This window comes from Cebus imitator, unplaced genomic scaffold (genome assembly GCF_001604975.1).
Source record: "Cebus imitator isolate Cc_AM_T3 unplaced genomic scaffold, Cebus_imitator-1.0 Scaffold197, whole genome shotgun sequence".
NCBI lineage: Eukaryota > Metazoa > Chordata > Mammalia > Primates > Cebidae > Cebus > Cebus imitator.
This window is the reverse complement of record NW_016107512.1, coordinates 341,311-408,716: the sequence shown is the minus strand read 5'-3', so window position 1 is coordinate 408,716 and position 67,406 is coordinate 341,311. Positions and strand designations below refer to the sequence as shown.

The following is a 67,406-nucleotide window of genomic DNA, read 5'->3' as shown; positions in this document are numbered from 1 at the left end:
GGTATTTTTAGTAGAGATGGGGTTTCACCATGTTGGTCAGGCTGGTCTTGAATTCCTGACCTCAGGTGATCTACCCACTTCGGCCTCCCAAAGTGCTGGAATTGCAGGTATAAGCCACTGAGACCGGCCTGGAAATTCTTTTTTAAAAGGCAGAGTAGGGACAGGTGTGGTAGCTTGCGCTCGTAATGCCAGCTACTCAGGAGGCTGAGGCAGGAAGATTGCTTGAGGCCAGGAGTTCAAAACCAGCCTGGGCAACATAACCAAACCCTTAACTCTAATTTTTTTTTTTTAATTAGCCAGCCATGGTGGTGCACACATATGGTCCTAGCTACTCAGGAGGCTGAAATGGGAGGATTGCTTGAGCCCAGAAGTTTGAGGCTACAGTAAGCAATGATCATGCTATTGCACTTCAGCCTGGGCAATACAGCAAGACCCTGTTTCTAAAAAATAAAAAGGCAAAGTAAGGACTTTGGCTGGTGTGGACACAGAAGGGATGGGCATGTCCAGCCCCTTCATTTTAGGGTGGTTTAGAGGACAAACAGACACGTACAGTGGGAGAGGAAGCAGAGAAAGAGGTCAAAGCTAGGCAGGGGAGGACAAGCAGCTGTAGCTCCCTTGGATTCCTTGTGGGGCCCTCAGCAGGAGCCAGGGTGCTGGGGGAGCAGAGGTGGTGAGGGTGGAGGATGCAGACAGCGCCCCGGCCCCTGACCCTGCTGCCCTCAGCTCCAGTTCCTGTATCTGTCTGTCTGTCCCCACCAGCTGCTCACTCTGCCTTAGTACCTACCTCCTCAGCCTGAGGAAGTTCTGCATGTCCAGCGGCATCTGCTGGGTGGCCAGCTCCACCATCCGTACAACAGGGCTTGGGAGGTCAGAGTTGGAGTGGCAGCCCAGGAGGGGGTCACAGGGCCTCGGAATGTGCTGCTTGGGATTCCACATTTCCATCGCCCATGGTTCCTCTAAAGCAAAGATTCTTTCTTTACTATTTGACGCCATTAACTTAGATGAGAGTCTGATACACACTACGCACCTTCTCCCCAGACACATGCACATAGCCTCCTAAAACTAACCTCAGGTTCAACACCCTTGCTCCCAACCCATGCCCGGTGCTCTATTTCAAAACCCATGCCCCTCCCCTGTCCTCCAAGCTGCCTGGCTCAGCTGGAGCTGCTAGAGAGCCCCTTCCCAGGCACCTGGGTGCACCTCCCGCTCCTCACCTCCCACCCCTCACCTCCTGGGACTCCCACCTCTCAGGGTCCAGACCCCATCCCCCTCTCAGACTCCTCCAGCCTCATCTTTTTTCTTTGCTCTCTCCTTTCCAAGGGGGGCAGTGGAATTTATACAATATTTAAGCAGCCAGAGCTGAGTCCGGGAAGATATTATTAATGTAAAAGGGACGGGCTGCAAATGCTTTTGGACCTGGTTACAATTAGAGGGTGATTTTTCTAAAGGTCAATGAATTCAGATAATATCCACAGGGGGGAGAGAAATTTAATACCTTTTTAGTGAATTAATTAATTATAATATTATATCGGCTTGGGGTTCTTTTCCAGAGTGATTAAGGGAGTGATCTGTCTTCTGTGAGGCCGGGGAGCGGCGCCTGCTACCAGCAAGGACCCTGGTGCAGGGCTCAGGATGGGATCCCTTCCCTCTCCTCTCACCCCTGCAGTGGCCAAGGAGCTCGTGGCTTGTTAGGCATGAAAGAAGACAGTCCTCAGTCCTGGTCAGGGCTGAGGGTGGTGTGGGTATTGGCCTTTCCCCTCAGCCTGTCTCCCCCACCCCTGGGCCTGGCCCTCCTGCTGCCATGTCACCAAGCCTTATCTCATGATGGCCTGAAGAGCTGAGATGTGGGGTATGGCCTCCTTCTTTACACTTGAAGAAACTGAGGCCCGTGGGCTTCAGGGACATGCCCTAGTCCCACTGTGGGTTAGGATAAGCTAAAGAGGCAGAGCTGGCTGGAAATACAAAGAAGAGGAGAAGACCCTCCCTAATACCTCCCAAACCAGGCCTTCTGGAAAACCTCCACCAGCCAGAGGTCTGTGCAGCTGCCTGGGAAGCTTCCCCACCTCCAAAAGAGGCTCTTTCAGGATGTGGAGTGTGCCCAGCCTCTGCTTATAAAATGAAAACGCTCCAGGAATATTGATACCTCCAGTTGCTGTGAGACCTAAGATTTCTGTCCCTGGCAGGATCTGAAAGTGGCCAGGGAGTGGTGCTTTTCACCCATTTATTCATTTATTCAAACAGTCAAATGTTCATTCAACAAACATTTGTGGCTTACCTGCTCTTGTGCCATCAGAGAGACTTAAATATCCCCTCTTGTGCCCCTGCCCACTTCATCTTCAGCCCTAGCTGCTCATCTGAGCAATGAAGGGTGGGGTGGGGAGACCTCCCTGGTCCCTCTCATCCAGACAATGGTCCTAACTCAACCTGAGGGCAAGAAGACTGGCTGGGATGTAGCGGGTTTGTGGAGCAAAGCGGGTGCTCATTCACTCAGCAAACCCTGAGCACCCACTTTGAGCTGGCCCTGTGCTGGGTGCTGGGGATAGGTAGGTGGATTTGGGCCAGCTGATCCCAGTGATGGTGTGGACACAGGGAGGCAGACATGTGAACCTGCAGTCATGATTCCGTGTAGGGTCAGAAAAAGGAGCAGAGGTGACATTAAGCTGGGTCATGCGGGACCAGACTGACAAGGGGCGAGGGAAGGCGCATGGAAGGAGAGGGAGGGGCATTCTAGGCATTGGACCCAGAGTGTGCAAAGGCCTCACAGATGGGGTACCTGAAGATGAGAGGGCGTGGTGAGACAGTGGATGACCCAGTGGGCGACCACCTTCGTTCCCCCACGGGCCCAGGCATGCTGACAGGAGTACAGGCCACATGTCGGCTCCAGGAAGGCAGGGAGCAGCAAAGCCAAACAGACTTGCTTTTTTCCCCTTGTTTTTGAGACAGGGTCTTGCTCTGTTGCCCCGGCTGGAGAGCAGCAGAGTGTTCATACTTCACTGCTCAAATTCCTGGGCTCAAGGGATCCTCCTGCCTTGGCCTCCCGAGTAGCTGGGACTACAGACACACACCACCACACCTGGCTAATTTTTGTATTTGTTGTAGACACTAGGTTTTACTATGTTTCCCAGGCTGCTCTTGTACTCCTGGGCTCAAGCCATCCTCCTGCCTCAACTTCCCAAAATGCTGGGATTACAGGTGTGAGGCACCACGCTGCACCCAGATTGCATATAAACATTGGCTCTGCCATGACTTGCTGTGTGATGGAAACCTCTCTGTGCCTCAGTTTCCCTATTTGTAATGGGAGATGACAATGTCTACCTCCTAAGGATGTGGTAGGAATTAAAGGAATGACAGATGGGAAGAGGTCGGCCCTGCATTTAGCTCATAATGTGGCTCCAGATATCTTAGCCTGCACATGGCCCTTGAGAGGGTGGGTGGGTCAGAGCCATGCCCTCTGCTGTGTCCAAAATTCCTTTTTCCTCTCAAGGGGGTGTCAGCAAAGGCCCTACCCTGGGGACATTTCTTGGTGGGAAAAATCAACATTTTCCTCCCCTCATTGCTCAGCCCCATCTTTCTCCCCTCCCTGCCTCTGTCCCTTTTCTGCCTTCATGCAACCCCCCTCGGCCCTGCCTCCCCCGCAACAGCTCCTCTCCCACCCTCTCTCTCTCCATGTGCGGCGGGCTGGGGAGGGCCTTCCCATTGTACTATCTTTGGGCCCTAAATTAAAATTGATGACATCTTGAAATGAGCAGTGAGGGTAATTTTGCTTCTGAGCCGGGATGCTAATGAGGCCCCTTAATGGTGCAAACGCGGAGCTGACGGGTCGTGTGTCACGCGCCGCGGCGAGGGGGGTAATGGCCGTGGTAAGTGCCGGTAATTACACCCTGTCTTGCTGTATTTTGGCAGCCCTGGTGGGAGAGCGGGGGCTCAATCACCGCTGGCAGGGCCACCCCCCACCCAGCACGGGACTGACAGCCAGAGATACCCCCCTTCTACTCATCCAGGTCCCTCAACTCGTCTCACCTAGAATGAGGGGCCTGGGCACAGCCCCCTTGCCCCATGCACACATGGCATGCAAAACACATGGTCACACATGCCACAGTCACACCTTTGTGCACCCCCGCCCCAGTCCACACATACCTCCACAGCCTGGGCACCCCCCCAGTGTGCACATAGCACATGCAAAGACACATGCACGCACATGCACACTGTCCCGTTATGCTCCCCCATACACTTCTACACTCTGCAGATACAAACGGCTCCACTTACACAGCCTGCACGGCACACGCACATGCATGTGCACACAAATACATTCTCAAAGAGCACACATGCATGGGGCGCCTACTGTGCTCTATGCACTCTATGTCTGTGAACTCTGCTCCTCCTGACTCTCTTCTGAGATGGATATTATTCTCATTTTATGACACAGAAACTGAGCCTTGGGAGATTCAGCAACTTGTTCAAGATCACACAGCTAGGCAGTGACAGAGACAGCCATACGAGGGCCATGTGCAGGCTAAGATATCTGGAAGCTTGCTGTTTTCACTTTGCAGCCTTTCCAATGCCTTATGTATGCATGCATATACACCGCTCACTACAAACACACGCAGGCATGCACATGCACACACAGTCATCACCCGCAGATCACGCAGATCCTCTGTGCACCAAAGATGCATACAAAGGCACTGCACAAATACCTACACATTGTTGACACATATATGCAAGGTGCGCTTGGTGTGTACACACAGATGTGCATGTGTGTCCCATGGTGTTTGCAACCCTCACATGTGGTGCTCAGGACGTCATGGAGAAGGAAGCCTTGGGCAGCTCGGGGAACTAGGCATGCAGCCTCTCCAGTCTTCGGCATCTCGATCTCTAAAGAAGGAACTAACTCCTACTCCACTTCCCTCCGCAGCATTTAACTGTTGTTAAGGCAGAATGACAGCCACACAAAGGACTGTGATGTGCCCTCCTACAAAGCCCCGAAGAACCATACAGTGGATACACGTACATGCATTGTATGAGTGAGCACGCACTGTCCAAATGGCGTCGAAGCTGTCTGTACATACAACATGCAGTCTTTAGACACATCTCTGCACATACACGGTACACATGGTATGAACACACACCACAGCACCTGTGCAGTACCCTAAGTGTACCTGCCAGTGAAACTGGAAACCCTGCACAGTCCCTGGGTACTTGTCATGTGTATATACTGCATCCTACATCCCCCACTCCCCCCAAGGAATATGTGTATCAATCCTATGATTACAGTAAGGTTAAAGGTCTAGACTTTGGAGTTTGACTGCCTGGGCTCTCAGCCTGGGTCTATCACTTTATTTGCTGTATGACCTCAGGCAAGTTACTCAACCTCTCTGTGCCTCATTGTCATCCTCTGTCAAAAGGGGACAGTAATAGTGTACCTGGCCTGGCTCGGTGGCATGCCTGTAATCCCAGCACTTTGGGAGGCCAAGGTGAGCGGATCACCTGAGGTTGGGAGTTTGAGACCAGCCTGACCAATATGGAGAAACCTGGTCTCTACTAAAAATACAAAATTAGCCGGGCATGGTGGCACATGCCTGTAATCCCAGCTACTCGGGAGGCCGAGGGAGGAGAATCCCTTGAACCCAGGAGGCGGAGGTTGCGGTGAGCCGAGATCGTGCCACTGCACTACAGCCTGGGCAACAAGAGCAAAACTCCGTCTCAAAAATAAATAAACAAATGAAACAGTAGTGTGCCTGCCTCAAAGGGATGCAGTGGACAGGTGTAAAGCAGTTAGTGCCCGGCTCGCAGAAAGCTCCAGTGAGTGCTGGGACAAGGTGTACCTCTCCAGCAAAGGAACACACCACAGGGCGTGACAAGCACCAAGGAGCAGGCAGTGGAAGGCAGAGGTGGAAATGCTCACATACGGCTGGGGCAGTCAAGGAGGGCCTCCTGTAGGAAGAGACATTCGGGCTGAGCCTTGAAAAACTGTGGTTTCGTTTACTGAGTACTGCACTGTGCCAGGCCCTGTGCTACGAGCTTCATATGAATTATCTCAGCGAGTCTTCTGTGAACCCTGGGAGGTGAGCACAGTTATGTCCATGTTAGAGATGAGGAGAAAAAGGTGCAGAGATACTCGGTAACTTGTCCAAGGACAACAAGGGCCTAGGTAAGAAAAGCAGAGGAGGCACCGAAATTCCAGGCGGGATGAGCAGCTTGTGTCAGAAATAGAGCAACAGATGGGAAACACACCCAGAGGGCTTTCCTTGCTACCCTGTCACAGTTTCCAGTTAATGAGAAGGGGGTGAGCATCTGGAGGGGGTGCTGACCTAATTGCTGTGTCTCTTGCAGTGACAACAGGGACCTGTGGGGGGGGGTGGGAGTGGCTGGCACTGCCCACAGCATGCTCGGGGCAGGGGCTGGAGATGGGCATCTGATTCAGCTCCCTTGCCCCCTCCCCCACCAAGAGCCAGGGCCTGACCAAGTTCAGGAGGAGGTGGATCTTCCTGCTCAGGCCCTGGAGACCAGGCCTGGATCCCTGGAAAGGGGCCCGGGCAGGTGAGAGGCATGGAGTTGGTGAGGGGGCAGTGAGCAAATCTCTGCCCACCCCACCCTGAAGCCAGCACCGCTGAACCCCAGGGCTGGTTCTGGAGATGCCTACATGAGGAATGAGCTGTGGACCGGGACACTGGGGCTCCCCTCAAACCCGCCTTAATATCCCTGTTGCCTCATGTCCATTAAACTCTACAGGGCCTGACAAGCTCATCCGTTCACCGCTCCTTGAAGACATCATAGATCGTTTTCCCCTTCAGTGTTTTTTCACGGGCTATTCCTATTTGCAGCGCAGTTTTTGACATTCAGCAAACATAAATGCCCCCCACAAATAACCTCCTGTCCCCCCACCTCATGAATAACCTCTAGCCCTACTCACCCACGAAGTCCTTCTTTCTTGTTGGCATAGAGAAAGAGTTGAGCAGGCAGTGGAAGGCAGAGGTGGAAATGCTCACATACAGCTGGGGCAGTCAAGGAGGACCTCCTGTAGGAAGAGACATTAGGGCTGAGCCTTGAAAAACTGTGGTTTCGTTTACTGAGTACCTGTGTTTACTCAGTGCCTTTCGTTTACTGAGTACCGGGGCAGGAGGGTAAGGGGCATGGGCTTGAGACGGGGTTGGCATCCTACCTCCTCCCCTTCCTGGTGTTGGGGCTTGGGGAAGTCCTCCGCCCTCAACTCTGTGCCTTTGTTTTCTCCTCTTTGGTCGTGTGGGCACAACAACACAACCTCCCAGGCTGTGGTGCCCCTGGGGTTGGTGTGAATCGAATCCAGCACAGCACTTGGCCCATGCTGGGGCAGGGGTGGTACCCAATGAGGGATCACGGCATTTATTGTCCAGATCAGGAGACTCTGAAAGTGGAAGGAAAAATGTACTATATATATATTTTTTTTTTTTGAGAAAGAGTCTTGCTCTGTCGCCCAGGCTGGAGTGCAGTGGTGCGATCTTGGCTCACTGCAACCTCCGCCTCTTGGGTTCAAGCAATTCTCCTGCCTCAGCCTCCTGAGTAGCTGAGATTACAGGCGTGTGCCACCACACCCAGCTAATTTTTTAATTCTTAGTAGAGACGGGGTTTCACCATCTTGGCCAGGCTCATTTTGAACTCCTAACCTTGTGATCCATCCCCCTGGGCCTCCCAAAGTGCTGGGATTACAGGCATAAGCCACCGCGCCCGGCTGAAGGGGACACTATTAATGATGACACCAGGGCAACCCGTGATAACTGGGACTGTCTTGGGAGCAGCAAGATGCGTAGTCACTGGTCTATGAAGAGTCTGTACCCTTTCTGCCCACCCTCCTGGTGGGATGGGCTGGGGCGTCTGTGTGCACACATGGGACAGCGGGGGCTGGGCCACCTCGGGAAAGCTGAACCTGCTGGGTGGAGAGGTGTATAGAGAGGTGGGGCAGGGTCTCAGGAGCGGGAGGCGACATCCTAGACACAAGGAAGGCGGAGCTGTTGGGAGTGGCCCCTGAGGCTAGACAGAGGAGAGGAAATATGAGGGTGGGAGAGAGGTGGGGGGACTCAAATCTGCAGACAGGCTCGGAGGTATGAACAACCTCCATTCCAGGTCACGTGGACAGCCACACTCGTGGAGCACCTGCGTGGCAAAGAAGGCACTGCTCTGAGCACTTTTCATGCATTCGCTCAACCAATTCCTACAACAAGCCTATGGAGAGGGTACTCTCCTTGTCTCCATTGTACAGAGGAGGAAACTGAGGCACAGACAGGTTAAGTAACCCACCCAATGTCACACTGCTAGGAAGGACAGAGCTGAGATTTGAGCCCAGGCTGCCTGCTCCTGTTCCCTGGGGGCCCTCCCTGCTCCTGGCTGGGCAGTTTAGCTGTGTTGCTGGGGGCAGATGGCTCCATGGAAGAAGTGAGTCCCCTTCCCAGCCCAGGTCCCAGTTTCCAACACTGCGGGACTGAGGAAATTCTGCAGGAGGCTGCCAGGCCAGGAGAGAGCAGCTTGGCTTTGGAGATGGCCTGTTTGGACCTGGCTCCACCCCTCACTCCATGTGTGAACCTTCCGGTTGTATTTCTCAATTTCGTGGAGTGGGTCTCCTCCATCTGGAAGAAGCCTGTTCCCGTGGGCGCCAGGAGGTTCAACGTTCTCACTGTGGGAGGCGACTGGGGTGAGAGGGGCCTTTTGAGAAGGCTGGTTCCCTCTCACTCTCTGAGCTGGGCCTGTCCTGGGCTCCCCTCACCCCAGGGAGGAGAAACTCAGTGCTCCAGAGTGCATGCTTTACTCCTGATCCGGGCGAGGGGTTTTGAAGGAGGAGGGCTGCAGAGGCTGGAATCCAAGGTGCTCAGTAATCCTTTGTGTTGTGACTGTGGAAGGGCAGATAGATTCAGGCCTGGTGGTGAGCACTATTCCAACTGAGGCTCTGGAGCAGGCTGGGCTCAGGTGCTGGGCTGGGGGGGCGGGGCTGCCACCAACTCTGCGCCCCTCAGGTACCTTAGCCGGTAGGTCCTAGGAAAGGGGTGGGGGACGGAGGGGACTGCCTCCTAATGAACAATTAGTGTCTGCTGCGTGGCTAATCATGTGGTTCCGTGTAATTAAGAAGTTAATTAGTGCTGTGTCAATTACGGTTTAATTAGTCTCCTCTTCAGAGAAGCCTGAAAGACCCTCCTGCTGGAAGCTTCTGGAATGAAAGGTGGGGAAGTGGGAGGCAGATGCAAGAGGGGACAGTGCATGTGGAGGGGCCCCACTTCCTCTTGCACCCCTCCCAGTTCTGGCATTAGTGACTTGCTGCCCCCAGCCCCACCCAACTGCCCCTGGTCATGAGGACTTTGGGGCCCTGCAAAGCTCTCTTCTACCTCTTGTGGACAGGCCCTCTTAAGCCACTGCAGCCTGTTCTCTGCGCCTGCTTTTGGGTAACTTTCAGTTGCTCCCCTTGTGGAAGGAATGTATGGAAACTGGAACCCAGAGAGATTAAGTAATTCCCTTGAGGACACCCAGCCAGTTAAATGGCAGATCTGGGCCGGATTTGACCCCAGGACCGTCAGACTCTAAGACCCACCATGAAAATCTAAGCCGAGAAAACAATGTGCCTCCTGCAAAAGGCCAAGCACGATCCCCGGGGTCCTTGCCCTCGCTGTTCCCAGTGTTTGGAAGGCACCCCCTGCCCCCAGTAGCTGTGGCTCCTTCCCTTGTTCATTCAGGTCTCTGCCCAAATGTCGCCTCACATCAGAGAGTCCTTCTGTGGTCACCCTGTGTAGAACAGCACCCCCCACACTTCCTGTCGCGTGTTCCCTGGCAGTACTGGTCACAACCTGACATACTGTTTTTATCTTCTTACTGGCTTGTGGTCCCTGAGAATGAAATTTCCATGTGGGTAGGTAGTGACTTTGCTACCCTATCCCCAGTGCCTGGCACTTAGTAGGTGCTCAATAAGTAACTGCTGTCTTACCTGTAATAAGGCTTAAACAAGACGAGGAACTTAGAGTCCTGGGCACAGAGAAGGTGATGGATAAGTGTTTCTTTCTTTCTTCCCTCCTCTGCTCTCCACCAAGCAAGGCTTCCCTTGGGAGTTGTTGGCTCCCAGCCCTGGAGATGAAAGGACCTAAGGTTGGAGGGGGCAAAACAGAGCTTAGTGTTTCGGGTTGATCTTCCAGACCCAGCCTGCCACGGGCCTCTTGTTTCTCCTCCTCCTCCTCCTCCTCCTCCTCCTCCTGCTCTTGCTCCTCCTCCTCCTCCTTTGATACGGAATCTCCCCCTGTAGCTAGGCCGAAGTGCAATGGCACGATCTTGGCTTACTGGAATCTCTGCCTCCTGGGTTCAAGCAATTCTCCTGCCTCAGTTTCCCGAGTAGCTGGAATTACAGGCAAAAGCCACCATGCCCAGCTAATTTTTTGTATCTTTAGTAGAGTTGAGTTTTCACCATGTTGGTCAGGCTGGTCTTGAACTCCTGTGATCTACCTGCCTCAGCCTCCCAAAGTGCTGGGATTACAGGCATGAGCCACTGCGCTGGGACTGCTCCATTCTTGTTTCTCCTCTGCCTTGATCTGCGCACCTGCCCCTTCCCTGATTACTCAGCCATGACCTGGTCAGGTGGCTGGGTACAGAGCATGCTGGTCACCCTCCTGCAGTCTGAGATTGTGTTGGAGTTTGGGACCCCACCTGCTGGGGTGTCACCGAAGCAGGCATTTGAGACAACATTGTCTCAGTGGCTTTTTCTCTTACCCTTTGGCTCCCAGCCTTTGTCTCCATAAGGCCCTCCTGCTCAGGGGCCTTGTTTTGCTCTCATCACACGGGGGACTCCTCCTCTCACAGGGCAGCGTCATTTACTGTTGGGGTCCAGGGCTCTCCTGGGGTCTGGCAGAAACCACTTTCCTCACAGTGCACAGAATTCTCCTGCCCTGTTTTGTAATTTTTAACAAATCTCAGATATAATTTGCCGGGCATGGTGGCTTACGCCTGCAATCCTAGGACTTTGAGAGGCCAAGGTGGGTGGATTGCCTGAGATCAAGAGTTCGAGACCAGCCTGACCAACATGATGAAACCCCATCTCTACTAAAAATACAAAAATTAGCTGGGCGCGATGGTGAGTGCCTGTAATCCCAGCTATTCGGGAAGCTGAGGCAGGAGAGTTGCTTGAACCCAGGTGGGGGTTTCAGTGAGCCCAGATGGCAGCATTGCATTCCAGCCTGGGCAGCAAGAGCGAAACTCCATATCGAAAAAAAAAAAAAGATATAATTACCACCTCATAAAGTTCGCCCATTTTGGGTGTGTGTGCTGCAGTGGTTTTTAGTATATTTACAGAGTTTTAGAACATTTGCATCATGCCCAAATGGAACCCTGTGCCCATTCGCAATCACTCCCTATTCCACCCCACCCTTACCCCTGCCCTAGGCAACCGTGAACCTGCTTTCTGTCTCTAAAGAGTTGCCCATAATCAACATAACTCATATAAATGGAATCATACAATATGTGATCTTTTGTAACTGGCTTCCTTTATTTAGCATAATGTTTTCTATATTCTTTTTTTTTTTTTAGACAGAGTTTCTCTCTTGTTGCCTAGACCAGAGTGCAATGACGTGATCTTGGTTTACCACAACCTTCACCTCCTGGGTTCAAGAGATTCTCCTGCCTCAGCCTCCCCGGTAGCTGGGACTACTGGCACCTGTCACCACACCCAGCTAATTTTTGTATTTTTAGTAGAGATGGGGTTTCACCATGTTGGCCAGGCTGGTCTCAAACCCCTGACCTCGTGATCCACCCGCCTCAGCCTCTCAAAGTGCTGGAATTACAGGCGTGCGACACCCCACCCGGCCTTCCCTACTCTTTTACCACCCCCTTCCTCCATGATAGACATCATTGAAGGTAAGACTTTCAAGCACATCTTGGATAATTTCTTTAGGACATGACTAAGAGAAAGATGAGGCGTTTGGTTTGATCTTCTGCTAACCTCCTCTGCCCTTGCTGTCTAATCAGAGTTGCCTGGGATCATTGCTGCCCCGTTCCCTAGTGTTTCCGGCGCTGAAGCCCACAATCCTTGGTGGTCCCTCTGGGTGTGTTGCATCCCCAGCCTGGCCATTGGCTGCTTCTCTGAGTTCCCCCAATCATTCAGCTGGACGAGGCACCTCCCCCGTCCAGGGTTGCCCATCTGTGACCTTCTGTTGGATTTTCCTCTGACCTCCAGATTTCCCCGACCAAACACCAGCTGCTCCATGAAACTTTTCCTGATTCCCTCCGCTCAGAGATGTGTTTCCAACTTCAGAGCAACAAAGGAAGAAGGAGGCTCATGGAGATTATGTCTCCTTCCTGGCCTCCTGCCGGGTGTGGGCAGGATGGCATTGCTGGGCCATGGCAGCATGTGGTCAGCGAGAGTGGTGCAGTGAGCCCCATAAGCTCTGAATGGAAGGAGGCACTCAGCACCGTCACTCTGGCCCAGAGCCATGCTTGCACTTCAACAGTCATTTCTAAGCATTTTCTGAATGTCAGGTCCTGACCTAGGTCAGGAGACAGAGAGATGAGTAAGACTAACCCTTGCTGTAATTTAGCAAACAGCCTCTTAGGAAGCAACGTGGGGAGTGCCTGGGGATCCTGGGAATGCAAAGGAGAGGCCCTCAGCACCACCTCCAAGGTGGGCACTACTGGTGGTGACTGGCACGAGCCTTCGTCTCTCTCCTCCTATCCCCCCAACCCCAAAGGGGTAGCAGGAAGATCCACCAGGGGAGGGGAAGCAGAGAGATTTAGCTTGAGGAGGGAGGAAATGAAATGGAGAACAGAGATAATTGTTCCCATTTGGCAACTTTTTCTAATTAGGGACCAGTTATGTCCTTGGGTACCTAATTGGGGACCTAGTAGATTCTCTAATTTGCTAGGTAATTACTGGCCAGTAGTTCTACCAGCATGAAATTTGGGGAAGAAATATGTATCACAGCATTTGGATTTTCTCTGTTTCAGACACTTTCCCAGAAAACAAGCTGGGTGCTCTGAGCTCTCTTTTGCTTCTGTCAACACCGCCTCCCCCACCTCCTGCCGCCTGTCCCTCCTCAGGCTTCCAGTGGGCTGTGTGCCCTTCCTGGTCGCTGAGCTCCAGGAGCTGGCAATCTAGATGGAAACTATCAGCCAACACCACAAGGATATGGGGACATCTGTGTTTTTGCCTCCTTGGAATTCATCCAGCTTTCGGTAACAAGGAATTACTAGGTATGGGCAACTCTTCTAGGTAACACACACACACACACACACAGGCACACACACACGCAGGCACAGACAGCTTTATTAAATTCCACCGCACACTGATATGGACATCGTTATCCATTCCATTTTACAGGTGAGAGAACTGAGGTACTAAGAGGTCAAGTTAAATATAGGAATTTACCCTAAAGAAATTGTCCAAGATGTGCTTGAAGGCTTTATGTTCAAGGATGTCCATCACGGTGTCATTTATAAAGTCCAACACAATTGGAGCTGGGGCAGATAGTCCGACCTTGAGTGCTCACATGCTATTCGATGTTGTACTTTACCATGAAATTGCTCTGCCTCAGTTTTTCTCTGTGAAATCCTTCCTAACAACAATGTAATACCACCTTACTCCTGCAAGAATGGCCATTATCGAAAAATCAAAAAATAATCAAAGTTGGCATGGATGTGGTGAAAAGGGAACACGTTTACACTGCTGGGGGGAATGTAAACTAGTACAGCCACTATAGAGATTCCTTAAAGAACTAAAAGTAGATCTACCATTTGATCCAGCCATCCCACTCCTGGGTATCTACCCAGAGGAAAAGAAGTCACTATACAAAAGAGATACTTGCACACATGTTTATAGCAGCACAATTCCCAGTTGCAAAAATGTGGAACCAACCCAAATGCCCATCAATCAATGAGTGGATAAAGAAACTGTGGCATGTGTGCTAATGTTATGTAGTGACAACAAAAAAGAAACTGTGGCATATGTGTGTGTGTGTATACATATCATATACACACACATATACACATACACATATACACACACATACACAAGCACACACACGTACACACACACAAATACATACACACAAATACACACGCACGTGCACACATATACACACATACACACACACATACACATACATACACACGTACACACATACACACCTATATACACACACATGATGGAATACTACTTATCCACAAAAAGGAATAAATCAATGGCATTTGCAGCAACCTGGATGGGATTAGAGGCTATTATACTTTTTGTTTGTTTGTTTGTTTTCTCAAAGATGGGGTTTCACCATATTGGTCAGGCTGATCTCGAACTCCTGACCTCAGGTGATCCACCCACCTCAGCCTCCCAAAGTGCTGGGATTACAGGCGTGAGCCACCGCGCCCGGCTAGAAGCTATTATTCAAAGTGAAGTAACTTAGGAATGGAAAACCGAACACTGTATGTTCTCACTTGTACATGTGAGCTAAGCTATGAGGATGTAAAGGCGTAAGAATGATACAATGGACTTTGGAGACTCCGGGGATGAAAGATGAAAAACTACAAATTGGTTCAGTGTATACTGCTCAGGTAAGGGGTGCACCAAAATCTCACAAATCACCACTAAAGAATTTACTCATGTAACCAAATACCACTTGTTCTCCAAAACCTATGGTAATAAAATTAAAAAAAAAAAAGAACTTAAAAACAAGCTATGCAAAAAGAAAGAAAAAAGTCTACTTCATAAAAAATAAAGTGGCTTTATTGAGCTATAAAGTCATTTATTACACATATTTAAGTATACAATTTGATAAGATTTGATATATGTATCCACCCATGAAGCTATCACCACAGTCAAGATGGTGAACGCATCCATCACCTTCAAAAGGTTCACTGTGATCCTTTGTGATCCCTCCCTTATGTTTATCCCCACCCTACCTCCAATCCCAGGCAACCACTGATGTGCTTTCTGTGCAATAGATTAATTTGTGCTGTTTAGAATCTCACAAAACTGGAATCATCAAGAATGCACCTACTTTTCCTATGGCTTCCTTCAGTAGGAATAATTAGTTTCATCTGTTAATCTAATGAGATGCATAACTGAGACACACTGATGTTGTTGCGTGTATCAGTATTTCTTTCCCTTTTAATGGCTGAGTAATATTCCATTGTATGGATATACCACTATTTGTTTATTCATTCAAATTTTATGGACATTGGGTTGTTTAGAAGTTTGACTATTGTGAATAACATTGCTATGAAAATTTGTCTACAAATATTTGCAGGGACAAATGCTTTCATTTCTCTTCAGTAAATATCTAGGAGTAGGATAGCTGGGTCATGAGGTTGTTGTAATTTCAACTTTTTAAGAAGTTGCCAAAATGTTTTCAAAGCCATGGTATCATTTTACATTCCTACTAGCAATATATGAGAATTCTAATTCTTCACAGCCTCAATAATATTTGGTGTGGTCAGTTTTTAATTTTGGCCATTCTAATAGGTATATGATGATATCTCATGGTGGGTTTAATTTTAATTTCCCTAATAACTAATGACGTCAAATATCTTCTCATATTTTTTTTTGCCATCTGTATTTTTTCTTTGGTGAAGTGTTTAAATCTTTTGCCAGTTTTTGTTGGGTTGCTTGTTTTCTTTATTGAGGTTTGAGAGTTCTTAATGCATTTTGATACAAATCTTTTATCAGATAGCAAATCCTTTACCACTTTCCTGGTACAGAGTTCAGGGAGCCTCTCCATTCACCTCCCAGAGAAACTAATGCCAAGAGAAGGGAACACGTCGGTCAGTAGGTTTCTAGCTACACGTAGTAGAAAACCCAACTAAAGTGGCTTAAGAATGATTCTGTAACAGGACATTCAGAGATAGTGTGGTTCCAGGGTTTATTAATTCAGGGGTGAAGATATCATAAGGAATAGATAGTTTTCTTATTTCCAGACTGGCTCCCTTCAATAGGCCGAAGGTAGCACTTTTTTTTTTTTTTTAATTATTCATTCAAACTTTGTCCGGGCACAGTGGCTCATACCTGGAATCCCAGCACTTTGGGAGGTCAAGGTGGGCGGATCAGGAGGTCAGGAGTTCGAGACCAGCCTGACCAACATGGTAAAACCCCATTTCTACTAAAAATAAAACAATTAGCCAGGCATGGTGGTGCACGCCTGTAATCCCAGCTACTCAGAAGGGTGAGGCAGGTGAATCGCTTGAACCTGGGAGGCAGAGGTTGTGGTGAGCCAAGTTTGCACCGTTGCACTGGGCCACAGAGCGAGACTCCGTCTCAAAAAAAAAAAAAAAAAAATTATTGAGCAGCAAAGGAGATACAAAGGTGATTTAAAACATGGTCAGGGTGAGGCAAATACACAAGTAATAGAAAGCAAAGGGCAAGGTTCACTGAATCACAGCAGTCAGAAGAAAGTACTTTAGAGAACAAAGAGTGAGATTGTTAGATTGTTTCCAGTCTGAAGAGGCATGGATGGCAAATCAAAAAGGGGATTGAGATTAAAATAGAAGACTTCAGTCTGGATTGTTGATGACACTCAGTATGGACTATATTTATCTCTCCTTTTCCTTTCTCCACATCTTTGGGCTTAATTTACCAGTAGTGCCCAGGATTGTTCAATCCGCTTGGATTGTTCAATGCGCTTTTTCTATACTTGCTTGCATTTTTGCTTTAATGTCTTCTACAGAACTAGGTCGGTTCTTTTGGTGTTTTAGGAGTTTTTTCCTTTTTTTTTTTGATTCCTGTTCTTTTGATCTTGGTTGATAATGGTTTTTAGTCTTTTCCATTCTGGTTTGACTTTTGTGCATTTTTGGCTGGGTTATCTCACATACATTTCTTCACTGGTGCTTTTTCTTCAGTTTCCTCCTCATCAAAATCATCATCATCATTATCATCATCTTCATCTTCATCAGCAGCAAGTTTTACTTTTTCTGTGGAACGCTGCCACCACCTCCAGGGGCAGACTGTTTTCCAGATATGCTTAAGAGTTTCCCATCTTCCTCCTCTTCATCTTCTGATTCTGCATCTTCCCCCACAGCTACTAAGTGCTGTCCACTAATATGCACTGGCCCTGAACCACACTTCAACCTAAGACCACTGGTGGTGTTATGTCAAATCCCCCAAGGGAAACCGTTGACTCTAAAGACATTTTCAAAAGGGCCAGTGTTACTTTAATTGGACTGCCTTCGTAATTCATTGCCTCTGCTTCAACAATGTGCAATTCATCCTTTGCGCTAGCCCCTAAACTGGCCGTGCTTAAAGATAACTGGCGCTCATTTTCATCATTATCTACCTTAAAGTGATCATCTTTGTCGGCCTTTAGTTCACAATGGAACAGATAGCCCTGGGGCCTCAGGGGGTGCATGTCCACGTCTGTGGAATCTTCCATTGGGTGGTGGCACGCACTTAGGTGGGAGATAAGGCGGACAGAGATACATGACCACTGCTCAAGAGAACAGCAGCACTGGTCAGAATCATGTCAGGCCAGCCCTTTTTTTAATAATCAGAAAATTATAAAATAATTTTCAAATATTTTATACCAGCCCGTGGCTTGTTTTTCATTCTCTTAACAGTGTCTTTTGGAGAACAGAAGTTCTTAATTCTGATAAAGTTGAATACAACAGTTCTTAAAAACAATCTGTGCTTTTGTTGTTCCATCTAAGAAATATGTAGCAAACCCAAAGTCATAAATATTTTTCTCCTTTGTTTCTTCTGAAAGTTTTATTGTTTTAGGTTTTACACTTGGGCTTATGGTCCATTTTAAGTTATTTTTGCATATGGTGCAAAGTATTATTCCCTCTTTTTTTTTTTTTTTTTTTTCTTTTTTTTTTCTTTTTTTTTTTTTTTTTTTTTTTGGGGAAAATTTTTTTCTTTTTTTTTTTTTTTTTTTTTTTTGCAGATGGATAGCCAATTGTTCTAGCACCATTTGTTGAAAAGATGATCTTGCTCCATTAAATCATATTGTCACCTTTGTTGAAAATAAATTGATCACGGCCAGGTGCGGTGGCTCATGCCTGTAATCCCAGCACTTTGGGAGGCTGAGGTGGGTGTATCACTTGGGGTCGAGAGTTCAAGACCAGCTTGGCCAACATGGTGAAACCCCGTCTCTACTAAAAATATAAAAAAATTAGCCAGCCGTGGTGGCACGCACCTGTAGTCCCAGCCACTTGGGAGGCTGAGGCAGGAGAACAGCTTGAACCTGGGAGGAAGAGGTTGTAGTGAGCCAAGATTGCACCACTGCACTCCAGCCTGGGCAACAGAGCGAGACTCTGTCTCAAAATAATAACAATAATAATAAAAGAAAATAAATTAATCATATATGAGTGGGTCCATTGCTGGACTTTCTATTGTGCAAATCTATTTGTCTGTCTTGATTACTGTAGCTTTATAAATCAGGCAGTGTTGGAAATAGATGCTTGGTGCTGTAAAGAAAAATTTGCACTGAGACAGAGGATCTTTCAGCAATGCCATTATTACTTCCTGGACTGCAGGAAGGGTACCCTCACTAGTCATCGTGCCACAAGAGTACAATGAACAAAGGAAAACAGTCAAATTTATCCCTTACATATCTGGGAGTTGTCCTTTCTGCTGTGTCTGATCTCCGTTGGCTGGAGCCAGACCTCACAATTTAAACTAAAACTTGATTGGCTAACAACTTAAAACTTTTCTAAACAGGTAAAAGCAGTGGGGAGCGGGGACATGCCTGTGAGCACGTCCAGCACAGATATCTTGATTAAAGTACAAAGACACAGAATGTACTACGTGCCTATAAGCATGGCATGTCTAACAGCTACATAAGATAGGACTTAACAAAGTTAAAAAAAAAAAAAAAAAAAAAAAAAAAAGGAAACTTAAAAAAAAAAAAAAAAAAAAAACTTTTCTACTTCCCACAGGCAGTATTAAGTCTTCCAGACTTATTTTTTAAAGTCTTTTGGCTCTTTTAGGTCCTTTTTCTCACCGTATATATTTTAGAATCAGCTTATTGATTTCCACACAAAATCCTGCTGGATTCTGACTGGGATTGCACTGAATCTATAGATCAATTTTGGAGAGAATTGACATTTTCACAATATTGATTTTTTTGATTAATAAACACAGTATATATTTCCATTTCTTAATTCCTCTTGGCAATATATTTTAATTTTCCAGTGTACCCAGTCTTACACATTTTCTGTCAGATAAATCCTAAGTATTTAATAGTGTTTGATGCTCTTGTAAATGTTTTTACAGGTAATTTTGGATTGACTAGCAGTTTATGCATTTTTATTGATTTTTCTCAAAGAATAGGCTTTTGGTTTCATTCATTTGGTTTATTGTTAGTCTGTTTTCTATCTCATTGATTTCTGCTCTGTTCTTTAATATTTGTTTTTCTGCTTTTTGGGGGGTTTATTTGTTTTTCTTTTTCTAGTTTTGTCAGATAGAAGTTTTGATCATTGATTTGAAATCTTTTTTTTTTCTAATAAAGTCATTGCCTGGTACAAATTTCCCTCTACTGTTTTAGCTGCAACCTACAAGAAAAAAATTTTTTTTTTGAGACAAAGTCTGGCTCTGTTGCCCAGGCTGGAGTGCAATGGCACAATCTCGGCTCACTGCAATCTCCACCTCCCAGGTTCAAGCGATCCTCCTGCCTTAGCCTCCCAAGTAGCTGGGAAGGTACATGCCACCACACCCAGATAATTTTTGTATTTTTAGTAGAGACAGGGTTTCACCTTGTTGGCCAGGATGGTTTTGAACTCCTGACATCAAGTGATCCGCCAGCCTCAGGTTCCCAAAGTGTTGGGATTACAGGCATGAGCCACTGCACCCAGTCGCAACCTACAATTTTGATATGCGGTTCTTTGCTTTCATTTTCATTCTGCTCAAAATATTTCCTGGTGTGTGGCGGTGGTGGGGGTAGAAAGCCATGAAAGGGCCTCCCTCCCCCAACTCTGCGCTGGCTCCCTGGGCTGCCCCTCCTTTGCAGGCCCCCCAATTTCTCCTTCCCTTCCCTGCAGCTGGATGCTGGGGCTCTGACAGCAACCCTGCTGGCCCAGGCTGGATCTGGAGACTACAGAACTACAGGGTAATCCAAGCTGGGAGTGTGTATGGTAAGGGAGTGTGTGTGATGGGGCTAAAGTGAGACTTCCGGGAATGTGCAGACAATGTAGTCACTCAGGGGCTCTGAGCTTCCAGAACTGGGATGTCAGCAGGCTGCATGAAAATGACTCTGGTGGCCTTCACGCTTTGCAAGGCAGAGGATCTGATGAGGCCCTGTCTTAGTCCGTTTGGGCTGCTGTAACAAATGAGTGGCTTATAAACAACAAAAATTTATTCCTTACAGTTCTGGAGGCTGGAAGTCTGAGGTCAACTGTCAGCATAGCCAGGTTCCGGTGAGGACTCTTTTCCCAGTTGCAGACAGCTATCTCTCACTGTATCCTCATGTGGTGGAAAGCAGAGAGCTTGCTCTTTCCTCTTCTTATGTGTGTATGTATGTGTTTATTCATTTAGAGATGGAGTTTTGTTCTTTTTGCCCAGGCTGGAGTGCAGTGGCATGATCTTGGCTCACCGCAACCTCCGTCTCCTGGGTTCAAGCGATTCTCCTGCCTCAGCCTCCTGAGTAGCTGGGATTACAAGCATGTGCCACCACGCCCTGCTAATTTTGTATTTTTAGTGGAGACAGAGTTTCACCATGTTGGTCAGGCTGGTCTCCAACTCCCGACCTCAGGTGATCTGGCCGCCTCGGCCTCCCAAAGTGCTGGAATACAAGCATGAGCCACTGCGACCGGCCCATCTTTCCTCTTCTTATAAGGACACTCACCCCATGATAGTGATTCACCTTCATGACCTAATTACCTCTCGAAGGCCCCACCTCCTAATACCATCCTATGATGGCTTAGCATGCCAACATATGAATTTTGAGGGGACACAAACATGTCCACCGCAGGTCAGTTGGCCATTGTATCTGTCATTTGCCTGTGTGTCCTCAGACCCATGCCTTGCCCTTCCTCTGCTCTGCACCAGAGGAATGATGGCCCTTACAGCCTCTGTTTCTCAGGCTCCTATTTCAGTTGGCTTCCATCTGGGTTCAGCCAGTGAGGCCACTGGAGTGAGTTCACAAGCTAGAAGGAAGGGAGAAGCCAGGGCCTTCGTCTCCCTTTCTCTGCCTTGGGTGGTCTCTCCAGAAGCAGCTGTCTGCTCTGCTGCTCCAGCTCCCACAGTCTGCACCCCACAGTTATGGCTTCTGCTAGGCAGCACTCCCACCCCGTGGTTTTAGCTCTTTGTACATGGTCCTGGCTTCTGGGCTGCAGTAACACCTAACACTACCTCCTCCTATTTTCTCTCTATTCCTGGTATTGCTAGTCTCTGGGGCGCCTCATCATACCATTGGCATCTTGGTTCTTCCATCATCCGTGTAACCCACTCCCCGTGTTAACAACCTCCCCCACCCATACACGCACAATTTGGAATACTCTGAATTGTCCTAATGGGCTGCATCTGATAGATTCATCATCCAAAATGGAACACCCTGTTTAGCTAGAGTTTTAGGGCAAGATCCCCAAGAGGTAGAAGGCCTCCTTTATGGCTCTGCCACCCATCTGCAGTCCAAGTTCAAGGTATTGTCAAGTTCAGGGGTGCCACATCGTCCCACTTCAAGGGGCACCATTCACATAGAAGTGAAGCCCTTCTCTGGGTAGCAGGGTTGGTTTCACTCAGTATATTGGCAAGATGCAAGGCAGCGTTTAGTAGAAAGAATCACTTGGGGCCAGGTACGGTGGTTCACACCTATAATCCCAGCACTTTGGGAGGCTGAGGCAGGCAGATCACGAGGTCAGGAGTTTGAGACCAGCCTGGCCAACATGGTGAAACCCAGTCTCTACTAAAAATACAAAAATTAGCCGGGCGTGATGGCAGGCGCCTGTAATCCCAGCTACCTGGGAGTCTGAGGCTGGAGAATTGCTTGAACCCAGGAGGCAGAGATTGCAGTGAGCCAAGGTCGCGCCATTGCACTCCAGCCTGGGGGATAAGGGAAAAACTCTGCCTCAAAAAAAAAAAAAAAATCACTTGGGGCCTCTGTCTTTGGGGGACTGAGATGTGTCTTGGGCATCTGTTTTTGGTTTGTCCTCCCAGTGCCTCCCTGCTTCTTCCGGAACAGTACACACCACTCCTTGGGAGCTGCTCCTCTTCCCCTCCATGTGGCTCTGATGAAGCTATCAATTACCAAAGCTCTTTCTCCAACAGGGGTAAAAAGATGACCCAGGTTTGACCAATCAATGTATCCAGTGCAACACTGATTCATCCTGAGGATGGACATATGATCCCAGAGAGCCATCCAGCATCCTGTCCTGGGACTAAGAAACTATGCAAAGGGTCCTTTCTCTCACCGGGGTTGTCAATATCTCTGGCTTCTGTTCACCTTGCTTTCTCCCCACCCACCAGTGTAGAGAAAATCTATCTTCAATAGGAGATATTGAGGCCATCGCACAGGGAGTCTCAGAGTTGAGACAGAAGGAAGAAGACAGCGAAAGAATCCCAGTGGCACTGGGTCCCCAGCTCCCATCCTGATTCCTGAAGCTCTTTCTTTAATTTTACAAATACCAGAGTGTTCCTTCTGGCCATGAGAGCCAATAAATTCCTTTTGTACTTAAGTTGGTTTGCACAGGATTTCTGTCACTAACACGGTAGACACAGAGCTCTCTGAATTCCTTTTACCAGGAAAGTGAGACTTTAGGGCAACCCCTCCATTCATCTCAGAGAGAAACTAATGCCAAGAGAAGGGAGCACATCGGTATGTTTCCAGCTACAAAGAGTAGAAAACCCAATTAAAGTGGCTTAAGAATGATTCTATAACAGGAAGTTGACAGGTAGTATGGCTCCAGGGTTGGCTAATTCAGGGTCGAAGATGTCATTAGGAGTAGATAGTTCTCTTCTTTCCACTCTGGAGTCCTTGAAAGCTTGTCTTGACCTCCCAGACCGGCTCCCTTCAATAGGTCCAAGGTGGCTCGTTTTGTCTGGGTTACTTAGGGCAGAAATGGGAATGTCCCTGTCTGATGTCCTAGAAGCCTCTGGAGACTTTTACTCTCATGTTCCATTGGCCAGGATGGTTTCACATGCTCATTCCTAAACCAGCCACTGACAGGGGGGATGAGACCACCACGGTTGGCTTACTGCAATCATGATTCATCCCCTGGAGCTGGGGTCTACTCTCTTTGAATCTCATAGATGCTAGGAGAAGAGTAAACTAAATCAGGGGCTGATTGAAAAAAGAAAAAAGGAAGAAGGTGCGGCACAGGGATTCATACCTGTAATTCCAGCACTGTGGGAGGCTGAGATGCGAGGATCACTTGAGCCCAGGAGTTCAAGAACAGCCTGGACAACATAATGAGACTCCATCTCTACAAGATATAAACAATCAGCTGGGTGTTATGGTTCATGGCTTAGTTTCAGCTACTTGGGAGGCTGAGGTGGGAGGATCACTTGCACCTACAGGGTTGAGGCTGCAGGATCGCTGTGTTCCATCCTGAGCAACAGAGAGAGATTTTGTCTCAAAAAAAAAAAAGGAAAAAAGGAAGAGGTGAATGGCTGTTGGGTAGGGTAGTTGAGACAACTAGCTGTCCCCCTAATATCTAGTCTTTCTTCCTTCCTTCCTTCCTTCCTTCCTTCCTTCCTTCCTTCCTTCCTTCCTTCCTTCCTTCCTTCCTTCCTTCCTTTCTTTCTTTCTTTCGACGGAGTCTCACTCTGTTTCCCAGGCTGGAGTGCAGTGGCATGATCTCAGCTGCTCACCACAACCTCCGCCTCCTGGGTTCAAGCGATGCTCCTGTCTCAGCCTCCTCAGTAGCTGGGATTACAGGTGCGCACCACCATGCCTGGCTAATTTATTTTTGTATTTTTAGTAGAGGTGGGGTTTCACCATGCTGGCCAGGCTGGTTTTGAACTCATGGCCTAGTGATCCACTGCCTCGGCCTCCCAAAGTGCTGGGATTATAGGTGTAAGCCACCATACCCCGCCTTAGTCTCCCTTTCTTCCACATTAATAGAAATTTCAGCTGGGCATATGGCCACCCAGAATAAAGATGACATTTTCTAGCCTCCTCTTATGGTTTGGCCATGTCCCCACCCAAAATCTCATCTTGAATTGTAATCCCCATAATCCCCACATGTCAAGGGTGGGACCAGATGGAGGTAATTGGATTATGGGGGCACTTCCTCCCATGCTGTCTTCATGACAGTCTCCTGAGATCTGATAATGAACGTATAAGCATCTGGCATTTCCCCTGCTTGCATTCACCCCATCCTGCCGCCCATGAAGAAGGTGCCTGCATCTCCTTTGCCTTCTGCCGTGATTGTAAGTTTCCTGAGGCCTTCCCAGCAATGCAGAAGTGTGAGTCAATTAAACCTCTTTCCTTTATAAATTACCCGGTCTCAGCTGTTTCTTCATAGCAGTGTGAGCACAGACTAATACACTTCCCTTGCAGCTGAATGTGACTATGTGACTAAGTTTTGGCTAATGGGAAGCTTGGAGAACTTTCACACAGTAGCTTCCGGGAATCTTCGTGATGAGACATCTGACATGAGCCCTCTAACAGGACAGGGGCTGAGTCACGCCTTCTGTATGTGGTTTGTTCCCACATTCACCTCACACTGAAGCTCATCCCCTATGGCTCGCCTGGGTAGTAGAGTCCAGGGGAGAGGAGGTGGGGAGGGGCTCTGTGGCAGACCCTGGGGCTGAGTCCCCAAAGCTAGCCCCCTTTCCCCCTGCCCAACAGTGAGTTGGGTTTGTCTGGCCATCAGTCAACACTCTTTTTGGCAGGTGAGGGCAGGCTTCACTGATGCCTGCCAGTTCCCCGGTCCTTCCCAGGGAGGAGCACCCTGGCCCCTTTCTGCCTCTAGGGACTTTATTCCACAGCCCAAGCAGCCTAGGAGTGCCAGAGAACTCTCCCTGCTGGGAACAGTCTTCAACCAGGGACCATGGGTTTGTTTTTTAAATAACACAGTTTCCAGGCTGGGCGTGGTGGCTCACGCCTGTAATCCCAGCACTTTGGGAGGCTGAGGAGGGTGGATCACGAGGCCAGGAGTTCAAGACCACCCTGGCCAAGATAGCGAAACCCCATCTCTACTAAAAATATAAAAATTAGCTGGGCATGGTGGCATATGCCTGTAATCCCAGCTACTCAGGAGGCTGAGGCAGAAGAATCGCTTGAAGCTTGGAGGCAAAGGTTGCAGTGAGCTGAGATTGTGCCACTGCACTCCAGCCTGGGCAACAGAGCGAGACTCCATCTCAAAAAAAAAAAAAAAGTGTTTCAAATAACACAGTTTCCTCAGAAGCACATGTCCAGTTGCCCACCGTGGTAACCAGTTTGAAAACACTCCTCACTCCCCTACTGGTGTTTCCTGGAATCTCGTCCTAAACAAATCACTTGCACTTCAATTCTTGCTTAGAGTTGGCTTCTGGAGGAGCCCAAGCTAACATGGAAAATGACCCAGTCGGGCTGGGCGCGGTGGCTCACGCCTGTAATCCTAGCACTTTGGAAGGCTGAGGTGGGTGGATCATCTGAGGTCAGGAGTTTAAGACCAGCCTGGCCATCATGGTGAAACCCCATCTTAAAAAAAAAAAAAAAAAAAAAAGAAAGCAAAAAGAAAATGACCCAGTCTGGGCAAAGGTGTGAGTAGAAGCCTGTGAGAGGTTTCTGGAAATCATTTCCTCCCTGCTCTGGTAAGAGGTGAGGAAGAAGAAGGGCACCCTTTTCCACTTGCCCATTTTTTTTTTTTGAGACAGAGTCTCTCTCTGCTGCCCAGGCTGGAGTGCAGTGGCATGATCTCACTGCAACATCCGCCTCCCAGATTCAAGGGATTCTTGTGCCTCAGCATCCCAAGTAGCTGGGATTGCAGGCATGCACCACAATGCCTGGCTAATTTTTTGTATTTTTAGTAGAGACGGAGTTTCGCTATGTTGCCCAGGCTGGTCCCAAACTCCTGAATTCAGGCAATCCACCTGCCTTGGCCTCCCAAAGTGCTAGGAATGAGCCACCGTGCCCAGGCCACCTATGCTTTTTGTTCTTGAGGGATGCCATGCGTAAGGACACGATGCTTGGGGCTGCAGTAGCCATTTTGTGACGAGGAAGGGAGCCACGAACCACATTCTGGGCATGATGGAGCAGAAGGTTGGAAACCAGGCTCCTTCATGATGTCCTTGAGTTTCCTAATTGGCTCAGGGCTCACCCACTTCTGCACTTCTAGTTAAGGAGACAATAAATGTCCTTACAGATAAAGCCACATTTATTTGGGTTCTTTGCTGCTTGCTACCAAACACATCAATACTGATACAGACCTTGTCCCAGAGGTGTTACCTTTGAAATCAGGTCCTCCCACTACTACCTTGAGCCCTTGGGGTGGAGCAGGAGGCAAAGGGGGGCACAGGTTTGAACTCCACAGGTGGCTGAGGGCCCGGGGTCCCAGACAGGAGAGGAACATAGGGGAAGCTGGTGTCTGGGGTCCCAAGGACAGGGGATGGGGAGGGCAAGAAGGAAGTCCTCCATTCATCCGGGCCAGGGGGAGCGTTGTTACTGTTATTATCATGAAGCATCTCGAGGCTCACACTCGTCCTGGCCTGACTGGGCCCCCCTAATGGTCCCATAAATCCCGGCCATAAAGAGTAATGGGGGGAGACAAATGAGATAATTAGGAATAAATCTCAGCGTGGTCTCTATTCATCAGCGTCCCTAGAACTGGCCAATCTTCCGAGCCATTAGACAGGTCCTAATGAATGCCGAGCTGCCCAGCTCTGTGGAGGCTCCATGCCCGGGAGGGACCCAGGCTGAGGGGCCCACTGCCCCCACAGCCCACATCGGCGACCTTGGGAGGGGCGGGGGCCATGTGCCTGCAGCCCGCCTGCTTCACCTTTCTGTCTCAAGGGCCTTACTTTGTCCGCACTGTCCTGTCTGCCTCCTTGTCTCTGTCTCCTTTTCTTCATCTCACCTGTCTCCCCGACTACAATCCTGTGTTTCTCTCTTGCTAGATGACCGCAGTCTGTGTTGTTAGCTATGGAAGGTCTGAGTTAGAAGGAATTGTGGGGGGCACCTGTAAAAACTCTCCACCATCTGTCCTTTCTGCCACGCTGCCAATACCTGGGCAGGGACCCAATCTACACCTGCTTCCCCAGAATGGTCTTTGGAACAGGGATGACCCCCGCCCTGCCCCCGCTGTGGCAGTCCATCCTCCCTGGGGCAGTTCTTGCTAGCAGAGTGTTCTCTCGTTCCTGGAGCTGGGAATGTCTGTGACGTCTGCTTCTCAGTCTTACCCCTACCTGCTGGAGACTGAAAATAAGCCCCACTCTCCTCCCCAAGATGCAGGCATTTGAAGGCCATTCTTGCCTTCTGTTCGTCAGCCAAATGTGCTGAGCTGCACTTGACACCTTGGGGTTTCCAGCTGGGTCTCCCCTAGTTAGGGACTTCTCTACCACCCATGCTCATCTGACCGCACAGTGACTTCTGTTGTTTTAATCTGTTAGCTTCCCCCCGTTTTTGTTACAGCACCCTACCTCTTTGGGAGGCTTCCTTTCCTTGATTCTATAAGGGTCTGGAGGGGTGGCCAAGTAGCCCACCCTCCAGGCCACAGAGGCAGCCCACGATGAGGCCTGGCCAGCCGCAGCCCTTTGTCCCCCTGGCAACGTGATTGGCTCAGGGATGAGCCTGTTGTGTGTGCGGGGCCAATCAGAGTGCTTCCCTGGCCTTTGCTCTGTGGCCCCAAGGGGGTAGAACTGAGACTGTGCCAGGTGGACAGTGTGTCTACCCCTTCCCGCTCCACCCGTGTCTGCAGTAGGAGGAAATGTGCCCAGCACCCAGAAAGAAGCAGACTCAGAGATGGCAGGGAATGTGAATGGGGAGGTGGCTACGGCCGGGGAAAAGTGGTGAAACCAGTGAAAGGCAAGGAAGGGCTGGGAGGCGGCTTTTCTCCAGAGGACGCGAAAGATGAGGGGCCAGCTGGGGTGATAAGAGGGCTGTGACTGAGAGTGCCATCCCATGCCACATGACCCCACCAGCCTAGGAAAGTCAGAGTGCAGAGAGGAGCATCTGCACAGAGATGACAAGGGACCAGGTCTGTGAGCTCTGTCCCCACCACCCGCTGCTCCCCCACTGTGGCCTGAGCTTCCCGTCCCTGCTTCTCCCTCACCTCTCTTTGCCCAGGGCCAGTCCCAAGGGCAGCTGCACTGTTTTCCCAGCTTGGCCAACAAGCTGCCCCCTGCTCAACCATGGGAGTGTGTGCAGCAGCTTTCCTGAAAACCTCAGGGACCAGCCCTGGCCCCCACGACTGGACCATCTCCCTGGGGAACAGGTGAAGCTATTGGGGGTGACGGCATGGGGTGGGGTGGACCTGCTCTGCCCAGTGTCCGTCCTGGCAGCTCTGCAGCCGCGGAGGCCATGGGGCCTGAAGCTCAGCTGGCCCTGCGCTGGGTGTGAGAAGAGGCCAGGCCAGTTCAAGTTCCAAATTCAGGGAGAAGCTGATGGAGACTTTGGAGGCAGAGGGCCCCGGCTGATTGCCCTCCCCTCACAAACCAGCCCCTGGCTCAGCTACTTGCTGTGTGGTGGGGCCACCTCTCAGGTTTGGCGCACAAGATCACTGAGTGGTCATGGATAGTACTGGCCAGGGCTGGCTTAACTTGGCCTCACCACCTTTTATCCCATAAGCAGGGGGTGCTTGCTCTGGTTTAGACAACAGGCTAAATCAAATGGGGATGGGGGTGGCCTCTTAAGACAGCTCCCAGACAAAATTGGGCCAATCCGCTGCTCTAACGATGAAAGAAGACCAGAGAGAGGCAGGTGTTCCCTGGACACTGTGGCCACCGTTACGGCTGCAGTCTCCCGCTCTTCCATTGTACACACAGGGAACTAAGGCCTGGGGAGGAAAGGGCCCCTTCCTGGCAGCCCACAGCACAGCCAGGCCTAGAACTGTCACCTGGCACAGCCCAGACATTGGAAAGCAGAGCCTGGGAGCCTGTGGTGGGCCATGAGGAGAGGTACAGATCCAGAGCCAGGGCTTGCCCTGGTTGGGGGTGGGCAGCCTCTAGATGAATGCTGTTTGCTGCCCGGCAGGGATGAGAGCACCTGGGCAAAGACGGGGAGCTGAGGAAGGCAGGGCAGGTGTGGGACGAAGGGGGAATGGACCGACATGGGTCTCCGCAGCCCAACCTCAGGCTGGCCTGGGGTGGCAGCAGCTGCAGGCTCTGAAATGGGCAGTGTGTGAGTGTGTGCAGATGTGGTGTGAGTGTGTGTGTGGTGCGGGTGTGGAATGCATGAGCCTATGGAACGTATCTGAGTGTGTGGCTGTATGGAGAGGCTGTGTGAGAGTATGTGGGTGCACGTAGGCGTGAAGTGGGTGTGTGTTTGCAGTGTGTGTGTGTGTGTGTATGTATGTGTGTGTGTGTGTGTGTGTTTGTGTGTTAGGGGGCTGGCTAAATTCTTCCCCAGTCCCGCCCCCACCCAGCCCAGCCTCTAGGGTTTCAGCCACTGTCCTAAAGAAAACAGCCTGGAGCCTGCAGCAGGAAATGGCTGTTTGGATTGCAGCGGCGCCTCTTCCTGCCACAGCCCTGCGGAGCGGGGAGGGCCAGGAGCAGGCCTTCCTGCCCACCTGGACCAGATATGGAGCTGGTCAGGAGCCCCTTCACCCCCGATCTGGCCTGCCTAACATCCCTCAGACTCCAGCCTCGAGGACTGAATTAGAAACTCTCCCACCATTGTCTCTCCAGGGCAATGGGAGAAGTGGATGCCCCCCCAGGCCGAGTGAGCCGAGGGTGGTACACCCTCACAGGGGACAGCAGGGCAGTCCTGTCAATGGCAGGCCCAGCAATCCCACGTTCACGAACATTCTGCCAATATAGCTCATTCAGGCAAAAGGGTGTGTTCGCTCAGCCTTGTTGTAACAAAGCGCTTGAGCCGTGGACTGCGCAGGGCTGGGTCCCTGGACTGTGGCGAATCCATCCAGGAGACTCAGGCAGCTCTCCGTGTGCTGAGAAGGAAGACCCCCAACACATGGCCAAGTGGGAGAAACAGGGTCCAGGACAGTGTGTACAGGATCCTCATATTTTTGTAAAAAAAAGAAAACACATACATGTAAATGCTTGTGTGTGCACAGATTAGACTTCCAAATCTTCCTTGGGTGTGCAATAACTAAAAACCATACAAATACACACAGAGATACATGAGTACTGGGGGTGCCTCCGGGGCCCTCTACTGGCTTGGTAGTGACACCCCCGGGCAGTTCCCTTCCTCTCTGTGTCCTGAATTTCTTGTGTGCTCTCAGAGGTCAGAAAAGCCTGAAGCTGGTGCAGTGAGGCCTGTGTGAGTGGGGATGGAACGGGGAGGAGAGGGGGCTAGTTCTCTTGCTGCCTCTTGGAACCTCCTCCTCCTGCTGCAATGAAACCCACTCCCAAGGCCATGGGCTGCTCTCTCCTGTGACATTCCTTAAGAGCGTTTGAATTTCGTCTGGCCCTTTCCCCCAGTCACCCCGCACTTCCTTCCAGAACCCCTCGGAACCACTCCAAGCCTTCATTCCTGGAAGCAGTGCCCACCAATACCCTTGTGGTCCCCTCTGAAGCCTACATCAGCTGAGTCTTCTCCAAGTCACCCTAATCGTCTGAAAGCCTCTCATGCCCCCTGGACCTCTCCTCAGGTCCAGGATGTGTGTGGGGGGTGCTGGTCCAGCTACCCCCAGTGCAGCCCTGCAGTCTTCACAGCTGCCATTGCTTCTCAGGTTCCTCCCTCTGCATAGCAAGGCCGCCCCACAGATGGCCTTGGGGGCCCTTGCAGTCCTGACACAGCTTCCTTCTTTCTCAGACCCCTGGCAATGGGGGGATGCCTGAGGCTGTGTGTGTAACCCCAACCGGGCCTCCATTGAAGCTCAGGGGCAAGCCTGGGGTGCCCCGGGCCTGGAACTGGCCCCCTCCCAGGCACCCCTCTGGTACCAACATGGGCGTCACCTATGCCTTGGAACGACTTCATGGGGAAGAGCTGGAGAAGCTGGAGTCAGCAGGAGATTAATTAATCAGAACCCGAACACATCTGCTGTTAATTAATTCCATGCCAAGGTTAACTCTTCCCTCTCTGGGCTTCTCCTCCCTTTGGTGGGAAGAGGGAATAATGGTGGGAGAAGGTACCCCACTTACCTTCTCCCCTTAGAGGGAAATGTGAAGAAGGGAGGGGAACGTGAAGGGCAGGGCAGTTTCTGGGGTAAGAAAAGCAGAAGAGGCAGGGCCCCCAGAGGGCAGGGCAGTCTCATCCATGTGGGTGCTTTTTAGGGGCGGTAGGAGCATTTGCTTTTGAGAGTCATGGCCCATGGAAATTAGTCATGAGTGCTGAAGAAAGCTGAGACGGACAAATATCTTTATTTACAACAACAAATAGAACAGACCCTCCCTCCCTTCCCTCCCTTTCCCATTCCAGTCTTTTCCATACTGTTCCCCCTCCCACCCTACCCAAAGGCCTTGCCTAGCCCTGCTTTCTGGGGTCACTGCATGGGTTAGGCCCCCACAAAAGCCTAGGATAGGAGACTGGAGACGGCTGGCTGAGGGAGGGTGGGGCGTCTCTTTTCACATTTGCTGTCCTCTAAGCCCGAGGTGGTGCAGAGAGGCGGGCGCCAGGAGCAGGGAGAGGTAGAGAGCCACGGCCCCACCAACCCACCCTCCCCAGGTAACTTTCACAGTGTTCTGTAGCCCTGGCTGGCCCCCTGCAGCCCCCACCCCAGCCCTGCCCTTAGGTTGTCCCACCAGCTCTTTGGTGATGTGTGTCCCTGGTAACCCACTGAAGAGTTCAGGCTTCTCTGCCGTGGGCCCACCACCCACAGCTGAAACAGCCCCTCTGAGCACGCCCCCACCATTTTCAAGGCTGGGGTTCTGAGAGGACATAGGTGGGTGAGAGAGGACCAGAGACAAGGGGCCTTCAGAAGCCTTGTGTGACAGTCCTAGGCCTGGCCCCAATCAGGGGACCCTGCTGGAATCTGCAGGGGTGCCCGGCTGGCCCGGTCCCCGACAGAGGCTCAGGAGGAGAAGCAGAGCCCACAGCACTCCATGCAGATCTCCAGGCAGTCTGCGGACTCGCAGCAGGCGTCCAGGATGCCGCAGTCCAGGTCGCAGGGCAGGTCGCAGTCAGCACACTCGCCGGAGCCGCAGCAGCAGCAGCAGAGGCACGAGTCCTCTGAGCTGCAGGAGCCGCAGGTGGCGCAGTCCAGGACAATGTTGCACAGCGTCAGGAACTCGCAGAACAGGCAGGACAGGATGCAGTGGACACAGCAGTCTGCGGGGTGGGCAGAAGAGACGGGGAGGGGAGAGCATGTGTGAAATAGCCAGGGGCGTGGGGGCCCAGCAGCAGTAGCAGCGGCGGGGATGCTGAGTGCTCACCGTGCGCCTGCCCATGCCAAGCACCTGGCACACATGAAGCTCACGTGTCCGTCCCCTAGGTGATGACCCCGAGGCACACACAGTTGAGCACATCAGAGCAGGGTCCAGCCCAGGCAGTCTGGATCATCCTTGCTCTGAGCCAGCCTCAGTTTGCTTATTTAACCAACATATGGAGTGATACTTATTCTGGGCACTATTCTGAGTGCTCTGCATGAATTACATTCATTTAGACCTCCAACGGCGACTCTATGAGGCAGGGGCTATCACTAGCCCCACTCCACAGATGAAGAGACTGAGATTAAGAAAAGTTAAGTCGGCTGGGCCCAGTGGCTCATGCCTGATCCCAGTACTGTGGGAGGCTGAGGCAGGTGGATCACCTGAGGTCAGGAGTTCAAGACCAGCCTGGCCAACATGGCGAAACTCCATCTTTGCTTAAAATACAAAAAATTAGCTGGGTGTGGTGGTGCAAGCCTGTAATTCCAGCTACTCAGGAGGCTGAGGCAGGAGACTCGCCTGAACCCAGAAGGTAGAGGCTGCAGTGAGCTGAGCTCACACCACTACACTCCAGCCTGGGCCACAAGAGCGAGACTGTCTCAAAACAAAAAGAGAGAAGCTAAGTCTACACCCAAAATCCTACCACCTGGCTCATCTCTCACCTGGACACCTTCAACAGCCTCCTCACTGGTCTCCCCACTGCCTGGCTTTGTCCACTGCCCCCGAAGCATCTCCATTCCACACTGCGACCAGAGGGATCCTTTAGAAACGTCTGTTGGATCCTGGCCCTCCTCTGCTCAGACCGCTCCCATGGCTCACATGTCACTTGTGATAGAAGCTGAAGTCCTCACAGTAGCCCCCGAGGCCCCCTGTGGTCTGGTCCCTGTGCCCTCTTAGTTCTCTTCTCCCACTCCTCTCCTCCGGATCACTCTGCTCCGGCCACTCCGGCCTCCTGGCTGCTCCTTGGCCATGCAGACACTGATTCTTCTGCCTGGAACAATCTTGCCACAGGCACATGCTTGGCTGACTCACTCATCTCCTGCTTTGTCCAAATGCCACCTCTCGCTGAGGCCTTGCACCACCGGCCTCAATACTGCAACTGGCTGGCTCTGCCTCGCACTCCCTGCCTGGCCCTACCTGGCTGCCTGCTTCCCCCAGAGGCCATCGCCTCCCACCGTGCTACACGGTTTCCTCACGTTCATTGTCATCTCCTCCTACTGGATATGTAAGCTCCAGCAGGGCAGGCACCTTTGCCCATTTTGTTCACTAACAGATTACAAGTCCCTAGAGCAGCGCCTGGCACATAGGGGTGCTGAGTGAACAGAAATGCATGAAGCTGTGCTGGGCACCAGCTGGGAGGTGCTGGAGCTGGGACTTGAGTCAAGGCTGCTGACTCTAGAGCCTCTGTCCTGCAGCGCTCCATGTGCTGGGGCCAGGCCGTGGGGCAGAGCGTGCAGTTCTCCTGGCCAGGGGCCCCTTGGGAGACTCACTGTGCGGAGGAGGGAGGAGGGTCTAACCCTGTTCTCCTGCATTCCTGTGTGGAGGGACCAGGGTCTGGCGATCTCTCTTCAAACTGGATAGGGTAGTTCTTTTCAAATGTAAATTGGATGAGTCACCACCTTGTTAAAAACCCTTCAGGGGCGCCCTACTGCTCTCCAGATAGTCTAGGTTCACTGCCTGGTTGGTAAGGACCTCCCAGGACCCCTGCCTGCCACGAGTCTCGCCTTTGGCACTTCACCCTCCAGCCATACTGGCCATTTCTCACCTCTGTGCTCTCCTGGCTGGAGCCTCCTTCCCATCTTTTAAGGCATGCTCCAAGCCTTCCCAGGATTCCCTCCCCAGATTTCTGGGCTGGTGTGAGTGTCTCCTTGGGTTCACATAATCCTCTTTGTGACTTTTTCACTGCATTTATCACCTTTTACGGCAATTACCTATCTATGTCTCTCATGAGAGCTTTATGACGGCATGAACCAGGTATCCAGCACATGGCAGGTGCCTAGGACATTTCATTTTATTTTGCTTTGAGATGAAGTTTCACTCTTGTTCCCCAGATTGGGGTGCAATGGCGCAAACTTGTCTCACTGCAACCTCTGCCTCCTGGGCTCAAGCGATTCTCGTGCCTCAGCCTCCCAAGTAGCTGGGATTATAAGGGCCCCCCTCCATGCCCTTAGTAGAGACAGGGTTTTTTGTATTTTTAGTAGAGACAGGGTTTCATCATATTGGCCAAGCTGGTCTTGAACTCCTGACCTCAGGTGATCCACCCGCCTCAGCCTCCCAAAGTGCTGGGATTACAGGCCTGAGCCACCGTGCCCAGCCAGGACACTTTACATGAATAAATGGCTCCTTCATAACTAAGACTATTGGGCCTGGGCAAAGTGGCTCTTGCCTGTAATCCCAGCACTTTGGGAGGCTGAGGCAGGTGGATCACAAGGTCAGGAGTTTGAGACCAGCCTGACTAACATGGTGAAATCCTATCTCTACTAAAAATATAAAAATTAGCCGGGCATGGTGGCACACGCCTGGGAGGCTGAGGAAGAAGAATCGCTTGAACCCAGGAGGCGGAGGTTGCAGTGAGCTGAGACTGTGCCACTGCACTCCAGCCTGGGCAACAGAGCAAGATTCCATCTCAGAAAAAAACAAAAACAAAAACAAAAACAAAAAAACTGTTGGGCAGAATCTGCTCTGTGGAGTGGGAAGGTTTCTAAGCATGTTACGTGCAAATGTGTAAACTGAATCTATTTGCAGATGCCCAGGCCAGTGTCCTTCCACACAGACAGGAACCACTGGAACATTCTGGGGTGAAGTTCAGGCCATCACTGAGCTCAGGCAGCTGTGAGCCATGTTCACCTGATGGCTGGTGAGGAGGGGGCTGGCTGCCCTGCAGCCCAGCGGAGATCTTTGTGTTGCAGGCACAACAGCTGTCTGGGAGTTTCGATACTCTGACCTCCCATTGCACCTTGCAGCCCTGCCCCGGCACCATTTTGTTCTGCTACATGGTCTTTTTTCCTCCCTAGACAGAAAATTTCTGTTTCCAGAAACAGAGTGGCTTAAGATGGATCAACCCAGGTGGCTCCGTTCCTTGTTACAGCAATTGTGGGAAAGCAAGGATGGGAGGGGTGGGGGAGGAACAAGGTGGGCTTGAGGAGGTAGATATGCCTCAGTTTACCCAGTAGGTGCACTTTTCGAGGTTCTATGATTTGATCATGCATCAGGTTCCCTGCAGGGCTTGTTAAGCCCCACCAGGGTCCAATCCAGTAGGCTTGGAAGGAGGTTGAGATCCTGCATTTCTAAGCAGCAGCCTGGTGAGGGTGCTCCTGCAGGCCCCTGGGTCCTGCTTCCAGAAATCTGGCTTTGGAGGCCTCTCCCAGGGAGAGATGGGATGGGGTGCTTACCTTCCTGTGCCTGGAGGGGGATCTGGGAGGCGGTGGATTTGGTGCTGCTCTTACTCTTCTTGCTGCCCTGGCTGGCAAGAGATGCGTGTGTCTGCAACTTCCGATGGGCCTTGGGGCCACTCAGGGCACCATTCCCCGCCTGTCTGGTGCTGCCTAGCTCTGAGGGGTGGCCAGAGCCATTCGGCAGTAGTGGGGTGCAGCCCAAGGGGTTCCCCTGAGGCTGACCTGGAGAGATGAAGAGAAAGGCTGATGGGAAAAGTGTGGGGGTCATTCAGTCCCCAGAGCTGTGCTCAAATCCTGTCTGCTTCATTCTTTCATACATCCCAAAGCACCCAGCCATACCTATATCCTGCAGATGGGGAAACTAAGGCCCAGAGGGAAGAAATGGCTAGTCCGGAGCCATGCCATGAAATTGGGTTGGCCCTAGCTCCTGACTCTCAGTTCAGTGCTCAGTCCAGAAATGACAGATGTACAAGGGGAAGGGCTTGGAGCCCTAGGCCTCTCCTTCGTTCCTCGCACAAAGTCCATTCTCCTGCTCTTGTCATCCTGAGGTTTTGGCAGAGTGGTGGCAGTGGCGGTGTTGGGGAAGAGGGGTGGTTTGGCTGGGGTAGGGAGGACAGCAGTGAAGCAGTTAACCTTCACCTTGGCCTCTGCCAAGTCCCCAGCTGTTATTGCCCTTGGCACACTGGGTGATTTATTGGAAACATCTGTTTGGAGATGAACGCCTGGCCCTGGAATCCAGGGGCTCCTCACTGCAGCCCCTCTACCTCCTGCTCCTTCCTCCTGGTGTCTTAACTCAAACCTCTGCCCTCTGAATTCCCAGCCCCATCCTGCCTCTGTGGGCAGCTGGCAGAGTTTGGGGAGGGGCCTTGGGGTCTGGGAGAGGAGGGAGGGAAGGTGGCAAGCAGAAGGGCAGTGGGGAGACCCCCAAAGCCAGGAGCCCTGGGTCCCCACTGCAGGCTGAGGGACCAAACTTCAACTTGATCAATGGGGTGCAGGCAAGGTGACCCTGGAGATCCCCCAAGCCCTGAGTTACTTCCTGCCCCTCACTCAGGGATGTTCAGTTCTGTATGAGAACTGGTTGGCTCAGTTCTATTCTCAAGAGATGAGGGGAGGTGTGTACGGTGCGGGGAGTAGGGAGGGACTGAGGAGGGGTCACTGAGAGTTCTGGGGCTCCTCAGCTGGGCAGGACTCCTGACTCCTGGGCAGGACCCTGTGGCCCCAAGGACCCTCTGGAAATGTAGGGCACTTCAGTCCCTCAGGAGCTGGAGTCTGGATCCCCATCTCCTTCCAGGTCTGGCCTGTGTATGTGAATTGTGTAGGAGGGAGATGTCTTGGGGGCCCTGGAGCCCAAGGAGAGGGGAGGGTGGCCTCGATGACTCCTTTGGCCAAGGAGGCCAGGTCTTCCAGTGATGGCAGCAGTCACAAGATCGCACACTGCGTGCTCCCCGCACACCAGCCCTTCTAAGTACTTGCTGCTCACAGATCCCCTTGGTATCGCTAGCCTTCTTTTACTGATGAGGAAACCGAGTCCCAGAGAGATAGAGGTACAATAAGTTGCCCAAGGTCACACAGCTAGCAAGTGTCAGATATGGGACGAGCTTAGAGATTAAGAGCTGGGCTCAGAGGGCAGAGGCCCGCAGCGGGGCAGAGGCTGGGAGACAAGCGACCGAGGAATAAGCTGCTACATCACGACAGTCACTACCCTCATGACGCGTGGCGTGCGTGTTTCAGGCAGGTATTATGTCCCAGGCACAGTGCTGGCAGCTTTAGGTGGAGCAGCTTCTTTACGCATCACAAGAGATCTACTACTGGCCCCATTTCACAGATGAGAAAACGGAGGCCCAGAGGGGGAAAGCTTGCCAGAAGTCCCGTAGCTGGGAAGTGGATCGGGGAGGGCATGAAGATTGGGGGAAAGGAGCTGAGGACAAGGTCGGGGGTCAGGGGGAGGGTGGGAGCCAGGGTTCTGGAGAGGCTCCATGCTGGGAGCCTCCAGCAAGAGCTGTGGCTGGTGTCTGCATCTGGGTAAACAGGGGTAAGGCTATGGGAAGTGGCCAGGCCTGAATCATCTGGCCCCCACCTTCTGGCCCCCACACAGGGTGACTGGGCCGAGTCCTTGGCCAGCTTTGGTGCCCCTTGCCCTGTTGCCTAAACATGGGTGCCGTGACCAGAGGGCGGGAGTGTGCGGTGAGCTGAGGGATCTGGGAGATGTGGACAGACACAGAGCTTGCCTGTGGCCATGGCCGTGGGGGCGGCCGTGGGGGCTGAGTCACAGAGCAAACACTCAGGGCTCACAGACACAGGAGCGTCTGTCCCATTCCCACCAGGCCCCCTCCTCCACAGCCACGGCATTGAGCTCTTTCAATTCTGCTGGTGGGTGTGCTGGATGAGACCAAGGGCCGTGCACTAGCAGGATAGTAACCCTGACTTCCAGGGAGTCCAACTTAGTCCCAGATGCCCTGGCTGGAGGAGGCTGCCCGCCCGGCCATGCCAGCTGGGTGTGCAGGCAGGCACTGGGAAGAGTGCTGGGCCAGGAGACCTGAGTTTCCCAGCTTGTGACCAGGGTGGGCGTTTCTCTGTGCCTGTTCCCTCGTCTGTAAAATGGGCTTGGCAGTAGCCATCCTGCTGCCTCACTACAGGCTGATTAGGCGAGCAAGTGAGCCCACTCAGGGACAGAAAGTTGGGAAGTAAAAGTATGTCTATAGATGTGGGCAAATCCTCGTTGTTTATAAAAATGATCCCAGCTGTTGCTTCTCCTGTTCTTGAGGGTGAAGGTGGAAAATTCTCTCCCTCCCAGGACCTCCTTGGAGAACTCAAGCCAGGCCTGGGAATGGAGCTGAATTTTGTTCTATTTGCCACCCCCCAGAGCAACTGGGGGCTTCTTCCTTTTAGCCTTGATTCCCAGAAGGATGGGGCTGCATCAGGCTCGGGCTCGCTGCCCCACGCCAGCCCTGCAGCTCTCTTCTTGAGGCCGGGGGCGCCTCTCTCCAGGCAGCCGCATGCTCTCTGTCCTGAGCCATTTTGCCTGGAGCCTGCCCGCACTCCTGCTTCCTAGTCACTTTGCAGTGGAGGTCTGCCCCTTGACAGACAGAGCAGTGACATTGCCCTACCCCTTTCTGCTGCCATGCTGCCACCCTCAGGAGTCCTGGCCAAGTGGGTGCACCCATTTTTGCCAACCCATTTGTGTTGAGTTCCCTAGTGCAACCGCTACATGTTGCCATCCAACCTCCTGGTTCTCTAGGACTCACATGTCACAGCTTCTGTGGGGACATCGAGGTCAGTGCTGTCCAAGGCCTGGGAGACCCCAGGGCCATTGCCTTGGGGCATGGGGGTTGCCGCCTCCTCCAGAGAGCCCTCCTCTGGCGCTGCCTCTGCAGGGTGAGTGGATCCTGTTACTACCTCCAGCCCAGGAAGGAGGGATAGGGTCTGGGCTAGGAAAAAAGCAGATGACTGAGGTCCATTTTCCTGGGGCCCTCCTTTTTGCCAAGCCCTGGGCCCCGCCCCACAGCCCACCATGCCCACTGAACCCTCATTCTTCATCTGTTTACACCAGTTAGCCAGCCCTTACTCTATCTGACAACAGCAACAGACTCCAAAATAGAAAGCTCCCAAACCACACTCTGGGAGTGAGCAAAGGTGTGCATGCACGTGAGTGTGTGCACGTATGCGTGTGGTGTCGGGAGAGGCAGAGATGGTAGAGTATGAAGAGAATTGGGGAGAGGAGGCAGAAACAGCGCAGGGGAGAACAGACGGACAGTGAGCGACGGAGAGATAGGGACAGGCATGGAGAGTGACAGGGAGAATCAAAGGGACAGTGAGAGGTAGAGGCAAAGAGAGATAGAGCATTGGACTGCAGGAGACTGGGTGTGGAAGAGAGATTCACAGTGACCCAGTGACAGACAGCCTGGGACGGGAGTGAGATACAGCAATAGTGCGAAAGTCATCGATGGAGAGAAAGACAGAGGTGGGGCAGAGACAGAGGCGATGGAGCAGGGAGCACTGGAGAAACTGGGTCAGAGAGGATGATGGCAGAGGAGTCAGAGGAACCTGAGGGTGAGGAGCAGGGAGGGGCTACAGTCAGGAGAGCGACAAAAGGCCGGCCAGAGCGCTGGGGAAGAGGTGAACCGCAGCCACATGTAATTACAGTGGCTCTGTGCAGGGGCGGCAGGAGGCAGAAATGGAGCCACCTTCAAACCCACAGCTCCCCAGGCTGCAGGACTAGGGCCCCTAGGCTCAGGGGAAAAAAGGAATGGGGGATGGGTAGTGAGGGAGGGAGGAAGAAAGGGGTCTGAGCTTCCACACACTCAGCCAGGGATCATGGGCAGGCCCAGGCTGTGCCAATGAAAGGGTGTAGGGTGCAGCCTGGGCCTCTCATCAGACCTCAGCCTATGCAGTTAGTTGGAAAGACAGGGGTCTCAAGAGGGTGGCCTTCCACTTGCCCCCTCCCCACATATCATGCTGGGAGAAAGAGAAGGAACAAGGAGACACAGAAACAAGAGGCTCAGAGATGCAGAGGCCACAGGGGCACAGAGAGAGGCAGGGGGACACGGGAGGGGGCATGGGGAGAGGCCAGGGGACATGGGGGGGGACATGGGGAGAGGTGGGGGGACACAGGGGGGACATGGGGAGAGGCAGGGTAACACAGGAGGGACACAGAAGGGGACATGGGGAGAGGCAGGGTGACACGGAGGGGGACATGGACAGTGGCAGGGTGACATAGAGGGGGACAAGGGGAGAGGCAGGGGGACACAGAGGGGGACATGGACAGTGGCAGGGAGACCCAGAGGGGGACACGGGGAGAGGCAGGGGACACGGAGGGGGACGTGGAAAGTGGCAGGATGACACAGAGGGGGAGATGACAAGAAACAGTAGGGAAGCCCACAGAGTACACAACCCATGGAGAGACCCAGAAAGAGACACATGCAGAGACAGAAACACAGGATAGTCTTGAAATGGAATCAATCACAGAGAACAGAGAGGGGCTGACATATGGTGTCCTCTATGAACTATCTCCCAATGACACAGAGAGGAAGGGGGCGGGGGAGAGAGAGGCAGAGAGCTGAGAGTTGAAAGAAGAGACGAGGGAGATAATTAGAGGGCTCAGTGGAGGCCTGGGCATGCAGGCCTGGGGGAGGGGAGTCGGAAGCACGTTGAGGGGAAGATTCTGGGGCCCAGCTGCCTTCCTGGGCCCAGAGCATAGCCCCTGTGGCCGTGACCCTCAGAAGCCCCTTAGGAATCCTTGTTCTAAGGGGTCTGGTCCCCCACAGTCAGGGGGACGGGCACCCCAAGGCCCCACATGGGAAGCACAGAGGGCAGCAGGCCCAGCAGGCATGCTCTCACCTGCCCAGTGAAAAACCACAGGCCTTGCCTGGAGACAGGAGCTGGGCAGGGCTGGCGCTCCTGGGATTCCTGCAGGGCAGCGGAGTTATTTGCTGGGAGCCTTTCCCGGGGTCCATGACTCCAGGAATGCAGGGGTGGGTTCCTTCCAGCTCCAACTGCTCTGTGGGCCTGTTGAGAGCCCCACTCATAGCTGGGCTGATCACTGAGAAATCAAATGGCTTTTGGACAAGTGGAAGCAGGCCAGTGGAGACGCTGGTGCCAGATGGTGCCTCCCCTAGCCCTGAGCCTGGTCTACACCAGCTCAGATATGGCTCTTGCAGGCTAAGACCAAGTTGCCATAAAAAGGGAGGCTCAAAGGGAAAAAAAAAAAGACAAAAAAAATTGTAAAACCAGGAGTTCGAGACCTACCTGGGCAATATATCGAGACCCCGTTCTCTCAAAAAAAAAAAAGACAAAGGAAAGAGAGGCTTAGGGTCCTAATTTTCAGGAAAGCAGGGGCCTGCCTAGCTCTGGCCCCTGGCCCCCAGAGGCATCTTCCATGAACTGGGAGACCTGACTCTCCCATGCGGTGTAATGAGACAGAAAGACCTGAGTGAGCAGCGGAAGATCCGAGCCGTGCATTCAACAGTTACCAGCCTGGCAAGTTATCAGAGTGGGGCTGCTTTGTCCTAATGCTCATGCCACAGGGTTTCAAGAAGGAAAGAAAATGCTCATTAGGGGGTTATTCACAAACCTTCACCCTCAGCCCCACTCCTCTTCCCTCTGTCCCTCCTTCCCCTCCTCTCTTTCCTTCCTCCCTCCTTTTTTTTTAAATGACTAGTTTGGCTTCTGACCTTTCCCTTTTCATTCATTCCTCCCCTCCTTCCTTCCTTCCTATCTGTGCTTCGTGGTTTAACATTTATTACGGACCTATGAGGCACCCAGCAATATAATGAGTACTGGGTATACCCAAGTGAGAAAGACCAGCTCATTGCCTTGCAGGGGTGGGGTGGGCTGGTGGCTCTTACATACACAGAGGTGCAAGAGTGACGGTAGGGCATCTGGAAGAATGGTGGAAGCACAGAAGATGGCCCCCTAGCCCAGATGGGTGAGTGTGGCTAGCAGGCTTCCTGGGGCAGGCAGTACTCACACTCAGTCTTGACCAATCAGTAGCACAGAAGGGGAGCTTTGAGAAGAGCAGCAGGAATCAAGACCCCCAGTGAGCTGCCACATGCTCTGGGGCGGTGTTGAGTCTGGGAAGCCTAGAATGATAGCTAGGGCATGACAGGCCTGTGGTCACTTCCCAGGCTTCCTGCAGAGGTCACAAGGGATCCCTGGGGTGACACTGTGAGTCCTCTGGTAGAGAGAGCCAGGACTTCTGCTCCCTGCCCTCCCTGCTTCCCTCCCTTCCCGCAGTGTTAGAGACACAGGGTAGTCTTGAACTGAAATGGAATCAATCGCAGAGAATGGAGAGGGGCTGACATACGGTGTCCTCTATGAACTATCTCCAAATGACACAGAGAGCACAGAGAGGAAGGGTGGGGGGAGGGAGAGGCAGAGAGAGCTGAGAGATGAAAGAAGAGAGGAGGGAAGGTGAGGAAGATGATTTAAGGAGCCTGGAGTTCACATCTCGAACCTCCTTACCCAAAGTGTCTCCACTCTGGGGGCAGTCTCTCCTGACAGTCACCTACAGGGCTGGTGACCTTGGATCTGGTGGGAACAGGAAATTATAGAGTGCAGACCAAGGCCCGAGGAGGCGCATCCTGTAGGAAGCCTACTAGGCATTAGACCATGGAGGAAAAATGAGGAAGGAAAGAAAACCAAGTCCAGTAATCTTGACCTGGAGACACACAAAGGGACAGAGAACCTCCGGAGCCAGGAGGGGCCGCAGAGAGGACCCAGCAAACCAGCACTGAGAGCAGAAGAGGGAGCTGTGCCAAGTGTCCAGAGACAGGGCAGCCGAAGGAAAAGGAAGCAGCAGCTGCAGGAGGACCTGGTCTGCAGCGGCGACACTGCCCTGGTGGCCCAGACCCCGAGGTGGGGACTGAGAAGCAGCTCCTGCTTGGAACAGATGGGGCAGAGGTGCCAAGAGCCCATGTTTCCATTCTGTAACCGAGACACTGCTGTCCAGCCACAGAGGGGAGAACATCTCAGGGGAGAAACTTCCCGAGAGTGGAAGTGCAGAGTGGGCAGGAGGGAAGGGGGTGGCCCGCAAAGGTGAAGGAAGCCCCTGTGTGGATGTACAATTCATGACCTGCAGAAGGTGCCTGCCAACGGAGTGAGTAGATGGGGCTGAAGTCCTCGTCTTCCTAGTAGGTGCCATCTGCTCACCCAACTGCATGCCTGCTCCATCTGACCAAGGGGGCACCTTTTTCCAATCTGCACCTGGTGCCACGCATGCTGGTGGCATCTCTGAGCAGAAGCTCCCGGCCCTGTAGCCCTCCTCTCAAAGGTGGCTATCTACAAAGGGGAGATATGGAAAGGCAATAGCTCCTTTGCTTCAATGCGCTCCCATTCCTAACATGGGATAAGATTCTAATAAATGTCTGGAGTTCTGGAAAGACAACCGGCCCCAGAAGGGAGTGGGAGTCACATGTAAATCCATGAACCCAAGAGGAAAGGCTGAGACTCACACCCTCAGCAAGGACTCTGTGGGCTCTCCCTGCCCGCCATCCACCAAGTCCTGGACCAACAGGGAGTAGGGGGACCTCTTTCAGGTGGGATGAGTTCAAGCCTGGACAGTGCCCATGGGAATTCCAGCCAGAAGACCCCTGGATGGTGTGCAGAAAGGCCCACGCTCCAGAGCTCTGCTGCCTGGTGCCTTAAGTGTAGCCCTCATCATTGTCCTTGTGGACTGTGGATCTGGGCTTCCCCTTTGGAGCTCTGACCATCTCTGGAGAGAGAAGGCCAGAACCTCCTATGGTCAGAGAGTGGTGGCTGGAACCTCACACTTCAGTCTTTCCTTGGCTCGGCATTCAAGGCCTCAGTCTGCATCTTCAATCTATCAATGTACCAGGATCCTGTGTTCCAGACAGACTGGCCTCTCCATGGCCCAGGCTGTAGCCAGATATTCTGACAGTCCACCCATGCTTATATCGTTCCTGTTAACCAGAAGCTCCTACCTCTCCCACTCTCCAAATCCAACTCATCCTTCTGGACCAAGCTCAAGCTTCACCTCTTCTTCTAGAAAACGTTCTCTGACCCAGTTGCTGAAGACTTAGCTCCAGTGTCCCCTCTTGTTAATAACTTGTTAGTGAAGTCCTGGCTTCTCAAGCAGGCTACAGTCCTCACAACTCACTCCCTGGGGGTGGCGTCCATATTCATCTCTGCATCCCCAAGGAGTACTCAGCAAATGCCTACTGGAGAGTACTTTCTGGAGTTCAGAATGCCCCAGTCAGGGGAAGGAGAGAGAGGGCTGAGGAACAGGGGTGGCATCTGGACCTGAACCCCAAGAAAGTCAGAGAGGGTGGACTTCTTTGATGCACACATGGGTAATGTGAATCCATTGGTCACAGTCCCAAGGCACCAAGCTGAGAACCAAACAGGGCCTGGGCTGGCCAGTTAGGCTGGGTCAAGTTGGTTTTATTTTAGGTCTGAAGGCTCCAATTCCCCAGGAAATTCAATTTAGAACCATGAACAGGAATGTGACGCCCCAGTGCTGGGCAGAAATGTGCCTGTGGGCTAGGGAGCCAGGCTCCTGGGGCTCTCAGGGGTGGGCGGGAGGAGGCCACTAGGAGAGCCAAGGGTGTGAGGGCTTGGCCACCTGCCCCTACCAGATCTGCCCTGAGCCCCCTTGTTCCCTGTCTGCACTGGGGCGGCTGAGGGAGGGGCTGACTTGCTCCCTGGCTGTCCTGCCAGTAGGGCCTCTGGGGGCAGCGCTGTGGCCTTGCTGTTCTGTCAGCGCCCAAGGAGCAAAGCGTGGGGGATTCTGGTCTCGGATTCAGGCGTCTGTGGGGTTTTGGCTGGGTCTCCTGCGGTTTCGGCTTCCTGGGCAGCAGGCTCATTCTCCCAAGGCGGTGGCAGAGCAAAGCCTTGAGTTATGAAAGCCGCATTGTCTGGCCCAACCCAGGCTGGGGAGGGGGCCTGCTGGGGCGCTGGGGGGCCTCAAGTTACAGCCCGGGGCTTCACCCTCCCAGTCGCCCACCCTGGCCCTGGTTCTGTGCAGTTAGCTCCCTCCTCTTGCTGCTGGAGCTGAGAGTGGCTTCAGCAAGGAAGGAGATCTTGGAAGGTGAAGGAAGACCAGAAAAAATGGATCAGGGGAGGGAGAAAGCTGGGGAGAGCAGGAGGCTGAGGAAGGGAGGAGGCAGGAGGGAGGCCCAGTGGGACAGGGAAGATTCCCAGACACAGAGAAGGACCCTTCCAAGTGCCCTGCCCCCAGCTCTCCCTCTGGGCTGAAGGAGTCCAGTTCTTGGAGGCGCTCATCGTGCAGAAGGCCCCGTTGCAGGGGCCCCACAGAGACAGCAGGGAATTTGAGGCTAGGCCAAGATAGGCTGCAGACACGCTGGTCTCATCTATGTGCTGGCTGTTGGCCAGACATCTTCCACTTGTCCTCACTCTGGTTTAGAGGACCCCCACCTCCACAGTTAGGCGTCCATACCAAGTAGGTGGGGAATGAACGCGGAGGGGCCTCCTCCAACGGGCAGGCAGGCCACGAGGGCGGGTGCATGTGGAGGCTGAGGCCAGAGAAGGGAAGGAGCGTCCAAGGCAAGGCAGGGAGTTCACGTCAGAGGTTCGGGAGCAGACCTTCATTATTCACAGTCAAATTGGGGAAAGGGAGAATGGGGCTGGCGGGGAGGAAGGCAACGACTTAGACAGAGGAGATTCAAGTTATGAAATCCGGGTTCACACTCCTGCACGCGGTTCCCCTGGCCCTGAACACATCCCAGAAGTTCCTGCCTTCTCCCTGATCCGGACTTCCATTTGGGAGCTTCAACTAGGCATCTGGCCAGTGAGGGGAAGGGACTGAGAACCACGGCCAGCAAGGCCCCTACCCTAAACCCCCTCAGGAAGTCAAAAACCGTCCTTGGCTTGGGAGGCTCCCCCAGGAATAGCGGGTGGGTTACAGATGGCGCCCGGAGCGGGATGGGGCACTTCACTCGGGCTGTAGACACGGGGTAGGGGTGCGCGTGTGTGAACAGGGCAGGGGCGGCGGGCACTGGCCGGCACGAGAGGGAAGAAGGAAAGAGAAGGAGAAGGGATGGCAAGAAAGAGGGGAGGAACCGGGTCCTGCAGCCGCTCGCGGCAGACAAAAGTTTTCGGGAAGCGCTCGGCTCTATTTGGGCTGGGGGAAGGGAAGGAGAGAAAGACTCAGACAACGCCCCCTCCCTCCACACCAGGCCCCCATAAATATTTACACTTTGGGCAGAAACGGTCGAGACACAAATCCCAGACGGACAGACAGACACCGAGGAGTGTGTGTGTGTGTGTCTGGTGTCGGGAGTTGCGGGGAGTTGGAGCCAACTTGGCAGAGCCGCAACCTCTGTTCAGAGCCCTGCCTCCCCCGCCCAGCCCCCTACTCTCCCTGGACCAAGTCCCCACACCCAAACCTTTCGTCCCTATCCCTTCCAAGCTCCCCAGAGCCGTCTCCCCGAGTCTGGGGGCGGAGGAGGAGAACAAATAATTGGCCCCTTCAGCCGCCACCCGCCCCTGTCCAGCTTCGCCCTCCACTCCCGGTCCTACCTGGGCCCGGGGCTGCGCTGGGGGCTCCATGGGGTGCGTCGCAGCGAGAGGACCGCTGGCCGCTCACCTGGTACATCGGCCTCGGACCTGCGGAAAACAGGGTTCAGCGGGCGAGGCCGGGGGCGGGCAGGGGGCGATCATCCCCCAACGACGCGCGCCTCCCCAGTCCACTCACTCGTGCGAGCCGCGCTACGCTCTTTTCCAGCCGGATCCCCGCGTGGGGCCCGCCATCGGTGCCTGCTCCTGGCGCCCCCGCCCAGGGCCCGCTCGCTGCCGGGTCCTCTCCCGGCGCCCCCTCCCCTCTCACTTTTTCCCTTTACGGCGCCTGCTCGCGCTGTTCGCCCCTTCCTTCTTCCTTCTCTCTCCAGCCCCCACGCTCCTCCCCTGCTCGCCTCTCCCCTCCCCTCTTCCCTGGCCCACCCTCTCCCCGCCCCCTCCTCGCCTTCCCAGTCGCCCCTCTGCGGGTCCCCTCCCCTGCGCCGTGCTCGGCCCAGCCCGGAGCGGGACACGTTTGTCCGCGGGGCGCCCGAGGCCCAAGCCCCCACAGGAAGCCAGCTCGGCGCGTTTCCTCCGCGCTCCTGGAGCGGGTCCTCAGTCTCCCTAAATCCCTGCCCCCTGAGGCCCAGAGCCCCGCGAGCTGCACGTTTTCCTTCGCCTGTCCAAACTCTGCAAAAGTTTCTGGAAAATCAGGAGAAACAGAGAAGCCTCAACCACTTCGAGCAACTGTCTGAATAATTGCGGGCTCCAAATCTCTTTGCCCCAAAGATGGGCGCGATCAAGCTCCTCAGTCACCTTATGCCCCTCAGGCTCTGCCCGGGTTCCTAAGCCGGGGACCGGGATCTGGGCTCCCAGGCCACCCGCCCAAGCCACCAGGGTTGTCTGTCCGGGAAATCCGGTTAGTGACCAACCAGCCTCCCCTGTGCCGCAGCAGCCCAGAGCATCCCCGACCTCCTGCCCCTGCCAGCTGTGCGTGGGAATGTGTGTCAGAAAACCGACTCCAGGGGCAAAGAGAGGTCCTCCGAATTCAGCCCTTCTTTGGTATCCAGAGTGGAATCCGAGGCCTTCTAAGATGAGGGTTCGTGGAGAAAGGGGAGGGAGGGGGCCTCGGGCCAGCTGAGCTTCGCCTCTGGGTGGTGAGCGCGGTGGTAGGAGGGCGCTGCTACCAGGCCGTCCGAGAGGGTTCAGGGACCCTCAGCGCGACCCCGGGACCTGGTCCTGGAGAATGGGGAAGACCTTGGAGCCTGCAGCCCTCCAGGTGGGGCTGGGCGGGCCCGTGGGATGATGTTCAGGGTGGGGCGGCCCCCTGGGGTGACAGCGTCTCGGCCACACTTGGCCGGGGCCGCCTAGGAGCCGCATCTGGGCTCCCCACCACGAGGGCCAGTGAGCAAATTGGAAGGCGACGGCGGCGCCAGGCCACCTTTTCTAGTCCCGGGTCCAGCCGGTTCTGGAAGTGGGGACGTGGGACGCAGAAAGCCGGGCGTCCCACTCCCCGCTTTTTGGACTCTCCCAGCCCCCCATAGTCGCTACTTACGGCTGTCGCAGGTTCTGTGGGCGCCGTCGGGGCCAGGACTGGGATGGCCCCCACGGCGCCAGCAGCGCTCTAGCCACCGCGGCCGCGTCCCAGAGATGGGCTGGGGTGGTTGTGGTCCGGAGGAAGGTGGGGCGGAACGGGAAGAGAGGCTTCCGTCCCGTAGTCCTGGCTGCTCGCTGCGGTGGCCTGTCCTAGCGTTCCAGGAGCCGGCTGGGATCCGGTTGCTGTCCGGGAGCTCTGGAGAGCTGAGCCGACTCCCCCTTCCTGGCACGGGCTGAGTCACTCGGACGGGACTCGCCCGCGGCCTGGGCCTGGCGGCTGCTGCATTCTTACCTGCTTACCTGGGCGCGAACGCTGGGCCTCACCCACCTTCAAAGGCAATCCCGACCGTCTCTTTCCGTTTCCTCCCGCTTATAGGGCCCCCTCCCGAACCCCGGACCTCAGTGCTGCATCCCTCCCTCTGGTTTCTCAGTCTCAATCCAGGGCCCCTAAACTCTGCATCAGCTCAGTCCCGGAGCCTTACTGTTCCAAGTCGCCTGCTTGATCTCAAAGGCCCTCGGAATCTGGCCCAGTGCTAAGGTCGGTTTTGTTGGAAATGTAAATCATACTTTAAGTTTAATCCCACATGCTGGTTATACAGGTGTGCTCAGTTTGTAAGGATACAGCAAGAGGAGCATTTTAGGGTTAGGCAATTTTTTGGTATGACTATTATACTTGAATAAAAAAAATTTAAAAATCAACACATTAAAATCAACATTTCAGGACAGAACCCGATAGGGTACGAAGGCCGGGGGCCTGGCGTGGGGGCTCAGATTCCAGACCTACCACCTACTGTATTTCTTTGGGGAAATCCGTTTGCCTTTCAGCCTCAGGAGGGATGAGCACTGAGGCCCAGGACCAGGACTGGGGTGAGGTAAGTGAGACACTCATCTGGTGTGCAAGATTTCTGGGGTGCCAAGATAAGGAATTTTTCCTGGATGTAGGATCTTGCTCTGTGGGCCAGGCTGGAGTGCAGTGATGAGATCTCAGGTCACTGCAACCTCCGCTTCCCAGGTTAGAGCAGCTGAGCCTACAGGTACTTGCCACCACACTTGGCTAATTTTTTTTGTTTTTAGTAGAGTCGGAGTTTCACCATGTTGGTCAGGCTGGTCTGGAACTCCTGATCTCAAGCAATCTGCCTGCCTTGGCCTCTCAAAGTGCTGAGATTGCAGGCATGAGCCACCATGCCCCACCTGATAAGGAATATTTTAAGGCAATATTTTCATATACCAAATGGGCAAACTACAGCTCTTTGGGCCGGCTGCCTTGTTTTGTAAATAAAGTTTTATTGGAAGCAGGACCAGGATTAAGGTGAATTGATCATGTAAGTTCAGGGTCAGATCCTGTCTTTATCTAAAATGTTGGCATTTTGTTCATCATAGACTTTTTGGCATTAATCTGATTTTTATACATATTGCAGGAAAATATTGTTTTATCTTAATTACTGAGTTTTTGGATGCCTCTTAAGTTTTGCCCCTGGGGCCTAGTGCCTCCTTCACTCCAGGTGTCACACGCCACACCGTAGTCCCGGCCCCGTGACTGTCTCTTCCTGAGGGACCTGTCCAGGAAGCCAGGGTAAACGAGTGGAGATCAAAGATGTTCCCGCACCCAACACACACACACACACACACACACACACACACACACACAACACCAAGTGGGCTCTGCACCCAAGCCCAGGCCCAGCTTCCCCCGGGCCCAGTTTCAGAATAAAGTGCAAAGTCCTTCAGTCCCCGTGAGCTGGGCCCCACCTACCTTGACCCTCATCTCCCCTCACTTGTTTCCTGTCAGCCATGCCACTTCCTTTTTTCGTTTTTTCCGTTAATTTGCCAGGGACATTGTCACCTCAAGGCCTTTGCCCTTGCTCTTCCCTCTGCCCAGAATGTACATCCCCCAGATACCCACGTGGGCCCTTTCCTCATTTCTTCTGCTTATGTCAGCTTCTAAGAGAGGCCATCCCAGACTTCTCACTCTCTGTCCCCAACACCATTTTATTACTCGACACAGCCTTTTTCACCACTTGGCCTGTTCTAGATGTGGAAGAATGAAAGGTCCCTGAGAGCAGGGCTGCCTTGTCTGCCAGTGTGTCCCCTAGAAATGTATCTGCTGCAGAGAGTGCAATACATTTTCCAGTTTCGCAGGTTGGAAAACAGAGACCAGAAAGGAGAAGGGGCTGATACAAGTCATGTAGTGAGTTAGTGGCAAAGCCTTAGCAAATCAGCTTTCTGGACTCCCAGCTCAGTATTCTTTCCTGCCCTCTGGGATTTATTCCCTACTCTCCACCCCAGAGCCTTCCAGGCAACGAAGGGGACAGAACCGCCTTGCATGGGGTCTGCCCCTCACAATCCCCCCCCCACAAAGTGGAGCAGGCCGGCGCACAACTCCTCCCTTGCAGTCCATTCCACGTGACCACAAGGTCTGGCCCAGCTCCAGCCTCTGGCGCCCACCCCTCCTCAGTGGCCAGCAGAATGCACAGCTCTTCCCCCACTTCCTGTCTCTGGCAGAAGGCCGGTCTGCTGGGCTGGCTTCTGCAGCTGGACCACAGCTGTGGTCCCAGCGCCTAGAGAATGGGGACAGGGCACTATCTGGGAGAATGGGGCCCTTCCAGAAGAGGGGTGCGTAAGCTGGGGTATGTTTGTGTGAGGCGAGGAGGAGAAGCTGCTGGGTAGGGATTGAGAGCCCCCAGTTCTTTCTACCCCTGTCCTGGATGGGCCCTGAGCAGAGAATGGGGATCTAACCCTCCCCCTTCCTGAAGGAAAGGGTATGCAATAGGGTGAAGGGTGCTCTGGGCCCCATGCCTGATTCTAGCCCTCCCTGCTACTCCTGGTGATGGAGGATGACTGGGGTGTGTCAGTTTCAGCGGTCATGTGTTGAGCATGTTCTGTATGTTGGGCCTTTGCTGGATACTTCTAGATTTATTTCCTTTAATGCCTACAACAGTCAGCATAGTTATTATCCCCATTTTATAGATGAGGCAACTGAGGTATGGTGAGGTGAGGTGAAGAGACTTGCCCACTAGTAATGGGTGGAGCTGGGACTTAGACCATGTTTTCTGAAGCCAAACACAGCATTCATCCTAATCCCAGGCATGGCCTTCGGTGTGTAGAAAGGGCTGTGATGTTCTCTTCCACGTGCTGCTCACAGCGGCCCCCCTCCCCACCGCCAAGCTGGTTGCTGAAGGTGAGGACATGGCCCTCTGTATCCCTCCTCTGTCTCATTGTGTTGGAGTACCAGGAACTTGGCAGGGTATATGGGAAGAGTGGGGCTTGGTTTGTGTCATGGAGACCCAATTTGTATTCTGGCTCAGTCACTTCTACTGCGCTATGTGATTTTGGGCAAATCGCTTGAACTCTCCAAGCCTTTAGTTCTCCTGGGTAAACGTGGCAAAGTTGTTGGCTGTCAGCAAATGGGAACTCTTGCCCATCACGTCCCTCCCCAGTGCTCACCCTGTGGCAAGGGAGGGAAGCTTCAGAGGGCAACATTTCTGTTGTACTGAGTTTTACTTACAAACTCTTACATCATACTTACAGCACAACAGGTACAGTTCACAGCTTTTACATGAATTAACCAATATATTTTATTTTATTTTGAGACCTTGTCTCAATGAGCTATAGCTGGGACTACAGGTTCATGCCACCATGTCTGGCTAATTTTATTTTATTTTTTGTAGAGATGGAGTCTCACTTAGTTGTTTAGGCTGGTCTCAAACTCCTGTCCTCAAACAATCCTCCTGCCTTGGCCTCTCAAAATGCTGGATTACAGGCCATTTCAACAATTTTTAAGTGTACAATTTTTAAGTGTAATTGTATCCACAATGTGCAAATTGCACTGCCATCTATTTCCAAAACTTTTCATCACCTCAAACAAAAACTATAACTATTAAGCAATAACTCCTTGTTTTAATTTCTTAGACCCATCACGACAAAGTACTGAAAACTGCATGGCATAAACTAACAGTAATTTATTATTGTCTGATGGAGTTGGAGGCTTGAAGTTCAAAATGAAGCTATGGGCAGGCCCGTGCTCTCACTGACAGCTCTGGGGGAGAAGACTTCCTTGTCTCTCTGAGCTCCTGGGAGTTACCAGCACTCCTTGGCTCGTGGATGCACTGCTCCAGTCACATGGCTGTCTCTCCCTGTGTGTCCTCACATCAGTGTCCCTCTATACATGTCTGAGTCCACATTTTTTTTTTTTTTGAGATGGGGTCTCTCTCTGTAACCCAGGTTGGAGTGCAGTGGTGTAACCTCCACTCACTGTAACCTGTCCGCCTCCCAGGCTTAAGTGATCCTCCCACCTCAGCCTCCCAGGTAGCTGGGATTACAGGCGTGCACCACCGTACCTGGCTAATTTTTGTATTTTTAGTAGAGACTGGGTTTTGCCATGTTGTCCAGGCTGGTCTTGAACTCCTGAGCTCAGGTGATCCCCCCACCTCGGCCTCCCAAAGTGCTGGGATTACAGGCATAAGCCACCATGCCTGGCCTGTGTCCAAATTTTTATAAGGACACCAGTCATATTGAATTAGGGATCTTATTAACCTGGTTAAATCTGCAATGAACGTACTTCCAAATAAGGTCAAATTCTGCAGTACTGGGAGGTAGGACTTCAGCATATCTTTTGGGGGTACACAGTTCAGTACATAACACTGCCCAGAAAAAGCTGGATCAAAGTAGAAAAGTAAAGAAGTGAGATAAAAAGTAAGCGTAAATGAATCTAATGTAAATAAAAGTACATGGAAACGTGTTTCTTCCTGAATCCCACTGTGGAGATAATGATGTGTTCCTCTTCCTGAAGGAATATATGTATTTAACAAATAGGCTTGCCTTACCCCACTGATTAAGATTTTTCTGGAGCCCACATTTCCTTGACAATCTGATGAACGCTAAAATCACCCTCTCCAAAAACCTTCCCCTTGAGTAAATATAGCATTTCTGGTACAAGCTGGGGAGATTCCTGGACACCCCAGAAAGCCCCATTGAAGATGATTTGCCATAATTGGAAGGACTGCTCCAGGGGCGGAAACTCAGGCATCTATGTGTAGTGGCATTGGGGATGGGAAGAGAGAATTGTATCCACCTCTGTGGTCCTGCTTCCAGTCTGTAGGCTTTTGAGGGCAATCTAACATTATTGAAGACAATACATAAGGCCAAATCCATGGGAAGTATAGAAAGTGAATTGAGTCAGATAATCAGAAAACACTTCCTAGCAGCCAGGAGTATAAGACAGAACTGTGGGTGAGGAGGGAGGTGGAGAGTTGGGGAGAGCATTGGGTGGGGGGGTTTTGTGTATCCTGGTCTCTGAGGATGCCCATGAACTAGTTGGGGTGACAGGGGGCCTGGCCTAAAGCAGTCAAGCTGATGGGTGGGATGATATCAGATTTCCACTAAGAGGGAAATCACTGAGCGTTTGGGTTTGGGGTTTCCTTTCTGCTTTGGCCCTTGTCATAAAAAGAAGCAAATAATTTTCATATTAATTACCCCATTTTTGCCATCTATATAAATTAGAGCCCAATGAGGAAAATAGAAAGCAGTCTAGGCACCTCAAGGAGAAGGCTGTTTAATTTAGGGAATTGGTTACAAATGTCTTGGAAAGATGAATGAGCAAAGGGAGAAAGTGACGTTCTTGAGTTGAGGAAGCTGCTACTGCCCGTGGCCTGGAAGCAGAGGCACACATCTGCTGGTGAGCAGCTAGAAGCATTGCCATTGCCGCTGCTGCCACTGCCGAGACAGGTCACTGCCACCACCACTGCCACTGCCGAGACGGGACACTGCCACCATCACTGCCACTGCCAAGACCGGACGCTGCCACCGCCACTGCCACTGCCGAGATGGGACACTGCCACCGCCACTGCCACTGCCGAGACGGGACACTGCCACCACTGCCACTGCCACTGCCACTGCTGAGATGGGATCCTGCCACCACTGCTGCCACCCCCACTGCCACTGCCGAGACAGGACACTGCCACCACCACCACTGCCACTGCCGAGATGGAACGCTGCCACCACCACTGCCACTGCTGAGACAGGATGCTGCCACCACCACTGCCATTGCTGAGACAGGATGCTGTCACTGAGCCACAACCAAGGAGCCTGCACTCTCAGGGATGCCGCCGGAATGCCTACCCTGGGGCTGCCACGGCTGCTGCCACTACAGAAGTCACCTCCAGAAGCAGAGAAAGCTGCCTTTCCCTCCCTTGTGCCTTCCTATCTCTCACCAGTTTATCCCATTGGCTGAACCTAACTGGAGTTTGGGAAGTGTCATTTGCAGGCTTTCTGCCCCTGCAAAAGACAGAAGGGAGAGAAGGAATCTCAGAGCCAACAGGCAAAGAACCAGCACACTGTAGTAGCTAAAGCAGACCCCAGCCTCTTTCTCTCCTCCCTGCCTGAGATTATGGCCTTTCAACCTCACTGCTTCACAGCCCTTACACTAGAAGTAGGTGCATCGTTTACAAGTGTGTTTTGTGTCTCCCCTCACTAGAATATGATCACCTTGAGGACAGGGTGCCGTCTTGTCTACTACGCTTTCTCCAGCACTTACAACAGGCGCTTGAGCCAGTGCTCAAAGCAATGTTGTCCCTGACTGGTTTTGTCCTCTCTTAAGTAGAGAGAAGACAGGGTCTTGCTCTGTCATCCAGGCTGGAGTGCAGTGGCACGATTACAGCTCACTGAAGCCTCAATCTCTGAAGCTCAAGTGATCCTCCCACCTCAGATTCCCAAGTAGCTGGGACTACAGGTGCTCGCCACCACACCCAGCTAATTTGTATGTGTATGTGTGTGTGTGGTGTTCATTTTTTTTTTTTAAGAGACGGAGTTTCACCTTGTTTCCCAGGCTGGTCTCAGACTCTCAAGCTCGGCCTCCCAAAGTGCTGGGATTACAGGTGTTAGCCCATCCCACTCTCTACTTTTTTTTTTTTTGAGACCAAGTCTCACCCTCTTGCCCAGCTGGAGTGTAGTGGCATGATCTTGGATCACTGCAGCCTCTGCCTCCCAGGTTCCAGCGATTCTCCTGCCTCAGCCTCCCAGGTAGCAGTGATTACAGGCACACGTCACATGCCTGGCTAATTTTTGTATTTTTAGTAGAGATGGGGTTTCACCACGTTGGCCAGGCTGGTCTTGAACTCCTGACCTCAGGTGATCCCCCCACCTCGGCCTCCCAAAGTGCTGGGATTATAGGCTTGAGTCACCTCGCCCAGCGTATCTACTTTTAATATACAAAAAAACCAAAGTCTAGAAAGCTCTGACTTGCCCAAATGCACGGAGCTGCCATGACATGTCTGGCTGGCCAGCCTCCGAAAGGTCTTGGGTGAAGACAGGGCTGACTTGGCAGCTGCCTGCTCCCTGCCATGCCTCTGAGATCTGGCTGCCCCAAGCAAGCTATGAGCCCTGACGTGTATGCCTCTTTCATGTTTCCATGTGCTCTTGGAGCCGAGGGCAAGAAGGGGTGACTCAGCCGTGGCCTCCTACGGGCTGGTGACATCCTTCTGCCCCAAGACATAGGGCATCCTGGTGGCTCTGCCAAAAGGGCCAGGACGGAAGTCAGGGTGTAGCAGCTGAGAAAGGGACTGGGAGACAGGTGTGAGGCCCGTGCGGGCCCCTCCCTCCTCTGTTCCCCAGGGTGGAGTGCTCAGCGGCAGAGTCACTGGTAGACTTACGGTGACCGTATTTCCCAAACCAAAAATTCATACACATGATAGACACATATGACTGCCCCGATGAGGGAAATGGGAGAGAGAATTAGACATAGGGTCTATCCTAGGGCTTTTCAACCTCAGCACTATTGACATTTTAGGGTGGGATGATTCTGTATTGAGGGCTGTCCTGCCCATTCTAGGATATTTAGCAGCATCCACGGCCTCCACCCACCAGATGCCAGTAACGCCCCCAACCCCTAGTCATGAAGCCAAAAATGCCTCCACCAGACATTGCCAAATGTCCCCTGGCCTTGGGGGAAGGAGGGGGTTCAGAAGACTCATGATTGAGAAGCACCAGTCTGTCCTTGAAACACAACATATATTCTGTTCTGGACTGTCTAGGGGCCTGGAGATGGTGCCCAGTCTCGTAGAGGAATATGGCCCTTGACCCTCAAGGGAGAGAGGCACAGTTCTGTCCCTAGTCTAAGGGTAGAAAGAGTCCTATCTTTGGGAACTCCTGGGCTAATGGGGGACAATGGACAATAGTCTCTAGACAGGTAGAAAAACATAGTGGTCAAGAGCATGGACTTTGGTGCCAGAATGCCTGAGTTCAAATCCTGGCTCCGCCATTCACAGCATAAGTTACCTCTTTATGCCTCAGTTTTCTTATCTGTAAAATGGGCATAGTGATAGCATCTATTTTTAGAATTTTATTACATTTAAAACTTTTTGTAACAAACTTTACAGGACAGTTTTAGATTTACAGAAATACTAAGCAGTACAGAGAGTTCCTATATATGTCACGCCCAGTTTTCCCAATTATTGACACTTGTTGCAATGAATGAAGCAATATTGATACATTGTTAATATTGTTTTAAAGCCCCTAGTTAATTCATATTTCTAGTTTTGACCTGATGTTCTTTTTCTGTGTCGGGCTCCCATTCAGGACACCACATCACATTTAGTTTGTCCTGTCTCCTTACGCTGCTTAGGTGTGACAGTTTCTTATACTTGTCTTACTTTTGATGACCTTGAGAGCTTTGAGGAGCCCTGGGCAGGTAGGTATACTGCAGGATGTCCTTCTGTTGGAATTTGCCTGATGCTTTTCTCATGATCAGACTGGCTTATGGGTTTCTGAGAGGAAGACCACAGAGACACAATAGTCATCAAATCGTATCAGTAGCACATCGTGTGGACATGACTTGTAACCACTGATGTTGACCTTGGTCACTTGGCTGAGATCGTGTTTATCAGGTTTCTCCGTGGCCAAGTTACCCTCTCCCCTCCAAACTGTACTCTTTGGAAGGAAGTCACTATGTGCAGCCTATGCTTAAGGAGTGGGGAGCCTCAGAGGGTTTTTGTGCATGTTGAATAAGGTTAGAAAGGTGAAGTCCATAGGGCAGTGCCTGGCATGCAGTAAGCCCTATATAGTGATTTGCTGTTGGTGTAATAATGCCGAGACAGTCGGGAGGGGAGATGAGACAGGGTCCTCATGGAAAACATGCTTAGGGCAACTTGATAGATATCGTACTGCGTTAGGCCGAACGAGGGTCCCCCAAAGATGCCCCAGGGGTTTATGTGTATGTTACCGTACAGGGCAAGAGGGACTTCATAGATGTGATGATGGGCGTAGAACCTTGAAATGGGAAGATTAGCCTTGATTATTCAGGTAGGCCTACCTGAATAATCTAATCACATAAATCTTTTTTATTTGAAACAGAGTGTTTCTCTGTTGCCCAGGCTGGAGTGCAGTGGCACGTTCTCAGCTCACTGCAACCTCCGCCTCCTGGGTTCAAGTGATTCTCCTGCCTTAGCCTCCAGAGTAGCTGGGATTACAGGCACAAACCACCATGCCTGGTTAATTTTTGAATTTTTAGTAGAGACGGTTTCTCCATGTTGATCAGGCTGGTCTCGAACTCCTGGCCTCATGATCTGCCCGCCTCAACCTCCCAAAGTGCTGGGATTACAGACATGAGCCACTGTGCTGGCCACATAAATCTTTAAAAGTGGAAAGCCTTTACTGGCAGAGATCAGAAAGAGAGTGGGACAGCATGGCAGAAGGGAGAGGCAGGCAGCAAGCAGGGGACTCTACCCCTCTTGGCCAGCTTTGAGGGTGGACAGAAGGAGCCAGGCCCCAGAAAGGCACGCACCCTGCCAGCACTTCAGCATAGCCCCATGAGTTGAATGATGGGCCTCTGACCTACAGAACCGCAGTAAGACAGGAAACTTGCATTGTTTAAAGCCGCTGATAGAATGACGGCAGCCATAGGAAATGAACACATGTACTGACATGCACAGGGCTGGAAGTGGAACCATAGTCCTGAAGGGAAGTGACTGCTTACCAGCTACGAATGAATCAGGCCTCTATCCCTGCAAGCTCAGTTTTTTCTAACAATAACAAGCACTGAAAAAATGGATGAGCCTACCATTTCTTGAGGGACAACTTCAGGCTAAGTACACCACTAGGCCTTTGACAACATTGTGTCATTTGATTTTCACACCGCGTAATGCTCTTTCTATATTAATAGCATAGACAGAGGGAGACACCTCTTGCCCTTCCTTCTTCTCTCCCAGGTTAGCTCCTTGCTGATAATTAACTCTCAACAAGTCAAAGTAAGCTCTTCAGTAAGCCAAAGTCCCTTTAAATCCAAAGAATTAGTTGGAGAGGTGTGTTGACTATCTTTAGGCCTCAGTTCAAGAGGATTTAAAAGACAATCTCATAGGTTTGACAGAACATCACCAGAATATCTGGAATATTCTGCAACCGTTCATTCATTCAGTATGCATCTGTTGAGCACCAACTGTTGAGCCCCCTCCCTCAAGAAGCTCAGACTCTCTGGGGACAGTGAGGCATGGACAGGCATAACCACAACCTGGAGAATGTGGGTTGTAGCCGACTTTAGGAGTCATACCATGATTGTTTACGTGGGGAGGAGGCATAAGGTTGTGGGAATCTGGGAGGGCGTCTAGGAGGTGGTGCATTTAACTTGAGCTTTTAAGAACAGGCAGGCTTCACTAAGTAGAGATAGTGCCAGAGGCATCCCAGGTAGGACAAGCAAAGGCTCGGAGGCAGGGGAGCAGAGGCCTGTGGATCTTCTACGTCTCATGGCATCCTTACTGAGTAGGTACGAGTATTGTCCCATTTTGCAGAAGAATAAACTGAGGCAGAGAGCAGTTGAATGACCTGCCCTAGAGAACACTCAGCTTATCAATGGTGAGCTGGGTTTGCAGTTGCAGTCTGACTAAAGAACTCCCACTCTTAATCTTTTCTTCAAGGTTGCTGGGGAAATGCAAGTTTAGCAGGAGGAATTCAGATCATGAGTGCAAATAAGTGAAATGCATTTCACCAGTCCCTTTGTCATTCAATAACTGACAACGTGCCCACTGGGTGCTAGCTCTGTGCTAGGGGACTTAGCAGTGTCCCCCGCCCCCCCCCCCGAGCTCCCATCTGGAGGGGGAAGCAGATGTGTGAATGGAGACCTGCCTCACTGCTCGATGAGTGCCCCAGGAGAGGGGGACAGAGGAAGGAAATTGTGGATGTGAAAAGCTGGCTCTAGAGGAAGCCTTTTTCAGGAAGATGAGCGTGGAAGCCAAGTCAGTGGAGTCAGGGAAGAGCAGCCCAAGGTGCCAGAAGGCAAGCCAAGAGGGCAGAACCACGCCCACCCTGAAAATCTGCAGGACCCAGGAAACCCCACGAACTGCCCCTGGCTCACAGCCAGCCCCTTTCTATTCACATTCCTGGCTTGTCTGGCAGAGTGAGGATCCTCATGTGAAGGAGCATGGGAGTGCCAGCAATGCCGTCAAGCTCTGGCCTAAAAACAGCTCCACCTATAAACAGCTGCCCCTGGTTATCCCTCAGGCTGAGGGACACATACCAGAATTACACTTCACCCCCGTGAGGACAAATTGAGGAAAAGGAGGAAGATAAAACAAAAAGCAGAGGGGCATGAAGAGGCTTTTGGAAGTGATGGCTATGTTTACTGCCTTGATTGTGGTGACGTTTTCACAGGTATGTGCATGTGTCCAAATGCATCAAACTGTACGTAGGAGATGTGTGCAGTTTTCTGTATATCAACAACAAAGAAGAAAAAGGGGGAGCAAGAGGGGGAAGAAAAAAGAAAACAAACATATAAAAAAGAAAACAGATGACAGGCTAGGGGGGAGGAATGGGAATTGAATGCTAAGGGGTGCAGGATTTCTTTTTGGGGAGATGAAAAGGATCTGAAATTGATTGTGGTGATGGTTCACAACTCTGAATAAATGAAAAACCATTGAATAGTATTGAAATGGGTGAACCGTATGGTACATGAATTACATCTCAGTAAAGCTGTTAAAAAAGTAGCTATATGCTGGGGCATATGGAAGCTTCAATAAGCTTCAAGGAAGTGAAATCATTTTTTTGTTATTGCTTTTTGAGATGGAGTCTCGCTGTGTCACCCAGCCTGGAGGGCAGTGGCACAATCTGAGCTCACGGCAACCTCCGCCTCCTGGGTTCAAGTGATTCTCCTGCTTCAGCCTCTTGAGTAGCTGGGATTGCAGGCACCTGCCACCACACTCAGCTAGTTTTTGTATTTTTAGTGGAGACGGGGTTTCACCATGTTGGTCAGGTTGGTCTCGAACTCCTGACCTTGTGATCTGCCCGCCTTGGCCTCCCAAAGTGCTGGGATTACAGGTGTGAGCCACTGTGCCCAGCCAGTGTGCAGTTTTCTGTATCTCAACAACAAAGAAGGAAAAGGAGGATCAAGAGGAGGAAGAAAACAAGAAAACAAACATTAAATAAAAGAAAATAGATGACAGGCTGGGGGGGAAGGAATGGGAAGTGAACGCTAATGGGTGCAGGATTTCTTTTTAGGGAGATGAAAAGGATCTAAAATTGATTGTGGGGATGGTTCACAACTCTGAAATAAATTAAAAACCACTGAATAGTATTGAAATGGGCAAATCATATGGTACATGAATTACATCCCAATAAAGCTGTTACAAAAAATAGCTATATGCTGGGGCATATGGAAGCTTCAAGGAATTTAAATAATTTTTTGGAAAATAAAAAGAATAATAGGGCAGGCTGGGCCGGGTGGCTCACGCCTGTAATCCCAGCACTTTGAGGGGCTGAGGCAGATGGATCACTTGAGGTCAGGAGTTCGAGACCAGCCTGGCCAACATGGTGAAACACCATCTCTACTAAAAATACAAAAATTAGCTGGGTGTGGTGGGATGTGCCTGTGGTTCCAGCAACTCAGGAGGCTGAGGAAGGAGAATCACTTGAGCCCAGGAGGTGGAGGTTGCAGTGAGCCAAGATCGTACCAGTGCACTCCAGCCTGCCTGACAGACCAAGACTCCATCTGAAAAAAAAAAAAAAAAAAAAAAAGAAAGAAAGAAAGAAAGAGAGAGAGGGAAAGAGAATAACAGATACGACAAACTGAGGGAGGAAGCCTCTGCAAGCTCTAGAAAAGCGCCTAGGGCTATTTGGGCAAATAATGTCCAAATATTGGTTACCTGGCCCATGGCCCAGCGATAAGTTACACACTCCAGGGAAGTGTGTTTCCTTGGCCCCATGAGCTCGCTGCTCTGTCAGGGACCCTGGTTGTCCAGGTCTAAAGATCATTTTGCATAGAATCATGGAAGCCCTAAGAACAGATTTCATCTTTTCTCCCTCTTCTCCAGGGAGGCTGAGTGGAGCAAGGATTAAGAAGAGGCCACACTGGGCATGGTGTCTCATGCCTGTAATCCCAGCAATTTGGGAGGCCGAGGCGGGTGGATCACGAGGTCAGGAGATCGAGACCATGCTGGCCAACATGGTGAAATCCCATCTCTACTAAAAATACAAAAATTGTCTGGGTGTGGTGGCATGTGCCTGTAATCCCAGCTACTTGGGAGGCTGAGGGCAGGAGAATTGCTTAACTGGGACCCAGAAGGCGAAGGTTACAGTGAGCCGAGATCACGCCACTGCACTCCAGCCTGGGCTACAGAGCGAGACTCTGTCTCAAAAAAAAAGAAGCAGCAGCCACTGCAGCCAGAAGGTGCCGGGGCTTGGTGAGAGAGCAGTGTCTGTGCAGTGGGGGCTTGTGGAGACGTCGCGGGCATTAGGTGGGAATGGAAGGTGGAGGGCACAGAGCGCTCTTTCAAGAAATTTGGCAGCAAAAGGAAATAAAGCAAGGGAAAAAGAGCTGGAGAGGGAGGGAGGACAGAGGGAATGTTTTTGTTTGTTTGGATTTAGAAGGCTGTAGACAGGAGTATGTTTTCGTCTGAGGGAAACAGTGTGGAGAGAGAGACTGAAAAATCAGAGGGTGGAGGGAAGGGAATGAAAAGGAAGTATGACCAAAAAGGATCTTTTTACCTCATCAGCCAGGGGATTTGACAGCCTTATGAAAAAAACAGGACCTCTCTTCCTCTGAGGGAAGGCAGGGGATAGATTGAGGGAGCCTTACCCGGGCGGTCTTGATTGTCCCTGAAATAATTACATTTATTGAACATTCACTCACTATGTGGCAGGCACTGTTTTAGGTGTTAAACATGTAATATCTTGCTCATTTCTCACAAGCGCCCTCAAGGTCAACACAATCGTTGTTCCCTTTATTTGACAGTAGGGAAAACTCAGGCACAGAGAGGGCTGGTAACTGGCCCAAAGTAACGCATTGAGTTAGCAATGCTCTTAGACACAGGCAGAGAGGCCTCTGACCTGGGGTCTGAATGTTTGAAAGCTCTGAATGTCACAGCCGCCCAGAAAACAGATTTATTAACAAAGCAAGACTTCAGCTACTGGCCACAGTGAAGTTACAGAAACCAGATTTACCATCCTGCCTTAAAAAACTAGGGTTCCAGATAAAGTAGATGAAACAATGATTTTTCAGCCTTTGAACAAAGGCAACTCAGGACTATGATCTCTGAGAAAAGGGAAACAAAGGAGGTGAGCCCTGTAATTACCTCTAGCTCACGGCCGGAGGCAGTTTGCAGGCTGCAGTACAGGGATAGGGAATCCAAACAGAGCTCAGATTCTTGCTGATTGAGAAGGCCGACAGAGTTCAAGAGGCCAAGGTGCTAGAATTTGCAGGGAAGAATACCAGAGAGGAGGGAGCTGAGCATATATCCAAAGATCTGCAGAGATGTCTCCTTAAATCTTTGGCTGAGTACTGATAAGCACATGCATGAAAGGAAAGGCCTGGGAAAGAACCACAGAAGGCAGAGCAGTGCCTGGAGCTCACACAGGGTTGGGATTACTTTGTGTTCCCAACGGGCAGAATGAAAAGACCTTGTAATACATGGGATGTCAGGTACAATTCACAAAAGGGCATATTGCCTTAGTAGAGGTCTGAATTAACCTTAGACTAACAGCTACTCTGTATCTGTCCTAACGAATCTTAAAAGTAAGCATCAAAAGTAAAAACCTGATTCCCAATGTGTTCAGTGTGTGGTCAGAGCCAAGTCTGATATACTACTTAAAGGAATGCAACAAAGTGCAGCACCAAACAATGGAAAGTTCACAATGTTCAGCATCCAATCTACAGATCAATTACCTCATAAACAGAGAGAAAACACTCTGAACAAAATTTTAGCAAATCAACTCCAACAACATATAAAACGTATAATACACCATAGCTAAGTGGGGCTTATCTCAGGAACACAAAGTTGGTTTAATGTTTGAAAATTAATCAAATTTAATTCACTGTATTAACAAAATAGAAAGTGAAAACCATGTGATCATTTCAATAGATGCAGAAAAAACATTTGGTAAAATCCAATATTCATTCCTGATGAACACTCTCAAAAAGCTAGAAATAGAAAGTTCCTCAATCTGATAAAGACCATCTAAAAACAAACAAACCAATAATCACAGCAAAATGCATGCAAAGAAGTAGAAAGTGTGACCCGCAACCAAGAGAAAAATCAATCAGCAGAAACAGACCCTGAAATGAAGAGGTGAAGAAATTAACAGAAAAGGACATTGAAAGAGATTACATAAATATGACATGTATTCAAGAAGGTAGAGAAAATCATTAATATAATCATGAAAATGTGATTTCCAGGAACAAAATACAGCATCTCAAATAAATAAAAAAGAACAGTATATTAAGTAAAAAGTACACCGGAGTGGATAAAGAGCAGGTTATATACTATAAAATAAATCATTTTGAAAATATAGCAACTAAAAAATCTAAATAAAATACAGAGAGAAAATGGGGGGTGGATAAACAGAGTATCAGTGACATTTGAGGTAACATCCAACAATCTAACACATGTGTAATTTGAGACCCAGATAGGGTGAGGAGATAAAAAATTATATTTGAAGGAATAATAGCTAAAAATTTTCTAAATATACCAGGCACAGTGGCTTATGCCCATAATCCCAGCTCTTTGGGAGGTGGAGATGGGCAAATCACTTGAGGCCAAGAGTTCAAGGCCAGCCTAACCAACATGGCAAAACCCTGTCTCTACTAAAAATGCAAAAATTAGCTGGGTGTGGTGGCATGTGCCGGTATTCCCGGATACTTGGGAGGCTGAAGCAGGAGGATTGCTTGAACCTGGGAGGCAGAGGTTGCAGTGAACCAAGATTGTGCCACCGTACTATAGCCTGGGTGACAGATTGAGACTGTATCACCGCCTCCCCCTCCAAAAATCCAAATTTGATGGAAACTAAAAACAGCAGATTCAAGAGGCTCATGAATCCAGGCAGAAGAAAGATGAAGAAAGCCACACAAAGACAAAGATACATCATAATAAAATTGCTGAAAACCTGGCTGGGCACAGTGGCCTGTAATTCCATTACTTTGGGAGGCCAAGGTGGGCAGATCACTTGAGCTCAGGAGTTCTAGACCAGCCTGGGCTACATGGTAAAACCGCATCTCTACAAAGAAAAAAAAATTCCAAAAACCAGTGTATTTGGTGCTGTATTATATTTGGAAAACCAGTGTATTTCAAATCGTATAAGGAACCAAAGAGAAAAGAAACATCTCACACAGAGAAACAAAGAAAAAGAATGATGATATATTTCTCACAAGAAACTGTGCAAGCCACAGGACAATGGGAAGCTATCTTTAAAGTATTAAAAGAAAAAAAGAAATTGTCAACCTGGATTTCTATACTCAGTGAAAACGCCTCTCAAAAATGGGCCAGGCATAGTGGCTGATGCTAATCACAGCAGTTTGGAAGGTGGAGGGGGAGGATCACTGGAACCCAGGAATTTGAGATGAGTCTAGACAACATAGTGAGGCCCTGTTTCTATTAAATATATACATAGGAGGATTAACACTAACTGATTTCAAGACTTACCATAAAACTATAGCGTGTTATTCCTGTACAGACAAATGATTAACTGGTATTCATCAATTATAATTTGTATTTTTTTCTTTTTTAATTGCAGTAGATAATGTTGAATATTTTAAAATAAAACATTGAAATATTAAAGTAAATAATTTTTTAAAATTGAATTTTAGGTATTGGGGTACATGTGAATAACATACAAGATTGTTGCATAGGTACACACATGGCAGTGTGATTTGCTGCCTTCCTCCCCATCACCTATATCTGGCATTTCTCCCCATGCTATCTCTCCCCAACTCCCCAACACCTGCTGTCCCTCCCCTATTTCCCCCCGACAGACCCCAGTGTGTGATACTCCCCTCCCTGTGTCCATGTGTTCTCATTGTTCAACACCCACCTATGAATGAGAACATGCAGTGTTTGATTTTCTGTTCTTGCATCAGTTTTCTGAGAATTATGGTTTCCAGGTTCATCCATGTCCCTACAAAGGACATGAGCCCATCCTTTTTTATGGCTGCATAGTATTCCATGGTGTATATGTGCCACATTTTCCCTGTCCAGTCTATCATCAATGGGCATTTGGGTTGGTTCCAGGTCTTTGCTATTGTAAACAGTGATGCAATGAACATTCGTGTGCATGTGTCCTTATAGTAGAACGATTTATAATCCTTTGGATATATACCCAGTAATGGGATTGCTGGGTCAAATGGAATTTCTATTTCTAGGTCCTTGAGGAATCACCACACTGTCTTCCACAATGGTTGAACTAATTTACACTCCCACCAACAGTGTAAAAGCGTTCCTATTTCTCCACATCCTCTCCAGCATCTGTTGTCTCCAGACTTTTTAATGATTGCCATTCTAACTGGCGTGAGGTGGTATCTCAATGTAGTTTTGGTTTGCATTCTCTAATGACCAGCGATGATGAGCATTTTTTCATATGTTTGTTGGCCTCATGTATGTCTTCTTTTGTAAAGTGTCTGTTCATATCCTTCACCCACTTCTGAATGGGCTTATTTGTTTTTTTCTTATAAATCTGTTTTAGTTCTTTGTAGATTCTGGATATTAGCCCTTTGTCAGATGGGTAGATTGAAAAAATTTTTTCCCATTCTGTTGGTTGCCGATTCACTCTAATTACTGTTTCTTTTGCTGTGCAGGAGCTGTGGAGTTTGATTAGGTCCCATTTGTCTATTTTGGCTTTTGTTGCCAATGCATTTGGTGTTTTGGTCATGAAGTCCTTGCCTACACCTATGTTCTGAATGGTTTTGCCTAGGTTTTCTTCTAGGGTTTTTAAGGTGTTAGGTCTTATGTTTAAGTCTTTAATCCATCTGGAGTTAATTTTAGTGTAAGGTATCAGGAAGGGGTCCAGTTTCTGCTTTCTGCAGATGGCTAGCCAGTTTTCCCAACACCATTTATTAAACAGGGACTCCTTTCCCCATTGCTTGTTTTTGTCAGGTTTGTCAAAGATCAGATGGTTATAGATGTAAGGCCGGCTGCCTCGCAGAGGCTTAAACGGACACATCTATCTCTCTCCACGCCTGATAACTGCGTCATCACCCAAGCTCGTTATCGGGCCTTGCTGCACAGCTTCCCCGCACCCACCTTCGCATACCAGACCCAAGCCCACATTCAGCACTAAATTATGCATTCAACCCCCAGCCCGCTGTTAATAAACCCTGCAGGAAAATTTTTTAAAGAAGCCCCATCAGACCCTGCCCGGTAGCAGTCTGCTCTGTATGCCCCCGGAAGGCCCGCTTACCCAAGGTCCTGCCCGCTTACCCATGACCACTAGCTCCAGACATTACCTGCTTCTTAATAGCCAATAAGATTGCCTTCACTTTGTTTCTCCAACAGTCAATCAAGGCCCATGGTCCCGCCCGCCTACCCATAACCACTAGCTCCAAGCATTTCCTGCTTCTTAGTAGCCAATAGGATTGCCTTCACTGTTTCCCCAACAGCCAATCAAGACCCACTTACCCAAAGTCCCACCTGCCTACCAATAGCAACTAGTTTCAGGCACTTCCTGCTTCCTGACAGCCAATAAAATTGCCTTTGCTTTGTTTCCCCAATAGCCAATCAATCACCTTCCCTTCCCATAAAACCCCATGACCTAAACAGCTGCGTGCAACTTCTTTGGTCCCTTCCTGGACCACAGAACTTGGCCTGGGAGCTGAATAAATTGGCTTCTCATTTTCTCATACTTGCCTCAGTTTCCTCATTCTACATCGGCAATAAACCTTACAGTAG

General features: G+C 51.1%; 1 protein-coding gene and 1 pseudogene across 8 annotated transcripts; both read right to left on the bottom strand.

Annotated features, from left to right (window-relative positions):
* Window positions 1–16,590: 16,590 nt before the first annotated feature.
* LOC108317074 lies at window positions 16,591–17,345 on the bottom strand (annotated as a pseudogene).
* A 13,944-nt stretch (window positions 17,346–31,289) lies between these two features.
* Window positions 31,290–48,525, bottom strand: MDFI (MyoD family inhibitor). 8 transcript variants are annotated; one of them, XM_037745270.1, is made up of 6 exons: window positions 48,236–48,525; window positions 46,705–46,791; window positions 38,955–39,137; window positions 35,707–35,931; window positions 35,162–35,324; window positions 31,290–32,216 (listed from the first exon to the last, which is right to left on the bottom strand). In XM_037745270.1, the coding sequence occupies exons 2-6, from the start codon at window positions 46,778–46,780 to the stop codon at window positions 32,069–32,071; spliced, it is 795 nt and encodes a 264-aa protein (XP_037601198.1). In that variant the 5' UTR covers window positions 46,781–46,791; window positions 48,236–48,525; the 3' UTR covers window positions 31,290–32,068. The 8 variants fall into 8 exon arrangements, with proteins under 8 accessions (XP_037601198.1, XP_037601201.1, XP_037601199.1 ...); XM_037745273.1 differs by lacking the exon at window positions 48,236–48,525 and adding an exon at window positions 47,701–47,955 and having other exon boundaries at window positions 38,955–39,132; XM_037745271.1 differs by lacking the exon at window positions 48,236–48,525 and adding an exon at window positions 47,701–47,951.
* Between the last annotated feature and the right edge of the window lie 18,881 nt (window positions 48,526–67,406).

Bases quoted from the DNA above. Each gene is read 5' to 3' on its own strand.
- MDFI (XM_037745270.1), bottom strand. From the start codon at position 46,780: ATGTACCAGGTGAGCGGCCAGCGGTCCTCTCGCTGCGACGCACCCCAT. The intron at 39,138-46,704 runs GTAGGACCGGGA...CTTTTTTCCTAG, and splicing joins CAGCGCAGCCCCGGGCCCAG to CCCAGACCCTATCCCTCCTT. The intron at 35,932-38,954 runs GTGAGTCCTAGA...TCATCTCTCCAG, and splicing joins CCCCACAGAAGCTGTGACAT to GTCAGCCTCAGGGGAACCCC.